Genomic DNA, 72089 nt, shown 5'->3' with positions numbered 1-72089 from the left:
AAACTGCATCTGCCCACTCATCCAACCTGTCCAAGTCACCCTGCATTCTCACAGCATCCTCCTCACAGTTCACACAGCTTTGTGTCATCTGCAAATTTGCTAATGTTACTTTGAATCTCTTCATCCAAATCATTGATGTATATAGTAAATAGCTGCGGTCCCAGCACCAAGCCGTGCGGTACCCCACTGCCTGCCATTCAGAAAGGGACCCGTTAATCCCTACTCTTTGTTTCCTATCTGTCAACCACTTCTCTATCCATGTCAGCACTCTACTCCCAATACCATGTGTCCTAATTTTACCCACAAATCTCCTATGTGGGACCTTATCAAATGCTTTCTGAAAGTCCAGATACACTACATCCACTGGCTCTCCCTTGTCCATTTACCTAGTTACATCCTCAAAAAATTAGTCAAGCATGATTTCCCCTTCGTAAATCCATGCTGATTCGGACCGATCCCGTTACTGCTATCCAATGTGCCGCTAATTCATCTTTTATAATCGACTCCAGCACCTTCCCTACCACCGATGTCAGGATAACTGGTCTATAATTCAGTTTTCTCTCTCCCGCCTTTCTGAAAAAGTGGGATAACATTGGCCACCCTCCAATCCACAGGAACTGATCCTGAATCTATAGAACATTGGAAAATTATCACCAATGCGTCCCCGATTTCTAGAGCCACTTCCTTAAGTGCCCTGGGATGCAGACCATCAGGCCCTGGGGATTTATCAGCCTTCAGTCCCATCAGTCTACCCAACACCATTGGGTTTTTCTTCAGTTCCTGTCACCCCAGATCCTTTGTTCACTAGTACATCAGGAAGATTGATTGTGTCCTCCTTAGTGAAGACGGATCCAAAGTACCTGTTCAACTCATCTGCTATTTCCTTGTTCCCCATAATAAATTCATCTTTTTCAGTCAAGGGTCCAACTTTGGTCTTAACTAGCTTTTTCCTTTTCACATAAGTAAAGCTTTTACTATTCTCCTTCATATTGTTGGCTAATTTAGTGCTGCTCCGCTGCTGAAGCTCTGAAGGAAAGGCCACGCCTATCCAGATGGTAGGCTGCCGGGGGGGGGCCCAAAGATGCGACTCGGAGAAGACACATCTCGACCAGGAAGTTACTGGGAAACGGTTTCCCCTTATTCCCCCCCCCAATAAAATATACTTTGAAACCTTTAAAAACATACTTTAGATACACTAAAGATAACAAAAAGGGTGAAAGGACGGACTGCTGCTAGCGAGGCTGCCACACTCGATGATGCCACCCGATGGATGATTACAGCTCTCATTGTAGTGTAACAGTTGCTTAGACAAAGTCCAGTGTTCTCAACGGAGTAGAGGCAAACTGAACAGTATCCTAGCTTAAGGATGGACCATTCAGAAGCCTGATAGGAAGGGAAGAAACTGTTCCCAAATCTCAGTGTACTTTCAAGCTTCTATGTCTTGTGCTGGATGGGAGCAGGAATGACTGGAGTGAGACAAATCTTTGATTCTGTTGGATGCTTTTACAAGGCAGTGTAAAGTGTAGATGGATTCAGTGGTGGGAAGTCTGGTCTATGTAATGGATTCACAACTCTACAATTTCTTGAGGACTTGGGCAGAGCTGCTCACATACCAAGCTGTAATGCAACCCTCCAGTAAGCTTTCTATGGGTCATCTGTAGTCTGCAAATCACTGAAGATATGCCAAATCACCTCAGGAGGTAGGCATTTTGTGCCCTTTTGGCTATTACATCAATGTGCTTGGTCCACGACCGATCATTGTTAATATTAATGCCAAGAACTTATAGCCTTCAACCATTTCCACATCATTGATGCTGACTGGAGCATGCACTCTCTCATCATGCTTCTTGCCGTCAATAACCAGCTCCTTCATCTTGCTGACATTGAGGGAGAGGTCATTATCCTGACACAATTCACCAAGTGCATTCCTGGACTACCTCATTGTTTATGATTCAGCCTATCACAGTGGCATTGTCTGCAAACTTGCAGATGGAATTAGAGTTGAATTTGGCTGTATAGCCCTGTGCACAAAATTGCAGGGAGTCAGTGTTGAGTGTTATTGTGAAAGAGGTAATGTCACCTATCGTAACGGATTGATTTCCGAGTAGGTTTATGAAGAGGCTGGAAAAGGCAGAATATTTTTTTGAGGGATCTTCATGGGAGCTGGAATGTTCTGTCCAATGGCTGGGAGTGGATTGTATCAATCATTTTTAAAAGGGATTCCCACAGGAAGTGAAATTTAAAGGATTGAACCCAGAAACCAGAACATGGCTAATCAAGAACCAACACAAAGAACAACATCAATTTTGCTCAGTGTTTCTATGCAACATTATTTCTTCCCCGACAAAATTGGTAAATAGAAAATGATACGTTTGTGGTAACCAAGGCCACCAAGTTCTGCAATTCTGTCTTTCACAAGGGAAAGTCCAGCCGTTGACCATGGCACTGTTCAAAACTTTGATTTCAATGTACAAACAAAGAAACTAGCAAGAGGTTTCAACAAAAACTTTAATTTGTTTAAGCAAACAAATAAATGTTACTTTTGACTAGATTCAGATTTAGACGTTGAGGCCCTCAGTGAAGAAAGACGTCGCCTCTTTGCAATTTGCTCCTGGCGTTTCTCTTTAGCTTCCTACAAAGAAATGTTAAAAAGTCAGAATTTTGACAAGTATTCTCTATCCCCTATGACTATAATTGACAATTACTGTTCCCCCTCACAGCTCCCCAATTTTTTAATAATTAACAAAATAAATACAGCCATAGAATTATAAAGTAAACAATTGCCAATCCTGGATCCAACAACTGATTTATTGGATTTTCAGAGCTGAAGACCAAGGCCCACAGTTTGTAGCTAGGATCGAAGCCAATGAAATGGCTGGTCGACAGCTCAGTACGAAGATGTTAAGAATAAACAAACAGCAAATGATAAAGCGGGAAATACTTAGGGCAGACAGCATCAGCAATAAAATAGAATTAACAATTAAGATGAACGAAAGGTGAAATGTCCCAAATAATTTATCTGTATAATAGTAGCCTGCCTGCAATTTCCATTTCTTTTGCTGTGGATTTCCAGCATCTGGCTTTTTTGTTTTAAATGATAAAAGGGTCGGGGATGCAGTTGTTTGTACAGGTTTTAACTAAGTGCTGTGGTGGAGAATCCCAGCTTAAACACTATTATGCAGGACCACTAGTCGGGTTTTCACTCACTGACAAATTGGAATGTGGATTAGCAAGATGCAGAGAAGCAAGTAAATGCTCAAAGAAATCCCAACCAACCTTCATCCTCTTGGCCAGAAGTTTGGCATAATCTGCTGCAGCCTCCTTGTTTTTCTGGGTACGATGTTTCTTCAGGGCAATGCGTCTACGTTTGTGCTGCAGAACCCTGGGAGTTACCAAGCGCTGAATCTTGGGAGCTTTGGTTCTGGGCTTTTTACCTGGAAATCAAAAAACAATGCAAATTAAATACCGAAAGAAAATTGAAATAGAAACAGTTATAAAATATTAATCTCATTTAGAGTTCTAGATGTTCCTCAATTCAACTCCATTGCACAAAGTTTCTGAGTTAAATTGCAATTGGACCAAAACCGATGACGGTGCAAAAATAACAGCAATACTTAAATAGCATGTTTTTTTAACCTTGCCTGGATATTCTTTTAACGACAAGTAACTATGTGATGTCTCACTGAACAGCATAGAAGCATTATCAAACAACTTTGACACCCAATCTACTTAAGATTTATTAGGACAAGTGCCCAAAAGGCTGGCAATTCAGCAGTGTTTAAAGGAAAGAGGCAGAGGGAAGGTTGCAAGGTGGAATATTTAAAACGGAGAGTCCAGAAAAGTAAAAGCAGAGGACAGTAACATACAGGGAACGGGAAGATTATGGAAAGAATGAGACGTGGCTTTAAAAGCAGAAACCAAAGACTCAAAACTCAAGATACTGGCAGACCGGGAACCAAAGGGCTTAAGTGTACAAGGACAGAAGACTGGAGATAATCAGGAATGCACCAGAATGCTCACGCGGTGACAAGGATGTCAATGTTTCAGCGGCCTCTGATAGAGCAGACAGCATCAGGTCTCATCACAGTTCTAACTATACACCAAGTTTACAAATTGTTTGATTTAGCATGAGGCACAGAAACAGTCAGTTAAAAAGTAACCAACATTATAGGGGAGAGTCTGTGACTTCAGTGCAACAGGAATAAGAAAGATTGCAGTGAGGTAGAGGTAATAACTACAAGCATTCCATGGCACTGAATGGACAGTAGCAAAATAAGTACTGGGGACTACGGAGACACGTGGCACATACCAGAGATGATAAAGGGAGTGAGGGCACATGCAAACTGGAGGAACAGCATCTCATATCCCACTTGGGTTGCCTGCAATCTATGGCATGAATATTGAATTCTCCAATTTTAGGTAACTTACCTTACCCCCCCCCCCCCCTTAACAACCTATATTCTTTCCTCTGGATTCACAATTTGCACCACTTCTATCTTTATCTCTGGCCATTGTCCAGCCATCTGTCAATCAAAGCCCCTCTCATTTGTTGCCAACCATCACTTGCCAGACTTTGACCTGCCCCATACCCCTCTTCTAGCTTTCTCACCGCCCCACAACCAGTCTGAAGGGTGTCGACCCAAAACATTACCTGCGCGTGCCTGACTGGGATTACTCCAGCACTTTGTGTCTATTTTTGATAGTCAATGGTATTACCATTGCTGAGTCTCCTATCAACATCAAAAAGGCAGGCCAGCCAGCCAGCACAATATGCAAAAGGAATTGGAGGACACAATATTGCCACTTTTGATGTGGATGAAACATGTGTGAGAAGAGTAGATTAAAGGGCCTGTCCCACTGCTGGGACCCAATTTGCGAGTTTAGAAGAGTGTGCGCTCGACTCAAACTCGCAGCATGTTCGACACGTGGTCCTAGGAGGTCACTGTAACTCTCCTTCATGCTCGAGGGAAGTTCCCGCACACTCGCGGCCTCAGTTTGGGCGAGTAAATTCCCCCCCCCCCCCCCCACCTTCTTTTACCTTCCTGTTCATTGCGGGTGTGAATTTCAGACAGTGCTCCCCCGCTTTCCATGGCTCCCGCCTTTGCGATGTGTTTTTGTGTGTGTGTGTGTGTGTGTGTGTGCGCGCGCGCTACCGGTCGATCCAGCTCGAGGTTTTTCAGGCGAGTGCCCTCGAGCGTGAAGGTCGAAGACAGTTGCTGTTTCTATGCACTGCACATGGAAGTGAAGACTGAAGGGAGATCATAGAAGAACTGGGAGACACCCAAGGAGAATGCATTCAAGAGGGAGAGAGGTAGCAGCGGCAGAAGATCTTATAGGAAACAAGGGTAGAGGAATTTTGGGGTTTTGCCATTTACAGTTCTTCTCTTGTTAACCGTTAACTTTCTGAATAGCCATTTACCAATTAAAACAGTTTACAGAATTCTTTCCTTTACCACATCATCATTTGTTGCAGTGAGCAAAATATATATTTTTTAATTGCAAATCGACTTCCATAGAACCTTTCTATAGAACAATAATAGTTAAGTAACAGAGCAGTAATATGAAAATTACAACATAACCTTATACTGACCTTCCTTGGTTAGGGGTCTTCTCACAACATACTGGCGCACATCATCCTCCTTGGACAGATTGAACAGCTTGCGAATTTTGCTAGCTCTTTTAGGCCCAAGACGGCGGGGAACTGTATTGTCTGTTAACCCAGGGATATCCTTCTCGCCTATTCAAGAAAAATATTAAATTGTTTGTCAAGCATGCCTGTATAAAGCTAAAGTATCAACAATTATTTAAAGCAAACTTTAATGTTCATCTTGCTTGAGTTCTGCTTTTATCTCCCAAAAAACATAATCCATAAAAATTCATTGCCACCATGATTGGTGTGGACATTGCAAACCTAGCTCAAAAAATGCACAATCTAAGATCACCTGACATCCCTCCAACCATTTATGCAGCGCGGATTTCCAGCAAGAATCTTACAACCATTACAATTGACCGAATTGTGTACATAAACAAAATATTACCGTGCTGGGCTATGTATGTTTGTGACGAGACCCACCCTCTACTTCCTTGACTTCTGACACCAATCACAAGCCTATCACGGCTGCTGTTCATTATTACAACAGCCATGCACCAGAAACACGGTCCATCATCTTGAAATGAAATTTCACTGCACTCGCCTATGCCTTGCAGTTTATGCCCAGCAGGTACAGATTTTGCCGTTGCATGCTCTGAACCGGCAACACCTTGAGATGAAAACAGCAAATGCATGAGCAAGAGAAAATACATTTCTGACTCTTCCTACGTGGCTCTGAGCAGCCCTGGAGCTAGAGGAATACAAAGGTTAAATCAATTCAGTACGTCTCAACTTCAACAGATCTACTGTAGAAAATATCCTGACTGGTTGCATCATAGACTGGTACGTCAATTTCAATGCACAAGAGATTAAGGGACTGAAGTTTAGGGGTAACATGAGGGGTAACATGAGGGGGACTTCTTTACTCAGAGAGTGGTAGCTGTGTGGAATGAGCTTCCAGTGAAGGTGGTGGAGGCAGGTTCGTTTTTATCATTTAAAAATAAATTGGATAGTTATATGGATGGGAAAGGAATGGAGGGTTATGGTCTGAGCGCAGGTATATGGGACTAGTGGAGATTATGTGTTCGGCACGGACTAGAGGGGTCGAGATGGCCTGTTTCCGTGCTGTAATTGTTATATGGATCTGAAAAACTGACCGTGTTCAAAAATTCCGCGCGGCAACGGCCTGCAGCCGCACGCACCGCCTGGACGGGCATACGCACCGTCTCGACGCCGTACGTCATGCGCGAACTTCGCTCGAACTTCATGTCACTCACTCGACCTCCGCGCGGCCCCCACTTCTGGTTTGGTTGCGCTTGCCGCATGCAGTCGTATGCCCGTGGGACAGGGCCTTACCTCACAACAGAACATTACAGACCACCCCATGCACTGCCATGGACTTTTTTCTCTAATTGTGTTTTGCACTAGTGTTTGGTATTTTCTTGCTGTATTTCTTTTCACAATTTTGTGTAATGTATGATTTATATTTGTGTGTGTTTGTCTGAGTCCACTGAGTTTGTCTGCGATGCTGCTGTAAGCTAGATTTTCATTGTACCAGTACCCTACTGTACTTGTGTATGACAATAAACTCAACTTGACTCAGCTCAAACAAAACCAAGAGAAAGGCGGCGGCTATGCTCTAGGGAGGGAGACACAGAAGGAAGGAAAGGAGCCTGGCAGAAGATTGCCCTGAAAGAGCGCTACTTCTCAAACCACAACACCAACATAATTCACCCGTAATTGGCCACCATGACAACACCACAATCGTTTACACCCCACTTTGTAAGGCCACCTGCACTAAGCATAACAAAATGGTTAAAAAGGACAAAGTGCGGGAGTAACTCAGCAGGTCAGGCAATGTATCCGAGGTTGAGACTCATTTCTTGTCACACGTACCGAGTTACAGTGAAAAGCTTTAAGCTGCGGAGAACATGGATAGGCGATGGTTTGGGGACAAAGCCTGGCGAGTGATAGGTGGAAACAGATGAGGATACACCTTAATCACTCCGCCTCTCCTCTCTGCCCGATTTCTCTTTCCCCACCCCACCACCATCCATCTGAATAAGGCCCCCGCCCCAAAACATCACCTACCCATGTTCTCCAGAGATGCTGTCTGACCTGCTGAGTTCCTCCTGCACGTATTCTTTTTTTTGTAGAGCAATTAAGTTTGAAGTTCATTAAAATTTAGAAATAACATTTTATACCAGCATATTTCATTGCACACAATGCATAAAGGCAGAAGTTAAATTTGCACCTGACCATATCCCACTTTGCCTTTGTGATATCACACTCCAAAAAAACTCAGCTATTCTTAAATTGCTAATACAATCTTTGATTAGCCTGTGATGCTTGCTGTGATACACGTATTAGCTTGACAATATTTGCAGAATTAAAACTGATAAGAACACTTTTTGCTCAGTTGATAAGATAGAATGCCAAGTTGTTAAAACTATTTTACTGCAAAGAAAAATGCAGCAATATCGCAGCATAAAACAGTTGCAAATGTAACATCTATAATTGAAATTAATCTCTTCAATCTATAGTAGAATGTAAATTACTCTCACCTTTTTTAATAATAACCAGATTCAGGACACTGAGATTGGCATCAACGATGCACCCACGGACAGACTTGCGTTTACGTTCACCAGTCCTCCTTGGGCGATAGCAGGAATGACCCTTGCTGAGCAGCAGACGAACACGGCCATTAGTCAAGATACCCTGTTTCATGGGGAAGCCCTGCTTGTCATTGCCACCACTGATCCGCACAACATACCCCTGTGGAAAGAATACAGAAAATGGTTAAGTTATTTTATTTATTAATTTTGGGCACCTGACTATTGCCAGCATTTATTACCCAGGACAAAGTGGCGCTGGAGCACCCTGATTGAACTGCATCCATACTGGTGAAGATACGCCAAAGTGCTCCAGGATTTGAACCCAGCAGCAAAGGAACAGTGATATTTCCAAATCAGGATAGAAGCCTGGCTTGGAGGGAAAGACACTGGTAGTGTCCACATGTATCTGAAGCCCTTGTCTTTCTTGGTCACATAGATAGCTAGTCAGTGAGGTGTTATCAGATTAATCTAGCCAGCAACTGCCATACAGGGTCTAGACACGCTTCAACCATTGTGTACCAGTGGTGGAGAAAACGAGCATACAGAATGGTGCATGGGCCGGCTCTCAAACAAGCTACCTCGCTCGCCCTGGATGGTGTACAATTTCTGACTGTGGAGATGTTAACCAAGCAAAAAAAGAGCATATTCCATTATACTTGCACCTTCTAGGAGGCATATCACAGTATATAATTGGCACATTTTACCGTGTTCGCAGAGCCATATAATGTTTTTAAAGTCTAGACCCAAATGTGCCCAAGGAAACAGCTCCCAAACAATAATGTGATAATGACCAGAAAATGTCAGGTCAATCTCAGATTGCAGCTGAGATGAACCTGACGGCACATCCTCTGCCTCACAGCACCAGAGACCTGGGTTCAATCCTAATCCCGGGTGCTGTCTGCAGGCAGTTTGCACGTTCTCCATGACCTAATTGGTTAAGGCCATAAGTGATAGTAGATTATTATAAAGGATAGGTTACAGAGTACTTAGTTCACGATTATATAGGCCGAAAAATGATAGGATTAGGCCATTCGGCCCATCAAGTCAACTCCACCATTCATTAATGTCTGATCTATCTCCCCCTCCTGACACCATTCTCCTGTCTTCTCCACATAACCTCTCTGACACATGCACTAATCAAGAATAAAGAATCTCTGCATTAAATATATCCAATGACTTGGCCTCTACAGCCTTCCGTGGCAATGAATTCGAGATTCACCCGCCTCTGAATGATGACATTTCTCCTCACCCCCTTCCTAAAAGAACGTCCTTTAATTCTGAGGCTATGACCTCTAGTCCTAGACTCTCCCACTGGTGGAAACATCCACTCTATCCAAGCCTTTCACTATTCTGTGTTTTAATGAGGTCCCCCCCTCATTCTTTAAAACTCCAGCGAGTACAGGCCCAGTGCCGACAAACGCTCATCATAGGTCAGCCTACACATTCCAGGGATCATTCTTGTAAACCTCCTCTGGATCCTCTCCAGAGCCAGCTCATCCCATCTCAGATATGGTGCCCAGAAGTGCTCACAATATTCCTAATGTGGCCTCACCAGCGCCTGAAAGAGCCCCAGCATTACATCCCTGTTTTTGTATATAAGCCCTCTTGAAATAAATGCTAGCATTGAGATTGCTTTCTTTACTACCAATTCAACTTGCAGATTAACTTTTTGGGAATACTGCACCAGCATTCCTAAGACCCGTTGAACCTCCGATTTCTGGATTCTCTCCCCATTTAGAAAACAGTCTATGCCTTTATTCCTACTACCAAAATGCACACTTTGATAAACTAAATTCCATCTGCCTCTCCCAACCTGTCCAAGTCCTTCTGCAGAGTCCCTGCTTTCTCTACACCACCTATTTTCGTATCATCCGTAAACTTGGCCACTAAGTCTTAAATCCCCTTGTCCAAGTCATTAATATACAACGTGAAGAATAGTGGCCCCAGTACCGACCCCTGTGGAACTTCGTTAGTCACTGGAAGCCCATCAGAAAAGGCCCCCTATATTGTCACTTTGCCATCTAGCTATCCATGCTGGTATCTGCCCTGTGATACCATGGATTCTTATCTTCCTTAGCAGCTTCACGTGTGGAAACTTATCAAGGGTTTTCTGAAAACAACATCTACGGACACTCTTTTGTCTGTCCTGCTATTTACTTCTTCAAATTCCATCAAATTTGTCAAGTAAGACCTCCCCTTCACAAAGCCAAGCTGACTTCAGCCTACATTATCGTGAACTTCTACGCACTCCGTAACCTCATCCTTTATAATCATCAGGTGCTCGCAGGTCACAGGTTGGTGACCTGTTTTTTCCCAGAGCTCCTGCAACAACAGCTTTGTCCGCTGGACTGGAGGGTGGCAACTTCGACCACCCCGCTGAGTTTGAACCGGCCCGTTCACGGAGCTCGGATTCAGCTTACCATCACCCGGTGGGGTCACAACATCGGAAGCCTGGATCGCCTCAGCGCAGAGGGAGAACAAGGAGGGAAGAGACAAAGACTTTTGCCTTCCATTACAGTGAGGTGTCTGGTGAACTCACTGTGGTGGATGTTAAATTTGTGTTTATTGAGTGTTATTTTATTATATGTATGACTGCAAGGCACGAAATTTCATTCAGACCAGAAGTTCTGAATGACAATAAAGGATACTTTACTTCACTATAATGGACTCTCACCAACCACCAAAGTCAGACTAACTGGCCTACAGTTCCCACTATTCTGCTTTGCTCCCTTCTTGTGCAGCAGGGTAATACTGGCATGTATCCAATCCAATCCCGTCTCTAGTGATTCTTGAAATATCATTGTCAATGCCTCTATAATCTCTAAAACCACCTTTCAGAACCCTGGTTTCCTTCCACATCCCAAACACGTGCAGGTTTGTAGGTTAACTGGCCTTGGTATATGCCCCTAGTATATAAGGGGTGGAAGAGAATGTGGGACAACATAGAACTAGTATGAACAGGTGATCAATAGTCTGAAGAAGGGTTTCGGCCTGAAACGTCGCCTATTTCCTTCGCTCCATAGATGCTGCTGCACCCGCTGAGTTCCTCCAGCAATTTTGTGTACGATCAATAGTCAGCGTTGTCTTGGTGAGCCAAAGGGCCCATTTTCCATGCTGTAGCTCTAAACTAAACTAATGCCTCTTGGCAATGTAGACACAACAAAGAAAATTCAGGATGAAATCTACTCTTATTGATGCAACAAATTGTGTAATTAGAATTTGTTGCCACTGTAGGGAGGCATACCAATTAATACTATTTTATCACTGAAGTCATGCCATTCTACAAATGAAATATGTTAAAAACCACCAGATAAAACAAACCACACATTAGTAAAATAAAGTATGAGGCACATGATCTGCATAGCTACAATTTACAACACATTTCTTCACTACCACAGAACACACCTGCCTATACCTTTCCTGAAAGTTATAGTTCACTAAACATCAGTATTATTGTCCATCAGAAACCATAACAGTACTAGTCTGAAGAGAAACGAAAAGTACCTCTTTTCAGTTAATTGGTGAGAAGGCAAAAGGCAAGCTTCAGCATCACAGAGCACCACTCTAAAGGTGACACCCAGAACATTTCCCCCTTCACAACTTTTCAAATAAGAATATTCAGCACAAGTTATTTTAACCGGGTGGCGCCAGCAATGTACCATAGCAGTCTTTCAGTCAGCAATGTATCAGAACAATCTTTGTTGCCTCGCCAACAGTCTGTCTGTCCCTTCCTTCTTTGTGTTTAAATAGTATGTGTTAAATGTATGCTTTTAGTGTTCTTTAGCTTGTGTTATGTAGGGTGGGAGGGGAAGGAACTTTCTCTAATCTCTTACCTCGACAGAGAAGCGATTTTTTTCTGTATCGTATCTCCTTCCACACTGCGGCCTAACATCGAGGATTTGGCGGCCTTTGCTGGGGACCGATTTTGAGAGCTCCACCATAGTCGCCATCGCAGAGCTTACCACCCCCTTGCCAGGGATTGACCTCGTAGCTCCACCCATGGGTGTTTGTAGACTTAACATCACGGGGCCCGTGGTCTCTGGTTAGAGATTGAATTCGGGAACTCCAGGCAGCAGGAGCTTCGACCGCCGGCTGCGGATGGTTCGACTGCCCCGACCATTGGAGAATAAAGAGGAAGGTGATTGGACTTTTTTTACTTTACATCACAGTGAGGAATACGGGGAATCCACGGTGGTGAAAGTTTATGTTAAACTTTATGCGATGCCGCTTTCAGATCTGGCAACGCTGAGGGATACAGCTCATCCAGGGCCAATCTGAAAATGGGAATTAGGAATGCCAAACTCAATCACAAACGCCGGATTGAGGAGCACTTCCAAAACAACTTTGACCCCAGGCGCATGTGGCAAGGAATCAAATCCCTTGCCGATTACCATAAAGTTAACACCCCTCCCCCAGACGCCACCCTTCCTGACGAGCTAAACCATTTCTATGCTCGCTTTGACCGGGACAACAAAACCCCAGCCATCAAAGTTGCTCCACCCCCGAATGAACAACCCCTCAGTCTCTCCACCTCTGCTGTACAAGATGCACTGAGCAAGGTGAATGAGCGCAAAGCTGCCGGCCCCGATGGCATCCCTGGCCGGGTGATTAGGGCATGTGCTGGTCAACTATCCCGTCTTCACCGACATTTTCAATCTCTCACTGGCCCAGGGTGTTGTCCCCACTTGCCTCAAGACATCAACCATCGTGCCAGTGCCCAAACAGTCAGCCACAGGGAGTCTCAACGATTTCCGCCCAGTGGCACTCACCCCTGTCATTGCTAAGTGCTTTGAGCGGCTGATCTTGGCTCACCTCAAAGCCAGCCTCCCCCCCAAACTGGACCCCCATCAGTTTGCCTACCGGGCCAACAGGTCTACAGAGGACGCCATATCGGCGGCCCTACACTCTGCCCTGACCCACCTGGACAACAACAACTCCTACATCAGGCTGCTGTTCATTGATTTCAGCTCTGCCTTTAACACTGTCATCCCCGCCAGCTTGATCACCAAACTCAGCGGACTTGGCATCTCCACCTCCCTCTGCAACTGGACACTGGATTTCCTCACTAACAGACCACAGTCTGTCAGGGTCAACAACCTCACCTCCTCCACTATAACACTGCGTGCCACAGGGCTGTGTGCTCAGCCCTCTCCTCTACTCCCTCTTCACCCACGACTGCATCCCTAAGTACGGATCCAACGCCATCATTAAGTTTGCTGACGACACCACGGTGGTAGGACTGATCAGTGACAACGATGAGTCAGCCTACAGAGAGGAGGTCCAGCACCTGACAACCTAGTGTGCCAACAATAACCTCGTCCTCAACTCCAAGAAGACGAAGGAAATTATTGTCGACTTCAGGAAGGTCAGAGGAGGCCGTCATACCCCCATCCATATAAACGGGACTGAGGTGGAGCGCGTCTCCAACTACAAATTCCCCGGGGTACACATCTCAGAGGATTTGTCCTGGTCCCTCAACACCTCCAAGCTGATCAAAAAGGCCTTTACTTCCTGAGGAGGCTCAAGAAAGCCCACCTGTCCCCCCCAGATCCTGACCAACTTTTACCGCTGTACCATCGAGAGCATCCTGACCACCTGCTTCACGGTATGGTACAGCAGCTGCACTGTTGCGGACAGGAAGGCACTACAACGGGTGGTGAAAACCGCGCAGCACATCATCGGTGCCCCGCTCCCTGCCATGGATGCCCTCCACCGAAAACGGTGTCTGAGACGGGCTGGGAAGATCATTAAAGACCCCTCCCACCCCAACCATGGACTGTTTGCCCTCCTCCCATCAGGGAGGCGGTACATGAGCCCCAGGTCTCGTACCAGTAGGATGAGGAACAGCTTCTACAATTATACCATCACATTGCTGAACTCGGAGTCCCGCCGATAGATTTCTCCGGTCCTTCCGTCCCCATTGTTTAATTATTCTGTATTTTTGATTATTCTGTATCTTCTTTTTTTTTTTTTTTTCCCCTATATGCACCACTACTACTACGGACTGACGCAAAGCTGCATTTCGTTGTACCCATACTCAGTATTTGTGCAATGACATTAAAGTTGAATTGAATTGAATGTAGTGTATCTTGTTGCTTTTTTCCCCGTGTGGCTGTATAATTCACATATCACTGTACTTTAATTGGTACATGTGACAATAAAAGACCTTTGAAACCATAAAAAAGTGGACCCTCTGGTTATTATTTTAGACAAGCAGATTTGTTGCCCTTTAAATAAGTGGGCACATTACTGAGACTCACCTTCCATTCGTCCCCCAAGCAGTCAGCGGCAACCTCAGTCGCCATACGCTTCTCGTAAAAGGTGCGCAGTTTACGTTCATCGTCCACCTCAATCAGTTTCTGGCAGCCCGTGGCCGGGAAAGAGATGTTTAACTGAAAGAAAAAAAATGGCTATTACTTTAGTCTGTGTAAACCATACACACCCAGCAGATAGATACAAAAAGCTGGAGTAACTCAGCAGGACAGGCAGCATCTCTGGAGAGAAGGAATGGGTGATGTTTCGGGTCGAGACCTTTCTTCAGTCTCTTGATTTGTTTCTTATGTGGGGCTTTGTTCTATGCCTTACTGAAGTGCATATAGATGACATTAAAAATATTTTGTTACCTCTGAGAAACATTGCCATTTGTTTTAGACAGGGTCTACCCCTAAGAGAGGGGGATCATCTTAATCTTTGCCGTTCCATATGTTTATTAAATCTGTGCTACTGAATTTTTCTAAGGACTTTCCTACCACTCCTAGACCTATAATTATTGGCTTATCTCCGGTTTAAACCAAAGATAGACACAAAAAGCTGGAGTAACTCAGCAGGACAGGAATAGGTGATGTTTCGGATCGAGACCCTTCTTCAGACAGATGGTTGTTGGCAGTTGTTTTTGTGATTGAATGTTTGAGACCAGTGGTGTATTACAAGGAGGGACCTTCCTATTTATTAACAATTCACATTAACAATTTGCAGAAATAGTATTTTTAACTCATGGTTGATTTTGCTAATGATGAGGATAATCATAAACTACAGGACACTACAAATCAGTTGACAAGATGTGTAAAGAAATCGCAGTTTGATTATAGGAGAACCAATATAGTGAATATATAACACATAAGTCTTAAACAATGCATATCAGGGCCCTAGGGAGTACACATCTACTGAGGTACAGTGAAAAGCTAAAGGAGACATAACGTTTCATTGGCCAGGGTATAGAATGAAAGGATACTATTACAAAGGTAATAGAAAACGCTATAAATTATTGGTTTTATCACAGTTCAGGTTAACTCATTGTAAACGCGACATGATTGTGTGGAGACCCATCATCAGCTCTCGCACCCCACCTGACACGTCGCGTTTCAGTTGTGAAACTGGATAGGCTGGGTTTGCTTCTCTTGAAACCAAAGATCTTTGCTTGAAACAGAGGTTGTTAATCAGGGACTTGATAAAGACATGCAGGTTTGCAGGGAATGCGAGCAGGAACGTCTACACCCAGGGTTAACATAAAGCTGCCTGAGCGAGAGATGGATGCGGACACTCAACGAGCTCAGCCCGTGGCTGGCAATGCCGGTGCCGTGATGGCCAACTGCCTGGCACTTGCACCGTTTTACTCTACGTCCCTCGCCCACGGCTCCGCTCGGTCTCCCCGCCCGCCAGCCCGAGGCCGGCGCCAGGCCCCGCAATACGGCCTCCTCCTCCTCCTGTCTTCAGACCCGGGGTTGGCGGCTCACCGCAATCCGCCGCCATCTGCGCCGCAACCACCGCCGGACACCGCGCCAGGGCCTGCAGACCGCGCAGAGGGGGCTCGGGTGTGGAGTGGCGCGGGTATGAGTGGGGGCCGGCGACCCGGGGGCCGGGACTCACCTTCATGCCGGAGCAGCGACCGACACCACGTCCGCGGCCGCGTCACGAAAGAGGTGGCGCCTCGGGCCCGCGCGGTCACATTCCGCCAGCTCTCGCGAGATCTCCGTCCCCCAACCGCCAGCTCTCGCGAGATCTCCGTCCCCCAACCGCCAGCTCTCGCGAGATCTCCGCCCCCCAACCGCCAGCTCTTGCGAGATCTCCGCCCCCCAACCGCCAGCTCTCGCACCCCACCTCGCGCACGCGCCGAGGCTCGTGGTTAACAGCAAAGATCTCCACTATAGGATCACAAGGATACTAGGCCGTTAAGGACAGTTATTTGTTCAAGTTCAAGTTCAAGTGAGTTTATTCAGATTCAAGTTTAGCAATAAAGAGTTTACAGCACAGCCATTCAGACAGTAGACCAGACATTTTGATTGAAATACAACAAACACTATTCAGAATTCAAATGATGGGGCTTACAGTCATATTTTTATGGGTACCAGCACACATTGGCATTAGAGGAAACGAAATGGCAGATAAGGTAGCAAAAGAGGTAGCAAAAAGAAGTAAAATTGATTTAAGTATTAACATAGGTAAAACTGAAATCAAAGACATTATTAAGCAAAGACTGAAGGAAAGATGGCAAAAGCAATGGGATGAAGAGCGGAAAGGACGGTGGTTCTACAGAGTCCAGAGGAAAGTGGGAGAAATGAGATGTGCAGGAAAAAACAGAAAAGAGGAGACAGTAATCTCAAGAATTAGATTTGGACACACTGGTCTGAACAGTACACTTTTTATAATAGCATAATACAGGTATTTGTTAATACTGTGGGCAAGAAGAGACAATAGAGCATGTCATTGTACATTGTGAGAGGTATGAGGAGGAGAGAGAACGGATGAGTGAGCAGTTCAGAAAAGAAAGAATACAATTTAATTTGGTAGATATTTTGCAAGGAAGTTCATATAAGTGCTATCAAATCCTGTTGCATTTTCTTAGGGTAACCAATTTGTTCGGAAGGATATAGGTTATTAGTATATGTAATGGTGTTGTTTGATCCACACTCCATGCCAGTTGGTGGCGGTAATGCACCAAAAAAGTTGTTTGCCAACCGCCAAAAAACACCACATAGAAGAAGAAGAAGAATAGGATCACAAAAATGCTGGAGAAACTCAGCGGGTGCAGCAGCATCTATGGAGCGAAGGAAATAGGTAACGTTTCGGGCCGAAACCCTTCTTCAGACTGATAGGTGGTGGCGGGGAGAAGGAAGGAAAAAGGAGGAGGAGGAGCCCGAGGGCTGAGGAAGGGGAGGAGACAGCAAGGGCTAACAACATTGGGAGAATTCAATGTTCATGCCCGCAGGATGCAGGCTCCCCAAGCGGAATATGAGGTGCTGTTCCTCCAATTTCCGGTGTTGCTCACTCTGGCAATGGAGGAGACCTAGGACAGAGAGGTCAGATTGAGATTTGGAATGGGAGGGGGAGTTGAAGTGCTGAGCCACCGGGAGGTCAGGTAGGTTCTTGCGGACCGAGCGGAGGTGGAGGTCTAGATGTCAGCTGATCTACATCGGTGAGACTAAGCGGAGGTTGGGCGATCGTTTCGAAAGTGTCTACTCCACTATAGGATCTTTGGTTAACAGCCCGGCGCATGCACACTGCCCTCCAAAGATCAGCGGAGGACAGTCAGCAGCAAAGATCCTGCTCCGCTATAAGATCTTTGGTCAGCAGCAGGGGCAGCACCAAGTAACTCAGCGGGTTCGGCAGCGTCGATTGAGGAGAGTGGGTGATGTTTCGGGTTGAGACCTTTCTAACTTAGTTTAGTCATACAGCGTTGGCGTCCGCGCTGACCAGCGATCCCCGCACATTAGCACTATCCTACACACACACACACAAGGGAAAATTTACAATCAACCAACCAATTAATCCACAAACCTGTACGTCTTTGGAGTGTGGCAGTAAACCAGAGATCCCTGAGAAAACCCACACAGTCACAGGGAGATCGGACAACTCCGTACAGACAACACCCGTGGTCAGGATCGAACCCGGGTCTCTTGCGCTGTAAGACAGCAACTCAACCGCTGCGCCACTGTCTGTGTCTGCGGCAAGCTGGGTCACTGCTGGCCCGGGTTTAGTTTCATCCATCCCAGATTGATTTTTCTCAAACGATTCCTCAAACAATACCAAGGTAAATGACTGTCACAAAAGTAATTGTGTTTTTTTTCCTCTTTGCTCGAACCTGATAGATGAAACATTTTGTATCTTCCATCTGACAATGTTGTCCAGCATCCAGTCCTGCATTCAACGTAGCCAAGAATGTTTAGGTCCTATTCCTACACATGTTTAACCCAACACTCTTACTTTAGCTACACCGCATGACACATTTTCTCTGTAACTCAGGCGCCTTATTTGTGGCACTTTTTGCATTTAGACTCGTACAATATGCAGCACAGGAAAAGGCCCTTCAGCCCAAGACGTTCATGCTGACCACCCAATACCCATCTAGACTAATTCTACATTCCAGCACTTCTCTCAGAAAAGCTGCAGGACATTCTGAAAGGGGATGGGGAACAGCCATGTCGGTAGAAGGGGTGAGATCCTGCAACACGAGTTTATGAGCTAGGTAATGGTTATAGAGAAGGTTATAATCTCCAACCTTTTGTTGCCCTAAGGCATTGAAAATAGGAATCTTCTATTACCTTCAACAGGTGCACTGTGTAAGTATCCTATCAGGATGTATCATAGCTTGGTTCAGCAACAGCTCTGCTCAAGATTGCAAAACGTCGCAGAGATTTGTGGATGTAGTCCAGTCTGTCACACAAACCAACCTTCCCCTCACCCTCCATCAACTCCATGTCCACTTCATGCTGCCTCGGGAAAGGAGCCAACATAATCAAGGACAATTCTTACCCTGCCCATTCCCTCTTAAAACATAGAACAGGACAGCACAAGAACAGACCCTCCGGTCCACAGTGTCTCTGCTAAGCATGATACCAAGCCAAATTCTTATTTGCCAAGCAGGACAGAAGGAGGACAGAAGAGAGAAAGGGGAAGAAAGAAGAGAGAAAGGGGAAGGGAGAGAAAGTGAGGTGCCTCCCTGCTAGCTGTGTTCCCATGTGGCAGGGAGGCACGTCACTTGTGGACCACAGTGGAAGACTGAGCCACTGGGACAAACCCAAGACCAGCAACACCATTGTGTGGTCATGATTGAGCTGCTGAGAAGAAGCCATAGACAGCCAGTGCCTCTGCTGAGGCCAAGATTGAGTGGCCAGGGCAAGGCTGAGATGCCAGTGCCACTTCCTGCTTATGGATAACGAGGTACTGCGTCCATATCTGGAGGCAAAGACTGAACTGCCAAGATAAGCATAATGCCCCTGTCCCACTTAGGAAACCTGAACGGAAACCTCTGGAGACTTTGCGCCCCACCCAAGGTTTCCGCGTGGTTCCCGGAGGTTGCAGGTAGTGGAAGCAGGTAGGGATACTGACAAAAACCTCCAGGAACCGCACGGAAACCTTGGGTGGGGCGCAAAGTCTCCAGAGGTTTCCGTTCAGGTTTCCTAAGTGGGACAGGGGCATAAGACTGCCAGTGCTTCCTCTCAAGGCAAGGGTGAACTGCAGAGAGATTGCCATGCCTTCTCCTTTGAGACCAGGACTGAGCTGCCTGTACAAGCCCCAGAACACCAGCGCCACCTCGCGTGCGCACTGACGACGAGGGACAGCACCCCTATGTGGTCCTGGACTTGTCACTATAAATAAAACATCGCGTGAGTTCTCCCTACCGTGACTGCTAGTGTGGTCACTGTCAAAACTGGCATCATCCCTGACTCCCCATTGCCTGAAATTGGAGAATTCAATGTACAAACCGTTAGGTTGCAGCTACCCAAGCGGAATATGACGTGGCCTTACTTTGGCATCAGAGGAGACCAAGGATTAGGTATGGGAAGGGGAGATAAAATGGTTAGCAATGGGGAACTCCAACAGGCTGTGGTGAACTGAGAGCAGGTGATCATCGAAATGATCGTTGAGTCCACGCCTGATCTCAGGAAGCCGCATAGGGAACCAGATGTTGGAAGGTTGGAAGAGATTGGTTTGAAACTGGTTGCAGGAGAAAGTACCTTGGGTAGAGGGTGGGTTGTGTCGGAAGGGATGAGCGAACCAAAGAGTTGCAGAGATAGTGGAGTACATGAAAGCACAAAAATATGGGAAAGGAAGATGAGAGTGGTGGTGATATCACAATGAAGTCGGCGGAAATGTTAGACAATGATTACTTGGATGCGGAGGCTGGTGATCAGCCATGATCACAGTGAATGGCGGTGCTGGCTCGAAGGACCAAATGGCCTACTCCCGCACCTATTGTCTATTGTCTATTACCTATTGAGGTGAAAGTTGAAAACCAGAGTAACTCTATCCTTGTTCCCTCCAGGGGAAGAGTATTAAAAGCAGAACTGGGCAATACAGAGAAGATGTGGGTTGTGGATGGAGGACTCCAATACAGAGAAGACATGATGTTGTGGATGGAGGACTCCATCCACAACATCAGGGGGGAAGCTAAGCCCAGAGTGGAAAGTCTTATGTTGGGTTCAGATGGAGCAGAGATGGAGAAATTGAGAGTAAGTGATAACGTATTTCAAGGGGCAGGGTTGGGAGGAAGTATAGTCAAGGAGCTGTGGGACTTTTTTTTTAGGGCATGATGGAAGTTTGTGGTAAAGTTTGTAAAAATCAACAAGTTCTGCATGACCACAGGAGGCAGCCCCAGATGTAGATGTGGAGAAAGAGTTGGGGGAAGGTGCCAGAGTAGGTTTGGAACAAGGAGTGTTTGACATAACTGACAAAAAGACAGGTATAGCTGGGACCTAGGTAAGTATACCTTTCACTTCAAGAAAGTGAGAGGACTCAAATAACAAATTGTTAATAGTGAGAATAAGTTCCGTAGGTGGAGGAGAGTGTTAGTAGAGAGAAATTGATTGGGGATTTCATTATTGCACCTGGTGCTCCTGATGTGGCCTCCTTTACTACGGCATCACCAAGTGTAGTCTAGGTGACCGCTTCGCCAAACTGGTTCATTCTTTCTGCAAAGGCTTGCTGGATCTGGTTGAGAACCATTTGTACCTCCTTTCCATATACACACCGACCTTTCTGTCCATTGATGGAGTGCGGTCACCACTAACTGAGAGAAAGTGCCTCATATTCCACTTGGGTAGCTGACAATCCTATGATATGAATTCTCCAATTTCAAGTACAACCCCCCATCCCTCTCTTTACCCTGCCCCTCCCCCTTCCCTTCACCCACCCAGTACGCACACATTTCTCCCACTATCTTTCACTACCCAGATCACCATGCTCCTTTCCCATCCTACTCATCTCCCATCCATTGGTCCACCATTTCCCTTATAAACCCCCTTTTTCCCACTCCCCATTATCCTCTTCCACCCATATCCCCCCCCCCCCGCCATTACAGTGCACTCTTCCTGTTCTTTCCTTATCTGACACCTTTGTGCCTCTGTTTCATCTCCCGCCTTAGTCACTCACTCCACCCATCTGCCAATCAAACTCCCTTCACCTCCATCAAACTCCCTTCACCTCAATCACTTGCCAGGCATTGTCTAATCCCCATCTCTCTTTTCCAGCTTTCTCACACTCCAGTCTGAAGAGTGGTCCTGAGGTGGAACATCATCTGTCTGTTCCCTATACAGATGCTGCCTGACCCACAGAGTTCCTCCAGCACTTTGTTATAGCTCACGATTCCAGCATCTGCAGTTTATTGTGTTTCCAAGCAACCTCCTACTGATATCAGGCCGAAACCCTTCTTCAGATGAAGAAGGGTTTCGGCCCGAAACGTTGCCTATTTCCTTCGCTCCATAGATGCTGCCGCACCCGCTGAGTTTCTCCAGTACTTTTGTCTACCTTCGATTTTCCAGCATCTGCAGTTCCTTCTTGAACACTCCTACTGATTTCCCTCAGCGTAATACATTTCCCTCAATGTATCTGGATAGGGAAGTTTAGTGCCCATCAAGATGAGTAATGCTGGTAGACTGAACACTAGTAATTATGCTAGTTGTTGAGAACTATACTCAGAACTCTGTATCTTTCCATCAGTCTGAATAAGGGTCTCGACCCAAAACGTCACCCATTCCTTCTCTCCAGAGAGGCTGCCTGTCCCGCTGAGTCATGTTGTGTCTACCTTTGATTTAAACCTGCTTCTGCAGTTCTTTCCTACATACTCTGTATCTTTTCCTTTGCTCTATCTATTGTTTTTGAGTTTGGCTTGATTGTATCATCTGACTTGATTGGACAGCATGCAAAACAAAGTTTTTCACTATTCCCTGGCACATGTGACAATAATAAAGCTATACCTAGGTCATATCGGTCACATGCCTGACCAGACATTCTATTTGGTGCTCTGTTACAGAAGAAAATATTAAAACATGTTCTCTAAACCTCCTTGGAAAAGTGCAACACCTCACTGCCTCATGGGAAACCTTGGCCATGTCTGCTCAAAGTGGGGAAAGAGCAATCAGGAAGGCACTAAGGAGCATGATTCTGTACCTCAGGAGTGCACATGAATCTGCACTCACTAGAACTCGCTAGAATTTAGAAGATTGAGGGGGGATCTTATAGAAACTTACAAAATTCTTAAGGAGTTGGACAGGCTAGATGCAGGAAGATTGTTCCCGATGTTGGGGAAGTCCAGAACAAGGGGTCACAGTTTAAGGATAAAGGGGAAATCTTTTAGGACTGAGATGAGAAAAACATTTTTTACCCAGAGAGTGGTGAATCTCTGGAATTTTCTGCCACATAATGTAGTTGAGGCCGGTTCATTGGCTATATTTAAGAGGGAGTTAGATGTGGCCCTTGTGGCTAAAGGGATCGGGGGTATGGAGAGAAAGCAGGTACCGGATACTGAGTTGGATGATCAGCCATGATCATATTGAATGGTGGTGCAGGCTCAAAGGGCCGAATGGCCTACTACTGCACCTATTTTCTATTTTTCTATGCACGTACAGTGTAAATGGCGGAAGGTGACCACCTCCCCAATGACTCGTATGCCTACCCTGGCAAGCGTCACCTGTGGCCAACTCTGCAGGTCCCACTTTGGATTCATGAGGTGGTTTGTTCAGACCCAGAGATGTAGAGGATCTGTTGAGAGATCCAGGCGAAGAGACAATGGGCTAATGTAGTGTGCAGCTGCTATACCTTCACAGGTGAGGCTGAGGCAGAGAGACTGGAACTTCAGACAGTATCTTGGATTACTGCAAGATGGTGCTAGAATGAGGTGAGGCTGCATGTTGATCCAAGAAGAGGATCCACTCTCATCCACCACAATTATTCCACCCTTTTAAAATTTTTATTCTAAGACTAGGTCTACACTATATTGTGCATGGTTTGATTGTATTCATATATGGATATTTTATCTTGGTGGCACACATGTTTTTCACTGTATTTAGATACACGTGATGATAATAAAGCAAGACTAATAACATCGCAGAACCCACAGAACTGCAGCTTGACTAACTGCAAAAAATCTTCTGCACTCTGCCATTAATCTTTTGCACTTAATCTCATATCTATGTCTGTTTGCTTTAGATTCCTTACATAATTTTAAAATGAATTATTTTCAGGTTCTGGGTGTCACTGGTAAGACCAGGATTTATTGCCCGTCTCTAACGGCCCTTTAGGATGTGGTAGTGAGCTCCTTCTTGAAACTTTACAGTCCTTCTAGTGCTGGTACTTCCACAGTACTGTTGGGAGGAGTGTTCGATGTTTTAGACTCGGCAATGATGAAGAACTGGTGACATATTTCCAAGTCAGAGTGCTATGAGACTTGAAGGGGAACCCGCAGGTGGTGGTATCCTGCTCCTGCTGCCTTCTCCCTTCTTGCCAGTAGAGATGCTGAGATCAGGAGGTGCTGTCGGAGTTGCCTGTGGAATGTATTTGGTGGATGGTAACTACAACAGCTTCTCCTGCTCAATGGTGGTGGAGTGAATTAATGTTTAGAATTTTGAGTGGGTTGCTTTTTGTGGGTAGAAGCAGTCTGTTGTAACTATCCACTTATACTCAAATTCCTGGGCGTGCACATCTCTGAAGATCTTTCCTGGTCCGAGAACACTAACGCAATTATCAAAAAAGCTCATCAGCGCCTCTACTTCCTGAGAAGATTACGGAGAGTCGGTTTGTCAAGGAAGACTCACTCTAACTTCTACAGGTGCACAGTAGAGAGCATGCTGACCGGTTGCATCGTGGCTTGGTTCGGCAATTTGAGCGCCCTGGAGAGGAAAAGACTACAAAAAGTAGTAAACACTGCCCAGTCCATCATCGGCTCTGACCTTCCTTCCATCGAGGGGATTTATCGCAGTCGCTGCCTCAAAAACGCTGGCAGTATCATCAAGGACCCACACCATCCTGGCCACACACTCATCTCCCTGCTACCTTCAGGTAGAAGGTGCAGGAGCCTGAAGACTGCAACAACCAGGTTCAGGAATAGCTACTTCCCCACAGCCATCAGGCTATTAAACCTGGCTCGGACAAAACTCTGATTATTAATAACCATTTTCTGTTATTTGCACTTTATCAGTTTATTTATTCATGTGTGTATATATTTATATCATGGTATATGGACACATTTATCTGTTTTGTAGTAAATGCCTACTATTTTCTGTGTGCTTAAGCAAAGCAAGAATTTCATTGTCCTATACAGGGACACATGACAATAAACTCACTTGAACTTGAACTATCACTGCCCTTTTAACGATCCAGTGCCCTTGCAAAAACAACTCAAGATTTTGAAGCCTCTCCTTCTGCACCTACAGTTCCTTACACCAGGTAATAATAATAATACATTTTATTTATGGGCGCCTTTCAAGAGTCTCAAGGACACCTTACAAAAATTTAGCAGGTAGAGGAAAAACATGTAAGGGGAATGAAATAAATAGTAGAGACATGACTAGTACACAAAGTAAAGACAGAATACAATTCAAAACACAATATGAGGCAATTAATGCACAAATGAAAAGGGAGGGGGACGTGGGGCTAAGGATAGGCAGAGGTGAAGAGATGGGTCTTGAGGCGGGACTGGAAGATGGTGAGGGACACGGAATTGCGGATCAGTTGGGGGAGGGAGTTCCAGAGCCTGGGAGCTGCCCTGGAGAAGGCTCTGTCCCCAAAACTGCGGAGGTTGGACTTGTGGATGGAGAGGAGACCGGCTGATGTGGATCTGAGGGACCGTGAGGGTTGGTAGGGAGAGAGGAGGTCAGTGAGATATGGGGGGGCCAGATGGTCGAGGGCTTTGTAGGTGAGGATCAGGATTTTGTAGGTGATCCGGTGGGAGATGGGAAGCCAGTGAAGTTGTTTGAGGACAGGAGTGATGCCAGGATTTGGTGTGGGTGATGAGTCGGGCGGCTGCGTTCTGGAACAGTTGGAGTCGGTTGATGTAGGTGGAGCTGATGCCAAGGAGAAGTGAGTTGCAATAGTCCAGTCGGGAGGAGATGAAGGCATGGATGAGTCTTTCAGCAGCGGGAGGTGTGAGAAGGGGTCTGAGTTTGGCGATGTTGCGGAGATGAAAGAAGGAGGTTTTAATGACATGGCGGATGTGAGGCTCAAGGGAGAGGGTGGAATCAAAGATCACGACACGGTTGCGGGCCTGGGGAGACAGTGGTGCCGTCGATGGTGAGAGTGGGGTTATTGATTTTGCTGAGTGTGGCTTTGGAGCCTATGAGGAGGAATTCTGTCTTATCGCTGTTGAGTTTGAGGAAGTTATGTTGCATCCAAGTTTTTATAGCTGACAAACAGGAGTTGATATGGGAGGGGGGGGGGGGTTGTGGGGGGATTTGGTGCCGAGGTAGATCTGGGTGTCATCGGCGTAACAGTGGAAGTCCAGGTTGAAGTGGCGGAGTATCTGACCAAGGGGGAGGATGTAGATGATGAAGAGGAGGGGGCCGAGTACAGTGCCTTGGGGAACGCCTTGAGTGACTGTGGCTGTAGCAGAGGAGTGGTTGTGGAGAGAGATGAAGTGGGATCTGTTGGAAAGGTAGGAACGGAGCCAGCTGAGTGCAGAGCCTTGAATGCCGAGGTCTTTGAGTCTGGTGAGCAGGATGTTATGGTTCACTGTATCGAAGGCTGCGCTCAGGTCGAGGAGGATGAGGATGTTGAGGGAACCAGTGTCAGCAGAGGTGAGGAGGTCGTTGAGGACTTTGAGGAGAGCAGTTTCTGTGCTATGGAGGGGGCGAAAGCCAGATTGGTTCAACTAGGTTATATGCAAGGAGGTGGGAATGAAGTTGCGACGCAACGATACGCTCCAGGGTTTTTGAAAGAAAGGGGAGGTTTGAGATTGGGCGGTAGTTAATGAGAGAGGAGGGATCAAGACCAGGTTTCTTTAAGATTGGTGTGACAGCAGCAGTTTTGAAAGCGGAGGGGACAATTCCTTGGGACAATGAGGAGTTGAAGAGATTAGTGAGGTAGTGGCAGAGAACGGGGAGGCAGGACTTCAGCAGGGGAGTGGGGAGAGGGTCGAGGGAGCAGGTAGTGGGTTTGGAAGAGCTGATGAGTTTGGAGATTTCAATAGGGGTGACCAGGTCAAACTGGGAGAGGAAGCAATGTGGAGGAGAGGTAAGGAGGTCAGTCGAGATGTTGAAAGGAGGGGCCTTGGTAGGTGGTGGAGTAGATGCTGGGGAGTCGGGTACAGGGGATAAAGATTGATAGATGGTGCTGATTTTATCAGCGAAAAAGTGGAGGAATGAGTTGCAGAGATCCGGAGTAGAGGTAGGGAGAGTGTTGGCTCGAGGCTTGAGGAGGTTGCCCACTGTGGAGAAGAGGGTTCTGTGGTTTAGGCAGGGATCAGTGAATATGGAGGAGAGGTAGGCAGATTTTGCAGCAATGAGGGCATCTTTGTAATCAGTGAGGTGGAGTTTGTATGATTTCTTTGTGAGTCGTTCAAGTCGGCGACCAGTCTGTTTCAGTTTACAAAGTGCAGGTGTGTACCAGGGTGAAGATGTGTTGAAAGTTACGGTTCTTGTTTTGAGGGGGGCCATAGTGTTAAGGGAGGTAGACAAGGTGGAGTTGAGATGGTTTGTGAGATCATCAGGTGAGATGGGGGCTGAGTCCAGGGGGAGAGTGGTGGAGAGGAGGTCAGAGAGATGGAGGGGATCAATGGATTTTAGATTACGGACGGTGATTTCTCGGAGGAAGCGGGGGCGAGGTGTCGGAGAATGGATGGTGAACCGTATAAGCTTATGATCAGAGAGGGGGAAGAGGCATGGATGGAGGTCGAGTACCGGTTGATTTGTGGAGCAGACCAGGTCAAGGATGTGACCTTTGTCATGGGTGGGAAAGGTGACGTGCTGAGTGAGAGAGAAGTTGTCAAGTAAAAAGGCGAATTCAGATGCGAGCTTGCAGGTGGGGGAGTCCATGTGAATATTTAAGTCACCAAGTAGCAGCAGACGTGGGGAGAGGGATGAGGCAAGTGTGAGGAGTTCAGTGAAGTCAGATAGGAAGGAGGGGTTTGGTTTAGGTGGCCGGTAAATGAGGATGACTGTCATGGAGGAAAGGGTTTTGAAGGCGACGAATTCAAATGATGCTACTGGGGGGAAGGTGAGTTCAGTGATCCGGAAATTCTGGTTGAAAATAACAGCGAGGCCACCTCCATGGCGGGAGGGGCAGGGTTTGGAAATGTAATTAAATCCAGGTGGGGATGCTTGATTGAGGGAGAAGAAGACATTGGGTTGTTGCCAGCGTCGATGGTGCACAGGTACAGGCAGGGAACAGACAGGCAGGTAGGTAACAGGTAGGTAACAGACAGGGGGGGGGGGGACAGCGGGCGGAGAAGCGGCGAACAGTCAACGTCAGCGTCCTGTCCGGGCAGCGTGCAGGGATTCTGAAGAAAAGGTGGCATCCGAATCCTTGCTGCTGCCTGAACCTTTTTTTACAGAAACTCTGGGACTGGCCAAGCTTGACCTGACCTGACCTGACGATCATCTTTCTGAGTGTCTTAACCTCTCCGTGCGATATGATCTCGGCCAGTTGTCATCTCTCTCGCTCGGGTGATTCTCCCCACCATCATTATTTCCATCATCTCTCTCCCCGCGACATCACCCTATTCCTTTCCCTATACTCATCTCCCACCCCATGTCCTCTATTTCATTTTTATCTCCCGCTCCCCCCGTCCACTTCCACCCATATCCCTCCGTCCAACTTTATATTTCACTCCTATTCTCTAGTTATCTGTCAACCTTGTGTCACCTTTCCACCTCTAACATTTGTCACTTACTCCACCCATGTGCCAATCGCCCCTTCACATGTTACTTAAAACGATCCAAAGTGCTGGAGTAACTCAGCAGATCAGGCAGCATCTCGGGAGAACATGGATAGGTAACGTTTTGGATGCTGCCTAACCCGCTGAGTTACTTCAGCACTTTGTGATTTCAGAGTCCGCAGTTTCTACTGTCCAACCAATTATTTCTCAGCTGAGGAAACAAATACATTAAAAAAGTGAAAAGTTAATGTAATACGAGATTATATATTTTGAAAATAAACGATATTATGGCATATCTATAACATTTGGGGGAGTGTATACAACGTTATGCACCGACTCCTGCGATTGGCCCTGAATTTATCCGATATCTCCCGCCCCCAGCCACAAACACCCCGCTACTCCCGTCTTTCAGTCGATTCGTTTCCTGATCCTCCTGCTCAAGTTTCATTGACTTTCCCCAGATTCATCTACTTCTCCACTACACGATACTGCAACTGTGCGTTTGTATGTAATTTATTGTGCTTTTGTTTGCAATTTATTCTATGGAATGTGTTGTCTTTTATCTGGACCTTGAGTCTGTAATAAAAAATAAGTAAACCTTCTCTCACCCCTCCCTCGTATTCCTTTACACCAGCAATCCTCTCTTTACACTCTCAATCCGGAAGCAGGGTCTCAACCTGAAACATCGACCATCCCTGTGCCTCCACAAATGCTGCTTGACCCACTGAGTTCCATCAGCATTCTTTAAAACAAATATTTCCCATCTTTCAATAACATGCCTGAACTAACTGCGCCTTTCAATTCTATTTTTCTTCCTGATCCCCATGACCCGCGGCTCCGAATATATTTCTCAGTTTTGGAATATGTTTAATGGACTCAATTCCAATGACGCACAAGCTTTTGTGAGAAGACAGTCCTCCTCAGTCTTAACTGGATCGTTTCCCAATATCCATGCCCTTAACATTTTCGTTTCCCAATATCCATGCCGATCATGGCCCCCAAATAAACCAACCTCACTTGCCTACGCATAATCTGTACCCCTCCATTCCCTGCTTAACCATATGACTTAATAAAAACCTCTTAAGTGTCACTGTTGTGTTTGGCTCTGTTAAAAGAAAACTGCCTGACACATCTCCTTTAAACTTTGTCCCTCTCATCTTAAATCTATGCCTTCTAATCTTTAACATTTCCTGCCTGGGAAAAGGGTTCTGACTGTCTACCCTATCCATGGGTCTTATAATTTTATATATTTCAATCAGATCTGAGGAAGGAAATTCTTGTTTTTGAATGAGTGCAGCGTAGGTTTACGAAGTGAATTCCCGGGATGGTGGGACTGTCATGTGTTGAAAGAATGGAGCGACTGGGCTTATATTGGAATTTTGAAGGATGAAATGGGATCTTATTGAAACAAATAAGATTATTAAGGGATTGGACACGTTAGAGGCAGGAAACACATTCTCGATGTTGGGGGAGTCCAGAACCAGGGACCACAGTTTAAGAATAAGGGGTAGGCCATTTAGAACGGAGATTAGGAAAAACTTTTTCACCCAGAGAGTTGTGAATCTGTGGAATTCTCTGCCTCAGAAGGCAGTGGAGGCCAAGTCTCTGGATGCTTTCAAGAGAGAGGCGACAGGGGAGAAGGCAGGAACGGGTTACTGATTGTGGATGATCAGCCACGATCACAGTGAATGGCGGTGCTGGCACGAAGGGCCGAATGGCCTACTCCTGCACCTATTGTCTATCGTTTATCTCCCATTAAGAAATTGTATCGCAATTATACTGTTATTTCGTCTGGCCGATCTCTTAATAATGTAATCATGCATTAATGGCTACATATTACCATTAAGGTGCAATGTCATCATAACCATAACATCGCTATAGAGAGAAAATCATCATTACTACAGATTAGATAAAGTGTCATCCCCTTATCCATAACACAGACACACCAGTATTATCATACAACAGAAATTGTTGCGTGCCAATGATACCCTCCGTGTCTGCTATAGTTGTGGAAGTTACCTCCGAGATCGCTGCTGAATTGTTATGAACATATTACTCTACATTGCTATTTCCATTGCGGCCAAGAAGAGTAGTAAAGTGTGCGGACGGCGGATTTTCTGGCAGGATAGAGATTAGGGGATGGGCGAGCCCGCTGACCCAGCGATGTCAGGGAGACAGAAGGCGTCACATTGCCCCGGCACACAGCGGTTCACGCCAAGGGAAACCCAGGCATCAGGAAGACAGCAACACAAAGTGGGAGAACCATGTGTGACTTTGCAGGAAAAGGGAGAACCAGCTCATCGCAGGGGGGAGACGGCTGAAGAGATCGCCACCACTCGGGAGTTAACTTGGACCACGTCTGTGCAAATAAATAAAGTACAATTATGAGCAGATTTTGGAACCAACTGAAGGCTGGGAGCTCTGAAGTGGATTGGTGTGAGGGGAATTACATGATCGTCTCAAACATTGCTGAATTTTACAACACGGTCTGTATCAGATTTTTTTTTAAATGGGGATTGCATTGAAAAAATATATTCTCATGAAGTTGAAATGTTTGAGGACAGAGTGCTTGTGAATTTCCCCAGGGGGGGATGAGGCGGATAGGTCAGGAAAGTTGCTGGTGAGGAATTCTTGTTATCTTGGTTAATGCGGAAGTTTGGCAGAAGGGATGGTTTGTGAGTCCGCTTCTTCAGCAAACAGTTAGGGCTGTAAGTTGTTTTTCTCTGGCGGAGGCATTTACTAAGCAGGCTATGGGCATCTCTTCATGTGGATAACCTTAACGTGTGCCAGAAATGTGTCCTTTTGCTGTAAGCCCTTATAAAATTAACTTTATGTTGCGTTTTCATTAAAGTTACTCTGGGGTGCCGCCTTGCGACTGTTTGCGGAAGTACGGGTTGCCCTGTTTAGCGAAAGTTCAGTCATGTTGAAGACTGATAGCACATGGAGGGCCCTCCCTCTAACTCAGTTTGCAACTTCAACTGTTCATATGTTGTTTATGTCTTTTGTTCACTGCCTTCCTCAAAAAAACGTTACCAGTAATAATGTTTATCATCTTTTCACACATTCTTATTTCTTCTCCAAAGCAAGACAGTAACGTGCTTTATTTTTAAATTGAATTGAATTGAATGTAATACATTTTATTAGCTAAGTATGTATACATACAAGGAATTTGCCTTGGTGCTTTGCTCGCAAGTAACAACACGATATACAGTAGACAGTTAAAAATAAAACATTATAATTTAAACATGTGAAGAATGAAATAAAATACCAGGGCAAAATGAGGCTACAGACTTTTGGCTGTTGAGTAGAGCTACTGCTCATGGAAAAAAGCTGTTTTTATGTCTGGCTGTGGCGGCTTTGACAGTCCGGAGTCGCCTTCCAGAGGGAAGTGCTTCAAGGAGTTTGTGGCCAGGGTGAGAGGGTCAGAGATGATCTTACCCGGATCATTGTATAGATCCTCTTAAAGTCAGAGGATCTATACAATCGTAAGAACAAAAAGGTTTTGATTAATATAAATTCTTATGTCCTTTTAGGATATCCTAAAATATTTTAAAGCCAATTAAATGATTACGAGAAGTTGACAATTTTGTAATATAGAAAATGTGACAATCAGATTTTACACAACAAACTCACATAATCTTATTTTGTAAGCATTCATTTTACAATTTTTTGTTCTTCAATAAAGTTTGCTCTTGTTAAAATTGTCTGAAAACGTTCTGACTGCAGCTTGCTCTTTCTGAAGTGTTGTTTATTGTATTATTATATCGATTTAACTGTATTTGCATAGTTTATATAATATGAATCTATTTTAACTTCTATTTTGCAGATTAGCAATGTTCTATTTTTCGTGTTGCCACCTATATGCATGTATTTATTTCGGCAGTATGCAACATGCTTCAACAGTGGAATATATCTAATTTGGACTTTGCTTGTTGTTGTAGGTAAGTTGTTTGGCTTCAGCCATTTTACAAAAATGTGTTCCTTTAAAAATATGAAATAATTTAAAGGCCAGGCACTGTTTACTTCATGAATCAATGAATGTGTGGTATTGTAAACAATTGATGTTACTGTTTTCTGCCTGTAAACCAAATTAGTTTGGTCAAATAACATTTAAAGTATGTGACAAAATAGTTACAAACTACATGATGAAATAATTTGCACCTTAATTGTTCTTAATATGTTTTTTGCATCTTACTCATGTAAAAGGGCTTATTCGCCAGCTGAGTTCCTCCAGCAATTTGTTCTTATTCCAGATTCCAGCATCTGCAATCTCTTGTGTGTCTCATTTGAATGTTTTCTACTCCAGCCTTGAGGTTAAGTGTAGTTGTAATATCGAATCAATGGTTTCTATAGTCTAGGCCAAGTTTAGTTTATTTTTTTTTATAGTTTAGAGATACCATGCGGAATTTTGGCCCACGCAGTCCGCAATGACCACGTTTGCTGCACATTAACACTATCCCACACACACTAGGGACGATTTACAATTTTACCAAACCAATTAACCTTCAAGCCTGAACGTCTTTGGAGTGTGGGAGGAAATCGGAGCTTGTGGGGAAAACCCACACAGGTCATAGGGAGAACATACAAACTCCATACAGACAGCACCCATAGTCAGGATCAAACCCTGGTCTCTGGCGCTGTCAGGCAGCAACTACACTGCTGCGCCACCGTGCTGCCCTCAGTCCCAGCACAGCTAAGCACAGCACATATTGTGGATTTTTGTAATAAATGTATTATACCAGATAATTTTTTCAGTAAATATTACAGGATAGTGTTTAAGAACATGAAAAGTGCCTTCATTTATCTTGACTGAAGGTTTATGGGATAAGGCTTTCAATTGTCACATTTGTAGTATTAACACAACTGAGGGAAGTTAACCGTGAGTAAATCAAAGATGACGCTGTTTGGTTCTCCAGAGAAGGTCAGGTTTACATTTTAAATTAGCAAATATATGAAACCGGAACAAAACCAGAAATTATTTTTAGAAGCATCTGATTCGCTCACTCCCGAGAGAGAGACTACTGGGCATAATGTGTTAATGAGATTTCAGTCCTGGACTTTGAAGCAATTTAAATTCAACACTAGCTGACCCATATTTTCATATTTAGGACATAGATTAAATGGAATATTAGGAGGCTGAGGGATGGCCTTAAAGATGTTTGTAAAATTTTTGGGGCATACTCAGTGTAGATAGCCAGAGTCTTTAGTTAGGATGGGGTTTCTAACACAAGAGTGCAGAGGTTTGAGGCAAAGATCCTATAGCGGAGCTCTGCTATAGGATCTTTGGTTTGAGGTGAGAGGGGAGACATTTAAAGGAGGTCTGAGGGGCAGGTTTTTCACACCTGATTATCTGGTTTCACATCCAGATGATTATCTGGAACATGTTGCGAAAGGAAGAGGTGGAGGCAAATACATTTAAAGTGTTCAAAAGGCCGACTGTAAGGGAATCCCCGATCTCAGGGGAATCTCTGACCTCGCGGAGACTCGCAAGTACTGTACCTTTAAACACTGAGGAGGGCTTCATGGAGTACGGAAACGTGGCCGTCGGGCAGGACTACAAGTAAGACTGAGTGGAGGGGACCGGCTCCCTCTCCCTACTATCCTACTGGCCAACGTACAGTCACTAGAAAACAAAGTGGAGGACTTAAGGGCAAGGCTGCTTTACCAAAGGGAGCTGAGGGAATACTCTGGGTTCTGTTTCACAGAGACATGGCTCACCCCCAGCTCCCCAGACTCAGCGGTCCAGCCTGAAGGGTTCTCCATTCACCGTATGGACCTCTCCTGGTCCCAGAATCCCATAAAGAAAGCACATCAGCGCCTCTACTTCCTGAGAAGATTACGGAGAGTCAGTATGTCAAGGAGGATTCTCGATCTTCTACAAGTGCACAGTAGAGAGCATGCTGACCGGTTGCATCGTGGCTTGGTACGGCAACCTGAGCGTCCAGGAACGGCAAAGGCTGCAAAAAGTTGTAAACACTGCCCAGTCCATCATCGGCTCTGACCTCCCTACCATTGAGGGGATCTATCGCAGTCGCTGCCTCAAAAAGGCTGCTAGCATCATCAAGGACCCACACCATCCTGGCTAAACACTCTTCTCTTCGCTGCCATCAGGTAGAAGGTACAGGAGCCTGAAATCTGCAGCATCCAGGTTCAGGAACAGCTACTTCCCCACAGCCATCAGACTAATAAACACAACTGCCTGGGGTGGAACTCTGAACTATAACAGCCTATTGCACTTTATCTGTTTATTTATGTGTATATATATATATTCTATGGTATATGGACACACTGATCTGATCTGTATTTATGCCTACAATATTCTGTTGTGCTGCAGCAAGCAAGAATTTCATTGTCCTATCTGGGACACATGACAAAAAACTCTCTTGAATCGAATCTTGGACAGGTTAAAAGTGGTGAGCACCTGACCACTGGTGAATCAGAAGAAGCAAGAGGATCTCTATGCAATCAGCTCTCCACACCCTATAACTCACCACAGCCCTTAGGCAATGCAATGTGTAGTCAGAAGTGCTACCAGCTCCGAACATTCAGTCCTGTCTGTGTGGAGTTAGCTCATTCTCCCTTTGACCAAGTTGTTTCCATGTCCCAAAGACATGGATGGTAGACTAATAGGCCACTGTAAATTGGTAAGTGGTAGAGTGCGAGGGCGTTGATGGGGAATATATGGGGAGAATGGGTTACAGCAGAAATTAATAAGTGAATGGGATTGCTCTATGAGCTCGCATAGAGTTGATGGGTCAAAATGGCTTCCTATTAATTTCTGAATAGGAATTCAGTGTCTGAAGAAGGGTCCTGACCCGAAATGTTGTCTATCCATTCTCTGCACAGATGCTGCCCGATCCGTTGAGTTATTCCAGCACTTTGTGTTTTGCTTAAGATTCCAGCATCTGCAATTCCTTGTATCTCCATGGCCTCTTATGATATTGTAAAAACCATAGCCCTGCTATGTTTGCTGGTCCAACCTCTACTCCAGTTGCCAGCTTGACTCCCCCATCAAAGCTCAATTGAGCCATCCATACCAACATCTGGTCAGCTGTGAATCCTGCGTGGGAAATAGTTAATCGGAAGTCCCGCTGCTAATTTCAGCAAGACCTTCACGTTCCTGCTTTCTTGCAAAAATGCTTTACGCTGGTTCCTCGTAACTTAAATATTCGTTGGATAACTTGCTGGGCCACTTGAATTTTATAGATGTGTATTAAAATCATGTGAGGAATAGATCGGGTAGATGCACAGAGTCTCTTACCCAGAGTAGGGGAATCGAGGACCAGAGGACATAGGTTCAAGGTGATGGAAAAAGATTTAATGGGAATCTGAGGAGTAACTTTTTCACACAAAGGGTGGTCGGCATATGGAACAAGGAGGACGTAGTTGAGGCTGGGACTATCCAAACATTTAAGAAACAGTTAGACAGGTACATTGATAAGACAGGTTTGGAGGGATATGGACCAAGCGCAGGCAGGTTGGACAAGTGTAGCTGGGACATGTTGGCCGGTATAGGCAAGTTGGGCCGCTGGGCTTGTTTCCACACTGTATCACTCTATGACTCTATGACACAGCAATATCTTGTACTACTGTAACAAACTGACCCAACTTCTATACTGAAATCCTTATTGATGAAGGCCAGCCTTCCAAAAGCGTTCTTCACAACTGTGTATGTGTGATGCCACTTTCATGGAACTATGAATGTGTACCCCTAGATCCCCCTGCTCTACAACATTCTCCATGGCCATACCATCCAGACTTATTTTTTCCTCATTGTCTTTATTGCTTACTTGCCCCTGCTTTTCTGTTCTAACCAAAAAGTGATCCCACAGCCGTACCAAACATTTGTGACCTTTCAGCTCCCAACAACTTAAGGACTTGAGATCCTAAATACTGGAACCTTAAAATCCAGGAAATAAACCATTGACATTTATGTAAATAATAAAAAATATGAACAAATATTTACTTAAGAACCCATTAGTGTGCCTTTAATCAATTATGAACATGAATATCTAGAGATATAATGGAAAAGAAACAAAAGTTGGGGAAAGCTCCCCATATATTTAAGAGTGATGGTCTCAACTGCAGGCGCAGTGGCCATCAACGCTGAGGTGCAAAGTGTATCTGGTCCCTCAGCTCAGGATATTATAAATCAATAATTGATGGATTCATGGCCTCAGTAAAGCCCACCATCTTACATATTGTAGTGCGCAGGTGTGGAAGATGGAATAGACTGATAGCCGCAGTGTCGCCTGGATTGTTTTCTACATATCCACAGTTTTCGGTGTCTCCAATATTCACCCTATTATTTATTAACATATCCAAATTCATGTCCTATATAGAGAATGAATCAATCAAAGCTATAAAGAATATGTTTAAACTTACATTAGAGCCTTAAGACCTCTCAACAAATTATTGAAATTACCCTGCCATATCCCTTATCATTAACTCAAATATGCCATAGGCATCTTCTCAATTACGGGCAAATTTATTTTGCTCCACATGTTTTTTGCAGAGACGAGGAAACTAAAAACTATGAAAATAAAATCTGTATCTCTGAAGCCTTTATTTGGTAATTAAATACACCTTAATAGATTTTCACCGGATCACGTTGTGATTAAAGTCCTAAATGTATTATTTCATCCAACTTTTCTGGATATGTGATAATAGTTGTCAATCAACTTCTGTATGCATGACTCCCCCCCCCCCCCCACCCTCCCCACCAACCCTGTTTTTGCTGTTTTTGCTTGACATCATCTGATGTATGTGATTAAATTGTATTCTGGTAAATTGTGATTAAATTGTATTCTCCCAGCTTTTAATTCTGCATATGGTGATGTGCATGGCAGCTTGCCAAAATCAAATAAACTTCACTTCCTATTTGTTTCAAAGGAGAGCATGGGTGATTGAACCTAGTGTCCTTGACATTATGAGGCTTCTCAAACCATCCACAAGGTCCCTTAAATTTAGAGTGGTAATCAAAACAAATTGACTTGAAATAGACTGTGGCTGTGTTTTCAAGAGAAGTAATTGAATGAAAAAGGGTTATTATTAATGTGGCTGGGGAATACTTTTTTCTAAACCATTGTAGTCTGCAAAGCAATGAAGTACTTCAAGTCACCAAATGATTGCTCCTGTAACCAGAACTATCAATTTTCTGCCTTTCAGGTATAGGGTCAGTTTATTTTCATGCAACCTTGAGCTTCCTTGGCCAAATGCTGGATGAACTGGCGATTCTTTGGGTTTTAATGTGTGCCTTGGCCATGTGGTTTCCCAGACGATATCTACCACGCATCTTTCGACGAGACAGGTAATGTTGGCCCTGTTGGTAAACCTTAATTCATGCACTGATAACATCTGAAAGATTTTTGGGCAGCAAGGGTATATTACCTCAGTGAGTGCATTGGGCTTCATAAATAGGAGGATAAAGAGGTTCTGAAGTTGAAACACATGCAATATAAAACTGATCCCACTCACTGCTTTGCCTCAAGTAATTATGCAGTTTATCTTGGATTGATAGGTAGGGTGATAGGGTGGTCAAAAAGGCCTTTGGCACATTGGCCTTCATCAGTCACAGTATTGAGTATAGAAGTTGGGAGATCACATTGCAGTTGTATAAGACGTTGGTGAGGCCGCATTTAGAGTATTGTGATCAGTTCTGGGCATCGTGTTATAGGAAACATGTTGTCAAGCTGGAAAGGGCACAGAGAAGATTTAAAAGGATGTTGCCAGGACTAGAGGGTCTGAGCCAGAGGGAGAGGTTGAGTAGGCTGGGACTCTATTCCTTGGAGTGCAGGAGGGTGAGGAGTGATCTTATAGAGGTGTATAAAATCATAGATCGAGTAGATGCACGGAGTCTCTTGCTCAGTGTAGGTGAATCGAGGACCAGAGGACGTTTAAGGTGAGGGAAAAGATTTAATATGAATCTGAGAGGTAACCTTTTCACACAAAGGATGGTGGGTATATGGAGCAAGCTGCCAGAGGAGGTAGTTGAGGCTGGGACGATCCCAATGTTTAAGAAACAGTTAGACAAGTACATGGATAGGACATGTTTGGAGGGATATGGACCAAGCAGGTGAGAGATAGTGTAGCTGGGATATGTTGGCTGGTGTGGCAAGTTGGGTTGAAGGGCCTGTTTCCATGCTGTATCATTCTATGACTCAATGATTTATATTTTCCATCCCAACTACTCCCAAAAGCAAAATAATTAAATTTTCAATATTTTTCCATGCAAATGAAGTTCCCCTGATTTCTCCCCATCAGTTACTGGCGATTGTAGCAGTGCCACTTCTTCTTCTTCTTCTTCTTGCGTTTGAGGCAGCAGAAGTCTGCAGCAGGGTGATGCCACCCGTTTCGACATCCGTAGGTGCCCGCCCTAAAAAGGGCGCATGCACCGGGTTGGCGCAAAGCTGCGGCGCTGCTGTTGTCTCTGTTTGTTATCGCTCGCCTGACTGACGTCAGTTGACAGGGCTCACCATGGGGAGGTCGACAACATGAGCACAACATGAGCAGTGCCACTGCTTCTCAAGCTAGAAAATATGGCTTTTTTATTCACTTTATCAAACCTTCAAAATTACTTCAGAATAAGTAGTTGCCCATTTAAAATGGAGACACCTTCTCACAAGACTTCATAAAAGTTTGGAATTCGCTATCCCAGAGAGCTTTGTTAGTTGTAATATAATTATATTTGAAGTTGTGATGGTACAGTGAACCTTAGAAGAATCAAATGTTAATTGGAAAATGTAGTCGAGCCGTAATCCCATCTCCCTTGATATCCTTAAAACCTGTTTGTTACTGCCTTAAATACATTCAGTGACTAAAGCCCCTGTCCCACTTACGTGTCCTTGGCACGGTAATTACGCGACGTCATGGTCGCGTTGAGGCGCGATGGTCCTGCGAAGGTCGCGCGCGATTTCATGCGCTCGCACAGCCGTCTGGAGCACGTGATGTCATTTGAAGATGGACACAAAATGCAGTAGTAACTCAGCGGGACAGGCAGCATCTCTGGAGAGAAGGAATGGGTGACGTTTCGTGTCGAGACTCTTCTTCAGTCTGAAAGAAGGGTCTTGACCCGAAACGTCACCCATTGCTTCTCTCCAGAGATGCTGCCGGTCCCGCTGAGTTACTCCAGCATTTTGTGTCAATCTTCAATTTTCTTGGCCCCGCTCTGGGAGTAGGAGTGGGAGCGGATTCGGACCGCAACGGCCGTGAGCCCCAGGCCGAGTTCGGCGATCGTTTGCCTGCTTCTGCTGCTGTTGGAGGTGAGACATTGCGTCGCGCCAGGGTCTTGGGCCTATCCCACTTTGGCCGTCAGTTACGTGACAGGCCATTGGCATGCAAAGATTTTGTTCGCTACAAAAATTTCGGAGCCCCGCGCGATGTCACGCACAACTACATACCCCTCCGCGCTTCTCAGTGGGACCGGCCTCGCGCGGCCATACGATGCCCGTGCACCTCAACGCAAAGACGAGGTCGCGTAATTTGCGTGCCAAGGACACGTAAGTGGGACGGGCCCTTAAGCATTCACAGCCTTTTAGGTAACAAATTCCAAAGATTCACCAATCTCAGGGTGCAGACGTTTAGTTTAGCAGATGGTTTGCAGTTGGTTATCAACTATCTAGGAAATTGGCAGGGAAGGATAAATAATTGATTGAGAGGCAACAAGACTCTTCTTGGCACTGAAGATGATGGCTACAGCTTTTCTAAAGTTTACCTGAATTCAATTACTGCTTATACTGTATGCTGGATAGGTACACGAGGAAAGTGGATAGATCATGAAAGGTGAAGTAGAACTGGTCTTGTCAAAGTGCATGAGGAACATGAAATGTCATGTCCTCAGACTTAATCAATGAGTGGCAGCATTTGGAACAGAAATGTGTCTGCATTGTATACTTAGTTTTTAGTTTAGACTTTAGAGGTACAGCGTGGAAACAGGCCCTTTCAGCCCACTGAGTCTGCTCCCCATACACTATGATCCCCATACACTAATGTTATCCTACACACTAGGGACTATTTACAATTTTACCAATGCCAATTAACCTACAAACTTGTACGTCGTTGGAGCATGGGAGGAAACTTGAGCATCCGGAGAAAACCCACGTGAACACAGGGAGAACGTACATACTCTGTACAGACAGCATCAGTAGTCAGGATCGAACCTGGGTCTCTGGCGGTGTAAGGCAGCAACTCTACTTCTGCTCCTCTCTACCAATTCTCATTTCAGATTAGTCTCCCTAACTTGGAATTTTGGCAAGGTTGACGGGTTATTTTCTCTGTTTTATAACCTCTTGTGTCAAATGTTTTAAGTCATTGTTATGAATTCAAAAAGCAATCAACAAAACCTTTCATACAAAATAGTATATCAAACATAATTAAATCTTTAAAATATGCAGAATGAGCTGGCCATGGAATGTCATTATTTAACCTTGTTTTTATTAAATGGAGTGAAATTAAAGTGATATCCACATATGCAAAACATCAATCTTAATTATGGCTTATCTGCAAAATATTTGGACAATGTAAGTCTTTCATACTGAAGCAGTGGAAAATTAAGCAGTAGGAAATGGCTGTTGCACACATAAGTATGTGCTTCTCAACTGATAAATATGTTGTCCAGTCATGATGAAAAACAGGAAATACATGAAATACATTGAATACCTGTCTGCATCGGTGGAGGGACCTGTTACATATTTGACAAACATATTTTGTACCCTGTGGCAGTTCCTGTGTTTATTTCAGGTTGCCAATATTTTGCATTTTACTTCCTCCTCTTTTTTTTATGCCTGGGTGGTGTGGAAGTTTGCAACGTAAGATGGGGAAAAAACAGATGTAGTCAATTGTTTATCACCATTGGGAAGTGCATGTAAGTGGGTGATTCCGCACTCGGTTTTTGTGGGAATAGGCCACACAAATGATTAGCTGTTGACACTACCCGGACACAGATTTGAGAATCTGGAATTAGGTTCAGAGGAGGCCAACGTCTGTGTTCTAGAGTGAATCAGTGACGTCAGGATGGATATGAAAGGGGAGAAAAATAAATGATAATTATCAGAGGCTGAGTTGCACACATTCTGTAATGTTCAGTATCTGATGTGAGTTGTTGTTTTACTTTCAGTTCCTACTTCCTGTGTTTTGACAAGTATATCAGGGACCTAGTTTGGAAGTACATTGTGACCTGGTTGCAGTGCAGTGCACTTACTGAGGCAAGTAAGTGACACTCGGTGAAATATTTAGCTTCTTATTAATAGTAAACAGAGCTCACTGTCAGTTCCTGAGACATGGGGCTCATGTGGTGCTAGGCTTGCCTTCATATAAAATAGGTTTAATATTCACAGGCACATTGGAGACTACATTGAGTTCCACCAGTGATCAAATAAAAGGCTCCAGAAATATGACAATAACACTTTGAAAAATGTTGATACATTTAAAGCCATGTTTTCCTCCTCATCTGAGAGGGCATCTTTGTGAAGGTTGCTCTCCTCTACATTGAAATAAGCTTTAATTTCAGCATTCTGGAGAGGGTCAACAGTCCATCTGGGGGTGGCTCGAAGATTCTGCTGTACTGTATTTACTTGTGCTGGAGGAGGGACCCAGGAAGTCAGGGAGCAATGTATTGAACCATCTGCAGAGCCTATTGCTACGCAAGACAAAGAGACAGAACAAGAAGGTGTATCCATAATCATTCACATTATTTTTCAAAAGTAATTGCAGAATAGATTATATTGTGGGTTGCAGTAACAGTTTCAGGGAAGTATGACTTGGGAGTAGGAAAGGTAGAAACCGTCTGTCTTCTTGTAAATTATAAGTCAGCTTGACAATGGCTGTTACTTAATTAAACATTTTATATTGTGCACAAACATAACACTTTATCATAATAAGTACCACTTTTGGTGATAAAATGTGCTCCATGTTATTATTCCAATAATAGTAATCCATTGGAGTTATGCAAGATGAGTGGAACAGTAGGTGGGGAGACAGGGAGGAAACACTTCCTCTGGTGGGACAATCAGGACGATGTAATCTTAAAATTGGAATTAGGCTTTACAGCTGTGATAGTAGAAAGCACTTTGTCGCATAAATGCTGAGACAGGTAGAGTTTTGTTTGGAAAGAGATATTGAACCAAGACAAGTCAATGGAGTTAAGATACTGTTGGCTATGATCTGAGGAAATTGTGCAACAGGATCTAGGGGCGTAAAGGCCCATTTCCATTCCTCTGTTTCTAGTTTAATATTGTGTTTTCTTGTATTGCAGTGAGCAGGAAATAAGAGTGCAAGCAGACAGACCTTGTAGAAGTGGAATGAGAGATACAAAATTGTACGTTGCCTCAGTATGAAGTTGTATAGGTTGCTTTAAACATAGCTAGCTAAAACTTGGTAGGATTACAGTCTGTATGTAATGAGCTGTGATTATCTGGTTTGGGAGAGGTTCTTATCGGGCACAGGGTTTGGACAAAGTCTGGTGAAGAGAATGATGGGGAACTGGGATCTGTTCATTTAGAGATTAAGTTAAGGGATCTTTTGGCTGTAAATAGTTACATACTAGACTAAGTGGGACCCATTGGGTCCCATGTTCACACGGGAGGGCAGGTCCCCCGACGCAATATTCCACCTCTCCACCAATTCCACCTCTCCACCAATTACTTCAACCCAAACAACCATTTGCAGTGCATTTTTACTTCAACCCAAACAATCATTTGCAGTGCATTTTTACTTCAACCCAAACAACCATTTGAAGTGCATTTTTACTTCAAACCAACCATATTTTCATTTTCAAACCACATTAAGGGCACTCACAGTTGAGTAGACATGTGTTCAGTGTTATTCAGAGCTCAGAGAGATGTGACCCTCTGGCTTCCTCCATCTTGCAGAGACTGAGTGAGGCACACCGCTTCCTGGTTTTATAGTCCCTCCCCCTTCCTCCAGCAGGGGCATCAGAGAGAATGGCAATGTTTTAAAAAACATTAATATCTCTCTGATTTTTCATCGATGGGAAAAATCCTCTGGTCCCGGAAGGCGTAGGGGGGCTCTGAGTGAGGTGGCCAAAAATGACGGCCGTAGGTGATGGCGTTCTCTCGGAAATCGCAGCACAGTGAGCCAAAAGCGGTCAAGATCAGACTTTTAGTAATATAGAAGTCAGTGTAAACAAGATAAAGGTGTCATTATTGTTGTAAAGGGATTGCTTCATAGAACAATATGAAAATATGAAAAGTTAGTGTATAAAGTCAGGTACAGTTCATTTCAAAATATTCTTTTAATTAAAATATGTTTTCTATGCTCGTCAGTCAACAAAGCTTGATGAATGGGTAGAGATTTGTCAGAATACAAGTTAACGGAAAAAATTGCCGAGACTAGTTGCCGCACATGTTCCAATTTGAACACATCCGCCCTGCTGTCAGTGACTTTGTTGTTGCATGTCACTCAGCTGTCCCCGGCTGCTCCGCCTCAGACTTACATTGTACAATCTTAAGCAGGGCCACTGGTTCTGAACACCCAGCATTGTTTAGTTTAGTTTAGTTTAGAGATACAGCACGGAAACAGGCCATTCGACCCACCGAGTCCATGCCGACCAGCGATCCCCGCACATTAACACTATCCTACACACACGAGGGACAATTTACACAAACATCTAGCCAATTAACCTACATGCCTGTACGTCTTTGGAGTGCAGGAGGAAACCGAAGATATCGGAGAAACCCATGCTGTGACGGGGAGAACGTACAAACTCCGTACAGACAGCACCCGTAGTCGGGATCGAACCCGGGTCTCCGGCGCTGCAAGCACTATAAGGTAGCAACTCTCCCACTGCGCCACCGCGCCGCCCCATTGTCTCCAGTCTTAAAGCTTCCACCTGTTAAGCCTCAATCTTCATTCAAATGCAATGGATACCAGTCAGTGCTGATGGAAAGAACATATGATCATATATATCACAAGCAGGAAAAGGCTACTGAACACTTCATCGATGCTCCATCATGGCTGATCTCATTGTGACCTCTGTATTTCTGCATAAGGCCAGTATACCTTCATTTCCTTGCTGATCAAGAATATATTTACCTCTCCCTTAAAGGTATTGAAAAACTCTGTTTCCACTGCCCTCTGAAAAAAGAGGGTTCCAAAGACTATTTAAAACAGTGAATCGTTGCTCCAGATTCTTGCATGAGAGGAAACCTCTTCCCATTCACCATGTCGATCCCTCGGATTCCTATGACTCCTCTCATTTTTCTAAACTACAGCAAATACAAACTTTGCTTGAGCAATAATACAGGACAACCTGTTCATTCTGTTATTCTCGTAAATCTGTTCTGAATATCTTTCCCTAAATGAGGAGATCATTATTGTATACGTTATTCCAGATGTCGTATCTACAATTTTCTGTGCAACTGAAATATAACCCACTACTTTAGTATGTAGTTGTTCCAGCAATAAATAATAACATTCTGTTTGCGGTCCTAATTACTTGCTCTATCTGCACGTTATTCCTTTACAAATCACACACACCTTTATCACTCTGCATCTGAAAGTGTTGCAGTCTCTTACTATTTAGATAATGTTACTTTTTACTTTTCCTGCCAAAATAATCAATTTCACATTTTCATTTACGATATTTCATTAGCCTTTCTATATATATCAGTAGCTTCTCTTTACCTTCTCTACAGCTTATTTTTTAACTTATGTTTACCATTATCAAACTTAGCAACCATACCTCTCGTTCATTCATCCAAATTATTTATATGAAATGCAAAAAAATGGCGGCATCAGCACCAATGCTGTGAAACGCAGCATGTCACATTTTGTCAATGAAGAAATAATCCATTTATGCCTACTCTCTGTTTTATATTAGCCAGTCAATCTTCTACCCATGCCAATATATTATTCCTACAGCATGAGCTTTTGTTTTCCATAGTAAGCTTTGACATGGCGCCTTATCAAATGCTTTCTGGGAATCCAAGTATCATACATCTTCCTGATTTTCTTTATCTCTATTTTTAAAAGTTATTTCTTCAATGTACTGCAATAAATTGTTAAAGCATGATTTTCCTTTCAGAGAATTATGTTGACTCTACCTGCGTACCTTGAATTTTTCTGAATTCCTTACTATAATGTTTTCTATAATAGCTATTAACCTTTTCCTCAGGACAGATATTAAGTTAGCTGGACAAAGTGTTATCTTTGCTACCTGCTGTAAGAAGATGTCATGCTGGGTATTTTTTGTGGTTGTTGGATAATGGAAGTGATGTGACCCAATTTAAACCCAAATTCCAATGTTTGTGAATGCATTGAACCAATAGTCACTTATGTATGCGACAAGTGAAAATTTCTGCTCTTTTCTTTATCATTTCTACTACATCAAAATTAGATGAATGCAAAACAGGCTACTGGTTACTGCCCTCATGATACATTTTCTAATGAGTACTATTCATTGCAATTGCAGATATTAAAACAAATATATAAATAGGTCTCTACTTGAGAGTGATATCATAAAATATTAAGGGGGAAGGGAAAAACCGCAAACTTATCAGGAACAAATACTTTTGCCCACTTGAGCTCTAACTAAAAGTGGCATAGGAAGCCTCCCTCATTTGTTGCGCAGCAAAGCTATAAACAGTAATAGTCAGGAGAATCAATTTAAAGTCGTTAAATTACTACCATTTCAGTTAGGTAAAATATCGTACGTACACTCTTCCATTTAAGACATACTATTTTTATCCCAGGAAAAATATGACAGGATATAAGTATATGTTTATTTATAAGTGGAAATCTCTAACAGTTTAACAGTGTAATTCCTGAAATAATACCAGGCTTTTACCAAATGTTTTTGCGCTGAAGAGGTTTTCTCCTAATTCTGTGTACTAGATTTTTGTTAAGTATCTATGGTGCCGCATTACTGTTTTTGTGTTTGAAAACTCTTACCATGTTGGAAATGCCACTGGCTTTCTGTTTCTTTTCTCATTTTGCACTACCTGTTGTACTGATGTATGTTATGATTGTACTCGTCTATAGTATGATTTGCTGCAGTGCAATTTATACCATAGATAATGCAATTCATTGTTTTTCACTGTATCTCGGTTCACAAGACAATAATAAAGTGATTAAACCATTGATGAAGAGTGCATATTCTTTAAAAGTTGTTATCTTATTTTCAGGGTTTAATCACATCAGTTCTTTCCAGCTAGATCGTCATCATGCTGATATTATCATCTTGAGAACAGATGGCTCTGATGTAACATTTGTTGCAGACTGAAATGCAGAAGGTTTTCAAATTAGTTCACTTGCATCTGTGCTCAGCCAAGATTGCTGGTCAAAGTGATGAAATAAATTAATATATTTTCTAACTCTAAGAATATTTGTACCTATGTGATTTTTGAGATCTTTTTATAGAAGAACTTTGGAGATATCAGGAACCTGATGCTAATCAAAGAGAGTGAAGCATGATTATTTAGTTTATTCATTCCTCAGAATTATTCTCTCGCTGCAAACATCTGATATTCTCTGGCCAACAGAGCCGCACTTTCCATTGTTCATCTTTGAAGACAAACTTCAACTGTTGCTGACTGCTTGTTTCCTGTTGGAAATTGACATTTGATTATTAGAGTGGAAGGCGCCTTAAACACCCACCTAAAGCAGTTTTAAGGAAGGCCTGCTAATGGATAAACAGTATGTGTCTAATAGCCAGTGTTCTTCTTAAATATGCAAATTAATATCCTATTAACTTCTCCTATTAACTTCCCCACCTGACTCCCCTGTAGTTAGTTGTTAATGATCCAGTTCTATCTAGGTCACTGCCTTTGGTTTGTGGTGTCACCCTTCCTCTGTGGCTATGTTAGATATTTAAATAAATCCATTCTCATTCCATTATCTTTTAAGACTTTCTTTTAACTACAATAAACTGTGAATGGAGATTCAATTGACAAGGCACCCTTATGTTGCTGAAAAATATTTGTTGTCAGGCTGTAAGTAGGCAACAATAAAGCTAGTCATGCTATCAAGAATCTGTTGACACAATATACACAGACTAGAGGGAAAAACCTACATCTAGAGGGTGTTTACATTCACATGGAGAAGAGGTAATCTATAATATGTGATTCTTGTTTTAGGAGTCGATTTAAGGCTGCTGTTGGCATTCTATCCGGTGTGACCACGTGTCTTGCATTCGTGAAGCCAGCAATCAATAACATTTCATTGATGACTCTGGGAATCCCCTGTACAGCTCTGCTTATTGCTGAACTAAAAAGGTAAGTCATTGCAAACTGTTGGGTACAAATATAACTACTCATTCTACGGTAAGTGTTGACTAAAACCTATTAATATTGTTGCCCTGTTTTCATATGTTTATGTTCCTATCATTTGCAGGAAACAGACTATACTGAATCCATATCATTAATTTTATTGCTATTAGCCCCTCCTTTTATTGCTGGAGATGAAAATCTATATTGCATAAATTTACCAGGAAAGACTAATTGAGCAGTCACACCACTCACCAACCCAGTTCAGAATTCCAGAGCTTAATTCACTGCCTACTTTGATCTCTGACTGTGGACTCCTGAGTTGTATTAAAGCTAAACCAAAGAATGTAGAACAACAACTTGTGATTCGTAAGGCTTTCAATACAGTAAAATGTCCCCTGAGGTGCTTCACAAGAACGTAATCAAACACATTTTGACCCTGAGCCACATAAAGTGAAATGAGTGCTGCAGCCTAAAGCTTGATCAATGAAGTAGATTTAAGCGAGTATCTAAAGGAATCTAAGAGGTAGAAGGGCAGTGAGCTTTAGTGAGGCAAATCCTTGACTGCTGATGCCACAGTTGCCAGTGGTGGAGATTCAACCTCTCTTCACTAGGGTTTAGAGGAGTTGAAACTTACAAAGTCCTGGCGGGGTTAAACAGACAGCATGTGGTTAGGCATCATAGGCTCAGGATATAGGGTCAGATGTTTAGAACTGAGAGTTGAGTCTGTGGAATTCTCTGGTATAGAGGGCTGTGGAGACCATGATGGCTAAATATATTTAAGAAGGAGACAGATGGATTACTTGTCACAGAAGGCTTTGAGGGAGAGCCAGAATGGTAATGAGAAGGAAGGTCAACCATGATTGCATTGAATGGTGAAGCAGGTTAGAAGGGACAAATGATCAACTTGTGCTCTTATTTACTCTCTGTTTCCATGAAAGTGAGAAATTTAATCCTTAGGCCTAAAAATTAAGGAACATTTTTGTGCAATCTACCATTCAATTTCAAAACAATAATGAAATTTCCACCAAGTGCTTACATTTCCTTCTTTGTTCTGTTTGTGTCTGACACACAGATGTGGACATTCCAAATTCCATTTGCATGATTTGAGTCAACATGTGCATGGCCTGTGGACATTCATAATTCTTGTGCTGCCTGCTTTATTGTTGGTTGAAATGGTACAAGCTTAAATGCTCTGGTTCATCTATTGCACCTTTCCAGAGGGCATACATTTCCTCTTTCACTCACCATATATGCTGCCAGTCCTTCCAGCAGTTTTGGCCTTTGTTTTAGATTTCTCAGATCTGCAATATTTTGTGTTTGCACTAAATAATATGAATGTTGTACCCAATAATTTACAGGATATAATGCGATCACTGGTATACAAAAACCCCTCAAAATGAATTTCCAACTTTGTTTTCAGTATCAAGTGAAGCTGTTATTGCTTACTGTTCTGGCATTATTTTTCTTATATTTATTAGCATCTTTTGGTCCCAGATTACACGTGTGGTTTGTGAAGACCAATGAACTCTGGCGATCATTTACATGGTGTACAAAAGTCATGTGGTGAAATTATAAGGAAATTCTTCCCTTAGCAATGTGGACAATGAAATACCTTTCTGCACTCCTTCACTGTTTGGGCAATGTCCCAATACAATTCCATTCAACCGGCAGAAGTTGATGCTAATTTAGTGTGGGTACTGCAAAAGTCACTTATGGCATCTACGAGACTACTGGATGGTAGTTTGCCTCCCTGGTGCCAGGGTCAGGGATGTGTCTGAACGGGTCCAAGAAATCCTGAAATGGGAGGGAGAGGAGCCTGAGGTTGTGGTACATATAGGTACCAACGACATAGGTAAAAAAAGAGAAGAGGTCCTGAAAGAAGAATTTAGGGAGTTAGGTAGAGAGTTAAGGAGGAGGACTGCAAAGGTAACAATCTCAGGATTACTGCCTGTGCCACGCGACAGTGAGAGTAGGAATGGAGCGAGGTGGAGGATAAATGAGTGGATGAGGGACTGGTGCAGTGGGTATGGATTCAAGTTTCTGGATCATTGGGACCTCTTTTGGGGAAGGTGCGACCTGTACAGAAAGGACGGGTTGCACTTGAACTCGAGGGGGACCAATATCCTGGCGGGGAGATTTGCAAAGGCTACTGGGGAGACTTTAAACTAGTATGGTTGGGGGGAGGGACTCAAATTGGGAAAGCTAGCAGTCAGTGTGTGAGGCAGGAGGCAGAGAATGGTAGCACTCTGACCCAAAATGTAGGGGAGAGAGAAGAAAAAGACAATAAACAGAGAATAAGAGAGGGTGGGTTTCTTAAATGTGTATTTTTTAATGCTAGGAGCATTGTAAGAAAGGTGGATGAACTTAGAGCCTGGATTGACACCTGGAAGTATGATGTTGTGGCGATCAGTGAAACATGGTTGCAGGAGGGCTGTGATTGAAACTAAATATTCCAGGATTTCGTTGCTTCAGGTGTGATAGAATTGGAGGGGCAAGAGGTGGAGGTGTTGCATTGCATATCAGGGAAGATATTACAGCAGTGCTTTGGCAGGATAGATTAGAGGGCTCGTCTAGGGAGGCTATTTGGGTGGAACTGAGAAATGGGAAAGGGGTAGCAACACTTATAGGGGTGTATTATAGACTGCCAAATGGGGTGCGAGAATTGGAAGAGCAAATATGTAAGGAGATTGCAGATATTAGTAGTAAGCACAAGGTAGTGATTGTGGGAGATTTCAATTTTCCACACATAGACTGGGAAACACATTCTGTAAATGGGCTGGATGGGTTGGAGTTTGTAAAATGTGTGCAGGATAGTTTTTTGCAGCAATACATAGAAGTACCTACTAGAGAAGGTGCGGTGCTGGACCTCCTGTTAGGAAATGAGACGGGTCAGGTGGCAGAGGTATGCGTTGGGGAACAGTTCGGGACCAGTGATCACAATATCATTAGTTTCAATATAATTATGGAGAGGGTCAGAACTGGACCTAGGGTTGAGATTTTTGATTGGAGAAAGGCTAACTTTGAGGAGATGCGAAAGGATTTAAAAGGAGTAAATTGGGACATTTTGTTTTATGGGGAAGATGTGGAAGAGAAATGGAGTACATTTAAAGGTGAAATTTTAAGAGTACTGAATCTTTATGTCCCTGTTCGGTTGAAAGGAAATAGTAAAAATCGGAAAGAGCCATGGTTTTCAAGGGAAATTGGACACTTGGTTCGGAAAAAGAGGGAGATCTACAATAATTATAGGCAGCATGGAGTAAATGAGGTGCTTGAGGAGTATAAAGAATGTAAAATGAATCTTAAGAAAGAAATTAGAAAAGCTAAAAGAAGATATGAGGTTGCTTTGGCAAGTAAGGTGAAAGTAAACCCAAAGGGTTTCTACAGCTATATTAATAGCAAAAGGATAACGAGGGATAAAATTGGTCCATTAGGGAGTCAGAGTGGACAGCTATCTGCAGAGCCAAAAGAGATGGGGGAGATATTGAACAATTTATTTTCTTCGGTATTCACCAAGGAGAAGGATATTGAATTATGTGAGGTAAGGGAAACAAGTAGAGTAGCTATGGAAACTATGAGATTCAAAGAAGAGGAAGTACTGACACTTTTGAGAAATATAAAAGTGGATAAGTCTCCAGGTCCGGACAGGATATTCCCTAGGACATTGAGGGAAGTTAGTGTAGAAATAGCAGGGGCTATGACAGAAATATTTCAAATGTCATTAGAAACGGGAATAGTGCCGGAGGATTGGCGTACTGCGCATGTTGTTCCATTGTTTAAAAAGGGGTCTAAGAGTAAACCTAGCAATTATAGACCTGTTAGTTTGATGTCAGTGGTGGGCAAATTAATGGAAAGGATACGTAGAGATAATATATATAAGCATCTGGATAAACAGGGTCTGATTAGGAACAGTCAACATGGATTTGTGCCTGGAAGGTCATGTTTGACTAATCTTCTTGAATTTTTTGAAGAGGTTACTCGGGAAATTGATGAGTGTAAAGCAGTGGATGTTGTATATATGGACTTCAGTAAGGCCTTTGACAAGGTTCCTCATGGAAGGTTGGTTAAGAAGGTTCAATGGTTGGGTATTAATGGTGGAGTAGCAAGATAGATTCAACAGTGGCTGAATGGGAGATGCCAGAGAGTAATGGTGGATGGTTGTTTGTCAGGTTGGAGGCCAGTGACTAGTGGGGTGCCACAGGGATCTGTGTTGGGTCCACTGTTGTTTGTCATGTACAGCAATGATCTGGATGATGGTGTGGTAAATTGGACTAGTAAGTATGCAGATGATACTAAGATAGGTGGGGTTGTGGATAATGAAGTAGATTTTCAAAGTCTACAGAGAGATTTATGCCAGTTAGAAGAGTGGACTGAAAGATGGCAGGTGGAGTTTAATGCTGATAAGTGTGAGGTGCTACATCTTGGCAGGACAAATCAAAATAGGACGTACATGGTAAATGGTAGGGAATTGAAGAATGTAGGTGAACAGAGGGATCTGGGAATAACTGTGCACAGTTCCCTGAAAGTGGAATCTCATGTAGATAGGGTGGTAAAGAATAAAGAAAGTTTTTGGTGTGCTGGCCTTTATAAATCAGAGCATTGAGTATGTAATGTTAAAATTGTACAAGGCATTGGTGAGGCCAATTCTGGAGTATGGGGTACAATTTTGGTCGCCTAATTATAGGAAGGATGTCAACAATATAGCGAGAGTACAGAGGAGATTTACTAGAATGTTGCCTGGGTTTCAGCAACTAAGTTACAGAGAAAGGTTGAACAAGTTAGGGCTTTATTCTTTGGAGCGCAGAAGGTTAAGGGGGGACTTGATAGAGGTCTTTAAAATGATGAGAGGGATAGACAGAGTTGACGTGGATAAGCTTTTCCCACTGAGAGTAGGGAAGATTCAAACAAGGGGACATGACTTGAGAATTAAGGGACAGAAGTTTAGGGGTAACATACAATTCAATTCAATTTATTGTCATTTGGACCCCTTGAGGTCCAAACGAAATGCCGTTTCTGCAGCCATACATTACAAACAAATAGACCCAAGACACAACATAATTTACATAAACATCCATCACATTGCTGTGATGGAAGGCCAAAAAAACTTCTCTCTCCACTGCACTCTCCCCCCCGATGTCAGAGTCAAAGTCAAAGCCCCCGGCGGGCGATGGCGATTGTCCCGTGGCCATTAAAGCCACGCCGGGTGATGCAAGGTCGCACACCGGGTCTTGATGTTAGAGCCCCCGGCGTGCGCTCGCAGCCCGCAGCCATTCCAAGCCGCGCGGGGCGGTGCTGTAAGGCCCCGCTCCAGGTGCTCTTCAACCCCGCAACTCGGGCGGGAGAAGTCGCCGCTGCGGAAGCCCCGAAAAGCGGTCTCCCTCCAGGGACCCGCGGGCTCCCGGTGTTACCGTCCGCCAAACCCGCAGTTGCAGCCACCGAATCTCCGGGGGTCGGGTCGCAGCAGCGTCCACCACAGCTCCACCCGCTCTGGACTCGGCCAGCTCCACGACGGTGAGGTGAGTAGTCGGCACCAGAGCCCCCGGTCTTCCTGTTGGAGGCCGCTCCTCATTGCAGCCCCAACGAAAACGGAGACCCGACAAAGAAAAGGTCGGGTCTCCCGTGCAGGGAGAGATTTAAAAGTTACCCCCAACCCCCCCACACCACCCCCACCCCCACACACACATACCCCAACAAAAATAACAAAAACTACATTAAAACATAGACATAAAATAATAAAAACGCAGACGGACTGCAGAGGCCGCAGCTGACGAGAGTCGCGCCGCCTACCGGATGAGGGGGAACTTCTTTACTCAGAGAGTGGTGGCTGTGTGGAATGAGCTTCCAGTGAAGGTGGTGGAGGCAGGTTCGTTTTTATCATTTAAAAATAAATTGGATAGTTATATGGACGGGAAAGGAATGGAGGGTTATGGTCTGAGCGCAGGTATATGGGACTAGGGGAGAGTGCGTGTTCGGCACGGACTAGAAGGGTCGAGATGGCCTGTTTCCGTGCTGTGGTTGTTGTATGGTTGTATTGTATGGTTGTATTGTATGGTTATATTTCTCCAGAGATTTTCAGAAGACCCGTCCTGACCTTGAGATTCAAAGCATTGTTGTTCTTAAAACTAAAGAGTTTTCCCAATCAATTTACTTCATTTTTCTTGGCACATTGTGCGCAAAGTAATTATAATTAGAGGGGAAAAGTTGAATGAGCAATACCTACCTCTTTTCCCAGAATCTGTTTGTATGCTTTATATGTTCCGAATCTATGGGTGTGGTACATTATTATTTTAGAACACCCTGCATCTGAAAACAAACACGGAGTGACTCTGGAGTATTTTATTAATGTTAGCATAGATCAAGATGTTCAAGAGTCAGAGTTGAATGTTGTTCCTCCCTGAATAATTGGGTTGAGTTGGGATGAGAAAAAATTATTGAAAAGAATTGATGCCAATCAGACCTGGGTCCGACATTTGCAACTCTAGTTCTCTGAGGCAGTTTGGGCTACTTATGGGTAACTGACTCACTGGACCTTAAGGGCAGGTAGGTCAGTCATCACCACAATGACAAACGTAATCTCTGTTGGCATTTTCAATGGAATAAAGCAGACTTTTGAATTCAGAGAAGGTCCGCTGACATAGGTTCAGTTTTCATGGCTAATGTGAAGTGCTTATACAGACCAGACCGACAATAAACACAGCCTAAGTAGCTCCCTGCTGGGCCCGGTGGCCAAGCATTGTCCATTGCTAACACATTCAGTATCTTTTCCCCTTCCAGAGTGTGACTGGGATGATCCCAATGGTTTTTGACTCAGCTGCACAAGAATGTACAAGCCGGGTTGCTGGCAGGTTATTTACCAAAGAGTCGAAAAATCACCTTTCCTCCGTGATGTCAATAGTTAGCATGGACTCTAATGTGCATCTCAAATTTAAACACAGAAAATACTCAGCAGGTCAGAGCATTTGTGGAACAGAGATAGCGTTTCAGGTGAAGACCCTTTGTCAGACGGTGAAGGAGTCAACACAAGTTAGTTTTAAGTTACAGAAAAATTGGGAAGAGCAAAGGGAATCTCTCTGATGGTGAGGTCAGGATTACTATGGAGAAAGGATGTGATGGATTAATGAGAGCAGATAGAGAGCAATAACGTGAACAAATAAGCTTAAAATCTATGAATAAGGGAAGTTAGAGAGAAACCATAAGCAATATAAAAGCTTCAAAAGGTGGAGCAGTAGGAAATTATTTAATTGGCAGGCCGCACTAATCGCAGAAATTGAGCCATTATTGAAGACAGATGACCCGTGGAAGAAATAGCTCATACATAGAGAGCTTGATTTATTTGAATTTTTTTATTTCAGTGTTAAGCCTCAAAACTGCAAATGGTCCGATGGAAGATTGCTCCTCAAGCTTACATTTGGTCTCATTATAACAGTGCAATGAGAGTGGGATGGTCAATTAAAATTTCAGGCAACAGAGGGGACCACATTGTGAGCATCAAATGCAGTAGACTAGACTGGACGAAGAGCAAGTGAATCACTGTTTCATCTGCAAAGTTTGCCTGAGTTTACAGATATTGGGAAGCAAAGAGATGAAAGGGCAGGTGTTGCATCACTATTGGTTGCATGGGAAAGTGTGTGTTTGGTGAAGTGGACCAAGGAGTTGCAAAGGTAACTGCCTTTGCAGTACTGAAAGGGGAAAAGAATATGTGCTTCATGGTTCAATCTCTTTGAAGGTGGCAGAAATAGCAAATGGGTTACCTTCAGACTGCAGATTGCTGTGGATTGCACATATGTGGCAATCTGAGCATAATCACAGCAACCTGGGAGTGTTTAAAATTATGTAGAAGAGGTCGCATTCACTCAGTGTGCAGTCAGTGCATAAGTGTGAAAGGTTCATGTGGTGTGCATCAGAATCTTTGGGAGTGGTCGTGATGCCTTTATATTAAGATAGTCCAAACAATTCCAGACCTGTTTCATTCTAGGAAGTAGATTTAAGGCAGATTTCTAAGCATCAAGGGACATTGATTTTACAAAAAACTGAAATGCTGGGAAGACTCGGCACATCAGGCAGCATCTGTGGAATGAGAAGTGTTTAATGTTTCAGGTTGAAGACTATTCATCAGAACCTGAAATATCGACTCTGTTTCTCTTTTCACAGATGCTGCCTGACCTGCTGGGCGTTTCCACCATTTTCTGCTTTGTTTCTTATTTCTAGCCTCTGCAGTATTTTGTTGTTGATTTTCATACCCAATTCAAATTTGCTTTATTACACAAGCAGAGAGCTTCAATGAGGCATAGAAGAACAACAGGGTAGAGAAAGCCATCAGTCTGTTGAAGGGGGGCTACCTGGTTCATTTGGAGGCATCCTTAATACTCACCAGGGAGATTGTCAGGAATGATATATGTGAGTTGCATCCTGAAGAACATTGTGCAACAGTGGGGATTGGAAAAGGAGCAGGGCATAGCTGTCTTCTTCTTCTTCTGAGGAGGAGGAGGAGAACATTGAAGGCGGGTCTCACTCCGCCAGACATTGCTGTTTGACAGTGTGTAGCCAAAATATATTTTGTTAAAAGGAAGGAGCAAACTAAACATTTCGCATGTCTCCTTTGATGAATAATGATCTAAGGAAACAATTGAGGTCAAGGAAAGGTGCATATGTTGCATGTACAACAGAAGAATGCATAATAAGAAAGAATGTGAACAGATTAGGAGAAAATTTAAAAACAAACAGAAGGCTTGAAATTTAATTATCAAGAAATGTAAACCAAATAGCAACATATTTTACTGATCAACCAACATAGGGAAGATTCAGATGAGAACAGGCTCATTAGGGGGATTATAGATCGCCACATAACAGGTGGAATGTGGCAAAATATTTGATTATTTTGCCACATTGGAGTCTGAAGAAGGGTTTCGACCCGAAAACGTTGCTTATTTCCTTCGCTCCATAGATGCTGCCTCACCCACTGAGGTTCTCCAACATTTTTGTCTACCTTCGATTTTCCAACATCTGCAGTCCCTTCTTAAATATTTAATTATTTAATTTTGTTATCGGGGATATTGAACGGGTAGACATACAAATGGATAATGAAAGGAGTAATCAGTGCATTTAAAATAGAAGAAAGGTTTCAGTGGATTGCATCTTTGCATTTTAACAAATCAAGGCAAGACAAAGCAGAGACATTACTACACGTGCATTAGAAAAATATCCCAGGTGATTTTAATTGATACCCACATAAAGACAAATTATTCACCTCAATTATGAATTAACTTTGAAGGTCAGAAAAGTAATAGAGTGAATAGAAGAATATCTGGAAATTAAAGGTATTATAAAAAATGGACCTTGAAAGGCAACACCTTGCTTGACATTGTTTCAGAAAATTTAGACAGAGTAGAATTTCAGGTTTAGGTTTTAGCTTATTATTGTCACATATACTGAGGTACAGTGAAAAACGTTGTTTTGCATGCTATCCAAACAAATCAGATATATTATACATAAATACAATCATATAAAGCTCAAGTACATTAGATAGAGCAAAGGTGAAGATACAGAGTGCAGAATATAGTTCTCAGTATTGTAGACCATCAGTTCCATAGACCAAGTCCAATGTCCACAATGAGGTGGAGGTGAATCGAACAGTACCCTAAGTTGTGGAAGGACTGTTCAGAAGCCTCGTAATAGAGGTAAAGAAGCAGTTCCTGACTTTGGTGGTGCATGCTATCAAGCTGCTGTACTTTCTGCGAGACAGGAGCAGGGAGAAGAAGGAATGACCAGGGTGGAACAATCTCTTCGGGTGGTGCCGCGAGCGTCAGCCTCACCAGCAGCTCATCTGTCCTTTCGACTTTTTTTGTTATTTTTAGTGCGTCTAAATGTATGATTTAATGTTTCTCGGTATGTTTTGTGTGGGGGGGGGAATTAGGGGAAACCGTTTTCAGTCAGTTACCTCAACTGAGATGCGACTTTTCTCCTTGTCACATCTTCGCCCCCCCCTCTCGTGGCCTAACAACTGGTTTGGTGCGGCCTTTCCAGACCGGTGACCAGCCCAGAGCTTCAGCAGCAGGCGCGGACTTACCATCGCGGAGCCTGGGATCCTTTGCAGAGGGTCGCCAGTGTTGGAGCTCCGAGCACGGGAGCCTACTGACTGCAGCAGTCTTCGGAGCTTCTAGCCGCGGGTGCGGCACGGACTTATCATCGCGGAGCCTGGGACCCCTTGCCGGGGATCACAAGAAGAAGTGCACTGACCGCTGGCCCGTGGTCTTTAACATCGTGAAGCCGCAGTCTCCGGTAAGAAGCGGCCGATTCGGGAATTCCAAGCCGCGGAGTGTGTTCTGATCCGTCCCGACGTCGGAGTTTCGATCATCCCGACGAGAGGGCTTGTACATCGGGCCGTCCGTAGCGGCAACTGCGGAGGGTTCAAGGCCCCGACCACGGATGAACAAAGGAGGAAGATTGACTGAACTTTATCGCCTTCCATCACAGTGAGGAATGTTGATTCCACTGTGATGGATGTTGATGTTAAACTCTGTCGTGTATTGTGTTCTTTTTACTTTTATGGCTGTATGGTAACTCAAATATCACTGTACCTCAATTGGTGCATGTGACAATAATTGTGAACTTGAACTTGATTATTTTGGTTGCTCTTCTGAAGCAGCGTGAAATGAAAATGGAGTCAATAGTGGGAAGTCTGGTCTATGTGATGGATTGGGATATATCTACAAATCCTTTGTTGTGGAAATTATTTATCTGGATTTACCTATTTGCTAAGATATCATTTAAGAGACTAATGCATGGGGCCAGAGAAGGTAGTGTCAGGAGATTAGTGACAAAATGGGCTGCTGGCTGGTTTCAGGAGAAAACGTAGAGTGGCTTCTTACAGCAGAATAAGGTGGGTGGTGGTGCTCCCCCTCTGTGTACAATTTAGATTCTGGAATCCCAAAACACAATTCCAAAATTTGAAGATAATACCTAATTAGAGGGGATGCAGGATGGGATGGGGAGTAGGGGGTGGCAGGTTGGTTGCAGGGTATGATGGTCAATGCCACTATTTATTTCTCATGAGATAGCATTGAAACATAGAATACCTATCCTAAACTGATATGGACATTGGTTATATTACATAGTATATTGTAAAAAGGATGTAGAACACTGGAGAAAGTGCAAAAAATCTTTACAGGGATGATGCCTGAAGTGTAAGCACATGCCCATCAGGAAAGGACAAACAAACTGGTTCACCTTTCTTTTGAGAAAAGGCTGTGGGTGACCTAACCAACGTCTTTGAAATCATTAAATCTGTTGATAGCGTGTGGAAATGGCTTTCACAGGGATTGGTGTAAGTGAATTGTATTGATGCTTTTACGGGGAGGCTGGTCAAATATGTGAGGGGGAGATTAAGGAAACTCAAATGATATTAATATGGCAAGTACTGTTTATGCTGAATGGTCAGTGTCTCTGCTACTTACAATATGTAACATAATCTTATGTTGGGATGCTCCCATGGTTTGAAGATTCACTTAACCAATTGTAACAAATAATAAATGAAAGCCACCAATACTAATTCTCCACCCACTGTTTTTTGAATGAAATAGTTCATTAGGCACACATAATGGTCTTGCACATCTGCCTAATAGGTCCTGTCATGTATTGACGTTTACCATGAGAAAAATGAAAGGGTGAATTGGTCCTTCAGGCACAACAATGGGCCGGCACAGAAAGGGAGCAAATCAATAAATTGAATGCGGCCTTGCCAAAGAAAGGAACGTTATCATCTCAGCTGAATGCACACCCTTGCTGGATTATAATGATTTTAACATTTGCTTTCTATTGCTTCTCTGTGGTGTATGCCATGGGGCTAGATGAATGCTCGACAAACTTTGACCTCATTCAACACACGTGAGGAACATGCAGCCTGATGGCTATGATGGACATTGTATAGTGGTTGGACATACTGACAACGGAGCATTGTTGTTGGGGATTGTTCTAGTTAGGAATGCAAAGGAACTTTGTAGAAATAATTATTGCCTATCTAAATGTACCACTCTTTGCAGTTGTGATTGGAAGTCCTGTAAGCTATGCTACCGCCCAGTGGGTAGACTAAGAACATCACGTTGAGGCTTGATAAGAGCCTGGAATGGGAGAACAGGATCCAGTTGTTCTGGTCCATGTGGTACTCAACAACATTAGTAGAATTAGGAATAGGTTTGCTAAGAGATATTGCGTAGCATGAGACTAATTAAAGCTCTTAATTTTGAAGGTAGTAGTCTCCGGATTGTTACTGGAGTAAATTTACTTATCTTAGATTGGACCAGAGAGTTTGTTTGTTTGTTCTTGTTTATTATTGTCACATGCATTGAGATACGGTGAAAAGCTTTTGTTTGCGTGCTATACAGTCAGAAAACATGAATACAGAAGATAGAAACATAGAAACATAGAAAATAGGTGCAGGAGTAAGCCATTCGGCTCTTTGAGCCTGCACCACCATTCAATATGATCATGGCTGATCAAGATAGACACAAAAAACTGGAGTAACTCAGTGGGACAGACAGCATCTCTGGAGAGAAGGAATGGGTGATGTTTCGGGTCGAGACCCTTCTTTAGACTAGTTAGGGAAAAGGGAAATGAGAGATATTGACAATGATGTAGAGATCAAAATTCATATCAATGGGTTGTAAGCTGCCCAAGCGAAATATGAGTGGTGAATACCCAGTGGTATGAATATTGATTTCTCTAACTTCAAGTAACCCTGACATTCCCTCTCTCTCTCTATCCCAAGTCGCACCAGCTTCTCGTTTTCACCCAACAAACAACTAACAATGGCCTGTTTCCTTTATTATCATTACATTTTTTGCATATCTTTCACTCATTGTTCTTTATCTCTCGACATCATCGTCTATATCTCTCGTTTCCCATTTCCCTAACTAGTCAGAAGAAGGGTCTCGACCTGAAACGTCACCCATTCTTTCTCTGCAGAGATGCTGCCTGTCCCGCTGAGTTACTCCAGCTTTGTACGTCTCTCTTTGGTTTAAACCAGCATCTGCAGTTCCTTCCTATACATGAATACAATCAAACCATATGCAGGGCTAAGATAATGGATAAACGGTACAACGTTTAGTGCAAAGATGTAACATTAAAATCTGAAAAAGTCCAATTAAAGAAAGTTCAAAGGTCTCCAATGAGGTGGATGGGAGGTCAGGACTTCACTCTAGCTGATTAGAGGACCATTCAGTTAGCGTCATAGAGTCATACAGCATGGAAACAGGCCTTTCGGCCCAACTTGCCCATACCGGCCCAGCTACATTAGCCCACCTGCCTGCGTTTGGCCCGTTGATTGATAACAGCGGGGATGAAACTGTTCCTGAATCTGGAGATATGCGTTTACAGCCATCAGTATCTCCTGCCTGAGGGGCAATGGGAGAAAAGGATGTGGTCTGGATGGGACTTGTCCTTGATACTGGTGGCCTTCTGAGGCAGCATGAAGTGTAGATGGAGTCAATGGAAGGTAGGCTGGTTTGTGTGATTATATGAGCTACATCCACAACTCTCTGCAACCCCTTGCAATCTTGGATGAAGCTGTTCCCGATCCAGGCAAAGGAACTGTTACGGAAATAATTACACAAAGTTGAGGCTTGATTAAGTAACCTTTCGGGGAACGATTTAAAAAGTAGAGGCAGGGGTGAGAGGTGTGGTGTCTCATGCCTGCTCCATCATTCAATAACACAATGGATGATTTTCCATCTTTGTTCCGCTTTTTCTGCAATGGTCCTATATCCCTTGATTCCTTTAATATACAAAATCTGTCAATCTCTAAATTCAACATACTCCATGACTGATAAGGTCAAATCATTTGCAATAATTCTGAGGAACAATTGAGCGTTTATATTGCACCACAAAATGGAAATAAAGTTGGTTCGTTAAAGGAGATCCATTCTTTTTCCAACAGCAAGCTTGCCCTGCAGAATATATGTTGTAAAATTTATGTCCTGCAGTTATAGGAATAAGGGATCATCAGCATTTAATGCTACATGAAGTGGATGGGATAGAAAGTAATTATTCTGGACCAGAGTTGCATGACTTCTAATAACTGAATATCGAGGTTCTTTGAGTCCACCTTCCAGCTGCGCTTGGTGGATTATGCTGCAGGATTATTTTCTCAGTGCCATTGTTTGTATATCTTACCATGAAGTGCTTTGTGATGTTTTCCTACATTAAGAAGCCTAAATAATTACAATTTTCTGTTCAAAGTTAAAATTCTATGTGAATTTGATAGTCATTTGGAGCCTGAAATATTCAAATGGGTCCAGTAATTGGTTCAGGTTTTACAAATTATTTTCAACCACAGAGTTTAGAACTCCACGGTTAAAGCTACGGGGATCTTTTGGTTAACAACAGCTTCACAAAAGCTTTGTAATTTGCTTTGGCATATGTACAGCCACTTCATTATGCTTAGTAACACTCCCTTTAAGTGAAGCAGCTTTCTGTCAGAGCAAGAAGCAAATGTATAATCTCATCTAATATCTCTAATCACATATGCCACTTCCAAACATGACAACTGTCTTCCCATAAAAATTATTCAGTTTTGACAAGAGTAAAGCGGGATCGGATTTATTAAATTTGAACTAGGTTTTATTTTGTAATGTAAAGATTTGCAGGAGGTTCAACTGGCATTGAATGACCTTTTCCAGAGGAAGCTGCAGGAATGGAAAGGTCATTTCCCTCAGCCACAATAATAAGTCTCAGGATGTCCTGCACAAAATCAGCTTAGTGTGTTATCGGATGTTAGACATAGAAATTAATCCTCCATGTATAAAGGACAATGGTTAAGTCTATGATTATGGTGCTGAAAATGAGGCAGCTGGCATTTAACAATAAATGTAACTGCGTTTGAATGACCAGTTATGAACTGAGGCATGATTCATGAAAGAAAAGGAAAGAATGGAACTGATAGCTTGCAATTTTTTGCAGGCATTTTTATTCAGTTCATGTGATGTATCTCCAGGTGCTAACGCTTGACATGCTAAGGCTTCTAACGTGGCACCTAATCAACACAGAACAGCTAAAATACAACAATGAAAATTTACTAAACGCATCAAGAATTATATATATCTTGTGAAATACATGTTTCTTCCCTTTTTGGTCAATGTTTAAGCAGTTGCTCTTCCGGCACATTAACATTAATCATCCAAAGTAAATTGGGATTTAATTAGCAAAACCAGTCTGTCAAATGGTTAAAGAAGCTGGAATAGATCTGCATGCAACTGGCCATTCACAAACCAGCGCTCTGCTCAATAAAAATACCTTGTTTTGTGAGTATCAGGGATATATTTCAGCATATGTTGCAAAAAATAGTGTCTATTTAAATAGATTAAAATGAAATTAAAATAGAAAGATATACCTGGTTGCCTGGAAATTTAATTATTTCCAACTCCCTTAAAAATGGAGCAAATCATTCCCACTTGTTGTGTCTCTACCAACTACCAACTACACCGTATCTCAATTGGTTTAATGCTTCAACCTTCCAGTTGTAAAAATATAAAATTCCACCCAAGACAACTAGTGAGTGGAGAACAAAACCTCTTGAAATAAGGGATTGAAATCCATTGTGACATAGGAGCAAGAGTAAGTATTTTAGTCCCTTGAGCCTGATTTTCCATTCAACTAACTATGGTTGATTTGCAACTTGACTCCATTTCCCCTCTTTCCCCATAGTACTTAGGTGCAGGAAATAGGTGCAGGAGTAGGCCATTCGGCCCTTCGAGCCTGCACCGCCATTCAATATGATCATGGCTGATCATTCAACTCAGTATCCTATACCTGCCTTCTCTCCATACCCCCTGATCCCTTTAGCCACAAGGGCCACATCTAACTACCTCTTAAATATAGCCAATGAACTGGCCTCAACTACCTTCTGTGGCAGAGAATTCCACAGATTCACCACTCTCTGTGTGAAAAATGTTTTTCTCATCTCGGTCCTAAAAGACTTCCCCCTTATCCTTAAACTGTGACCCCTTGTTCTGGACTTCCCCAACATCGGGAACAATCTTCCTGCATCTAGCCTGTCCAACCCCTTAAGAATGTTGTAAGTTTCTATAAGATCCCCCCTTAATCTTCTAAATTCTAGCGCGTACAAGCCAAACCTATCCAGTCTTTCTTCATATGAAAGTCCTGCCATCCCAGGAATCAGTCTGGTGAACCTTCTCTGTACTCTCTCTATGGCAAGAATGTCTTTCCTCAGATTAGGAGACCAAAACTGTACTTGGTACCTCTGACTATCACAATTATTAAAGGTAGACAAAAATGCTGGAGAAACTCAGCAGGTGAGGCAGTATCTATGGAGCGAAGGAATAGGTGACGTTTCGGGTCGATACCCTTCTTCAGATCACAATAATCACAATGATTAATCTCAGATCTAAAATTAACAATTTGTCCAGTATTAAATGGTATTTGCAAAGAGGATTTCAAATTTCTGTTAATCCTTGCATGAAGAAGTATTTTCTAACTTCATTCTGAGAAGACCTGGGTCTAATTAACAAATAACCTCTAGGTGATGCTAGTCTTCCGTATTTGGTTGAACATGCACAGAGGTCCATAATAAACAGACATGGACAACTGACAGCTGGTAACTCCATGGAACTGCTGACTGGCTGTCAGTCAATATAATTTGGCCATTATTTTTTTTATCTTTTATTGTACATTTTATGAAAACAAAGAATGGAATACATTATTTTATCTATAAAATGTCATTTGAAGTCAATGACATTCTCATAATCTCAACAGAAGAATTGTGAGAATTCTGTCTGAGTGTAAATTGTTTAGTTTATTGCAAACATTCAGGGGTTTGTTCAAGATCAGCATTGGTTGAAACATTCAGTGTCCCAGACCCCTTGGTTGGTAAAGTAACTACCACAAGGGACAGGGAAACTGGTTAGAAGAAATGTGCGGCTAATAGAATTTCAGCTTATTTTCTGCTATTCTCTCACTGTCAAAGTACAAACATCACTATATTTTCTATTTGAGTTATCATTTTTTTTCAATTTCACCTAAAAAGAATTGTGCTTTTGCTGCATTATCTTAGGCTTTCGCTACTTAACTTGAGTTTTGTGCATTTTCAGGTGTGAAAATATACGAGTATACAAGCTGGGTCTCCTGGCAGGCTTTTGGTGGGCTTTAGCACTACTCTGCTGGATCAGCGATAATCTTTTCTGTGATCTCTGGTCTGCATTCAACTTTCCATATCTGCATTGTGGCTGGTGAGATGCATGCTGACAAATTATGATTGAAATAACATTAATAATTTTTCTTCAAATGTTTGTTTTTTTACAAATTAATGTCTGGGAATGTTTAGAGGGGTATGGGCCAAACACAGGCAAATGGGACTAGCTTAGATGGAGCATCTTTGTCAGCATAGACATTAGACCAAAGACCTATTTCTGTGCTGTGTGACTCTATAACTCTATATTGAAATAACATTATCATTAAAAAGGAGCAAATAGCTGAGACTGGGTTCCTTCAAATTGTAAGCAGATAGTGACTGACTGTCCTAGAAAATGTAGTAGTATCAAATTGTTCCTCTCCAAAAGGAAGAGTCCCTAACATTGTCTACAGTTTCCTAACTTTCTATTTATTTATTTGTCTATAATTTTGTTAGCAGATAAAGTTGTAGACCTTGAATAATATTCACATTGGTGAGAATAGGATTTAGTAGGAGTTAAGGTAAGAATTATCTGATCATGGTCAAATGTCCAACAATATCTCAGCATTGAAAATGTCTCTACTATTCCAGATTCAGATAAATGAAATTGCAGTTACTCTGCAACAAATTTGATTGATCATCAAGATATCCCTCAGTGGAAACATTGGACCTAGACAAATGGAACTTCCGCACTACCATAGTACAGAAAGTTGGGCCAAAAGCAGCTTGGCAAAACTGAGCTTTCATGAGGGATATACCATTATGGTTCAGATTAATTTGCACATTGATGATTTGCTGTATAAATTGTAACTCATTCATTTCTCAAAACCAGAATTTTTATTACAATATATTGGGAAACAAGATGCTACCAACTATTTTATAATTGTCATTATTGCTGCACATTTCCATTTCATTTGCGATGCATATCACTGCTGTTTTATCTGTTACATGTATTTTGGTAAAACACAGGCCACATCTACTTGAATCTGCTTTGAGCAGATGCGTATCAAATCCTTTTACTCCTATACCTGAACTCACCGAGGCACAAAAAAAAAGAACTGCATTCAGCTGGACCCATTGTACAAAAGCATAATGCACTGTATTAAAATAATGAAAATAAAATAATGAAATAAAAACAGAAAATGGTGGAAATGCTCAGCGTTGGGCAACATCTGAGGAAAGAAAAACACAGTTAATATTTCAGGTCAAAAACCCTTCCTTTATCAACAGAATAATGGATTGAAAAATATCAAATAACCATATTACAAATTAATGACATTGTTGGCAGGAATATTTCATGGTCAACATTAATCAAAATATCCAACAATCTGCCTCTCAGGGAATCTCCTGAGGTCGCCTGTTACCGAGTCATGATTTATCTTGTTTTTATTCCCTTTATTTTTTTTCCCCAATCTCCCTACTACAATTATTCTGAAGAAGTGCCCCAACCCGAAATGTAATTTATCCTTTTTCTCCAGAGATGCTGCCTGACTTGCAGAGTTACTCCAGCATATTATGTTCATCTTCCCTTATGTGGTGTTCACCTCGAGGCTTTTGCCTCAGGACTGAAACGTTTTTACAAACTTCAGGAAAGCAACTAAAGTAGACTGTCAATTTTATCTCGTCTGAACAATATTATTGTTTTACAATACCTTACAAAATCTCCAAATGTCAATTTATCGGTTATGAGCAAAAGTTAGTATTTGTAAATGTAAATGAAATGAACAGCAGAGAATCATAAGTATTTTTCAACAAATACATTGGTAAAATTAATAATAATATATATTTTGTGTTTTGTTAAATCAGCAATAGAATTGGTAATCCATGTGGGGTAAAAAAACATGAATCAATGGGGAATGGGGAATGATTATTGGATTGGATAACATACAAAATATCTGATCAGGTTTATTATCTGGAAGTGATAAGAACAGAACTTTGAGAAATCCTTGCATTTATTCTCATCTTACTTTTCCTTTTTGTTCCAGGCACATCTTGATCTGTCTGGCTGCCTATCTGGGTTGTGTTTGCTTTGCCTACTTTGACGCCGTCTCAGAAATCCCAGAGCAGGGCCCAGTTATCAAGTTCTGGCCCAGTGAGAAGTGGGCCTTCATTGGTATTCCATACGTTTCACTACTTTTTGCAGAGAATAAGTCTCAGCTGAAAGTTACTTAAGAGCACTGTTACCTGCTTTTTTCCATATGTTGTTTTGATTCAGAGATTGGGAAAGCTTTATTTCATGAGGCAGAGGGTGTCTCCCAAATTTCTGGATATACGTACTTTGCACCTTAGATCCATAATAACACTAAATCTCTCATGAGAGCAAAATTTGTTAGAATTTGAAAATGTACATTTGATTAATTCACGACCATTGGACCAGATTCAGACCCACCTAAAATTTATTGTGCCATCTCAGTTAAACGATTTCAGCTTCCAGCTGGTATTAACTGCGGTTAAGAGCTCAACTACAGGAGTGACCAGTTCAAATTACCTTGCATTGATCCTGCAACTCTGAAAGGGAATAAGCATTGGGCTGGAGAAGGTGATAGATCTCATTCTAAAAGTTGGTAGCTTGTTGAAAGAGATGGCAGTATGCTAGCAAGACGGGAGTACCTAGGTTTTCAGATGCAGCACCTGAAGCCTCGGACAATGAGGAGAGAAGGAACAAGCTCCTGAAGCTGGAATGGTTTTGGATGCAAGTTCTGTAGCCAAACAGACAAGAAAACAGAGCCACAGGATTTCAGAGACCTTTTAGTCAAGATCACTACATGCATCTTCAAAGGCCCACCAACAGTGCCATCGTCTGGCCTGACAGGAACACACTTATAATGTCAAGCAAGATTCAAACTGCCGGTGGAACACAGCAAGTCAGGTAGCATCTGTGGAGGAAACTGGACAGACAACATTTCAGATCGTTACCTTTCTGACATTTACCCTGATGACATTTTGGATTGGGACTCTTCTTCAGACCGCAGACTGTGTCTCCATACAACATCAAGCTCTATGAAGGAGTCCAGCCACAGGTTTGCATGGGGTCTTGCATGGAGCCATAGGACCTCACCTTTCCAATATGAATGTGATGGCTAGCTCCAGTTTGACAGAACATCTCAACTTCCATTGCAGTACAGCTGTCATCTGGCACAGAAGCTTAGATTGCTGCCATCACTGCTGCAAGTGTCATTGTTCAAAATGCCTCTCCAACAATTGCTGACGGTGATGGCCACAACTTTCATATTGGAAAGGGCAAATTCCAGGCTCTCTATGAAGCCCTATGCCATGTGATGCCCTCAAAGCACCGTGACATTGAAATCACTCTTTCTGGCACACATTGTAAAGCTCAATATTTCACTCTGTATGCCCATCAGCCTCTATCCACAGACTGTCTCTTCATCTGAGCCTTCTGCAATAGAACTTGCTTGTGACCTTGAATTTAAAGCAATTGCACTATTCCCTTTTTTGTCCTGTCCTTGAAAAGGTGACCTTGCCTCTATGCCATCCTTTAAACTCCTCTGCCTTTCTCTATCCAATTGCCTTTGGTATGGGGGCAGTGACCTTCCCTGGAGTACAGATCAACAAAGTATTGGTGACACAACACAAGGAATAGTCTATGTTAGTTTACATAAAAGACACAAAGTGCTGAAGTAACTCCGCTGGTCAGGCAGCATCTCCGGAGAACATGAATAGGCGATGTTTTGGGTTGGGACCTTCTTCAGATCTTTTGTGATGTTTGTTTTGGTGAAGTCCATTTCTTATTCAAGTTATTCATGTGTGAGATTTGGCAATGAAGGATGGCAGGCTTTTGACTAGGGCAGAGGAGAACTCATTGTGCTAACATTGTATATCTCTAACCCGTGGCAACATCATATGGAAAACAAAACAAAATATTTATTTATATAGCATCTTTAATGATCCTGGAACACCACAAAATGCAAAGCAAACAATTCTTGAATTGTAGAACACCATTACAGAATCACAACATTGAATCTAATGGCAGGCCATCGAAAGGTTATCCGCTAATTACCACATTTTTGTTCCTTATCTCAAGTATTTGTGCAATTTTCTGTTATAAGCTAGTATTGAATCTGTTTTCCCTCTTGCAGACAGTACTTTCCAGCTCATAATAGTTCAGTGCATATAATCGTTTTTCAGCTTTCACTCCTCTACTTCATCAATCTGTCCATTTCCCTCCCCAGATGTTGCCCAGTCGCTGTTTCTCCAGCGGTTTGTTTTTGGCATAAAGTAATTTCTTCTTAATTCTCTTCATGTTGTAATGTAGAAATGTGGCTGCCAATTTTCACAAGGCAGACCCCCACAGAGAGCAGAAAGTCAATAACTGAAACATTTACTTCCTAAAATGATGGGAGACATCAGCGAATTATCCTGCTCTTCCTTGAATAGTTCTTTTGGGATTTTTATATCTTGATCAGAGAAGAGGTGAGGCCTTGGTTTAGCATTTCTTCCAAAAGTTATACTCCTTCAGTTCTGCATTGAAATATGAGCATAGATTTATGTACTCAGGGGTTGGGAGGGGACCTGAACCCACCAATTTCTGCCTCAAGAGGTGAGACATTGAATCCAACAGGCCATGTTTCACATATACATGTTCCTTTACTTTTCTTCCTCCATAATCCTCCAATCTGTTTATTACTTTCTTAATATTTATAAATAGAACTATACTAAGTGGGACCCGTTGAGTCCCAGCATCACACGGGAGGGCTGGTCACCAACGCAATATTCCACCTCTCCACCAATTCCAATATTGCTCGCCAGTGGAGGGGAGGGGGGGGGGGGGGGGGGGGGGGGCTGTCTGTTGCGCTAGTATGGGTGTTGCGGGCCGAAGGTACTGGTTTCCAGAGGGCTAATATAGACATTGTGGGCCGAATGGATTCTTGGGATGGCATCCAACTGTTGCAACAATTTTAAAAGCCAAGTCAAGGCAAACAATTGGGCTGCAGCCACCTGACAACCAAAATTCATTTTGTGAACACAAACTTGTTAAAAAGGTGAGGCAAACAATTGGGCTGCAGCCACCTGACAACCAAAATTCATTTTGTGAACACAAACTTGTTAAAAAGGCAAGGCAAACAATTGGGCTGCAGCCACCTGACAACCAAAAATCATTTTGTGAACACAAACTTGTTAAAAAGGCGAGGCAAACAATTGGGCTGCAGCCACTTTACAGCCGCATCGAGGGGACTCACCATGGAGTAGACGTGCGTTCAGTGTTATTCGCAGCTCAAAGAGCCGTGACCCTCTCGCTTCCTGGGTCTGGCAGTGACTGAGTGAGGCACTACACTTCCGGGTTTTATAGTCCCTCCGCCAGCGGGAGAAGCAAAGAGAATGGGGATTTAAAAATAAACATTAATATCTCTGATTTTTCATCAATGGGAAAAATCGTCTGGTCCCGTAATGCGGAGGGAGGCTCTGAGCGAGGTGGCCAAAAATGACGGCCGTTGGTGGCGGCATTCTCTCGGATATCGCAGCACAGTGGGCTAAAAGCGATCAAGATAAGACTTTTAGTAATATAGAGACAACAGAATTGACCTCAACCTATTTGTCAATAAGCAGTCATCTATTCATTTTTGCTCCTTTAATAACTATACTTTTGCATCTCAATTCCGTCACTTCCCAAACATCCACAATTTTTTGCATCATTATCTGTTGCCATAACTTATTTGTTTACTCTGAATGTTTTCCGTCATCTCCATAGAGTTGGCCATTTTAACCTCTGGTTCTTTTGCCTTGCAGTTGAAATGCAATATTACTATTGATTTACTCAATGTTCTTTGCACCGACCCTACAAGTTTCTACACTGCAGTAGCCAATCTGTGGCCCAAGTCCTCATCCACCCCAGATACTCATGTTCTAAGGGAATATACAGATTTGTCCTTGCCTCTGATCATCTACACTCAAATCTTTTCACATCCTCATACTATCTTATCTTAATGATCGGCTGATATTTATAAATTTGTGTCTATTCTTTCCAGATCATTATCTGCCTCGCTATTGATTATTGCTTTTTGAAGCACAATGCACTTGCCCTTTGATGATGATCTCCATCTTTGACCTCAGCTTCAGCACCCATCAAGTATTTTCTTTGCTGCTTAATGTGCATTTAAACACCACCCTGTAAATTTATCTCTGTACACGAAGACCACTTTGAAATGTAAGTTGCAATTATTTGAAAATCCAGAGATATTACATGGGTCTATTATAAAGTGAATATTTTCCCCAATTTCACTTTTTTTTTTGCCAATTCATTATTAATCAAGATTCAATTTTTGTTCTTTGCATTAAATGGATCATTTTACTCTTCTAGAATGGACTGTATTTGTACAATGCCAATTAATAATCCAGCTTTTAAAATAATCAGAATCTATTTTCGGAGTGGAGAGTGTGACCCTCCAAATTTTGACCTCAAACCACAATGTTATAAGTAAATGCAAGAACACTTACTTGCTCACATAGCCAGTTGCAGGAGTCTTAGTGCAGAATTATCAGTACACGAGAGAATCTACTTGTCAAATGTGCTGGCCTTGGATCAGATGTTGCCCATTCATGTCTCACTCCAGGGATTTCAGCACATGATCTAAACTAAACAACCATTGAAATGCAAAGGGAATTGGATATGACACAACCTCATCTATTGAATCGGCTGCTCTAGATGTCAGCCGATCTACATCGGTGAGACCAAGCGTAGGCTTGGCGATCGTTTCGCCGAACACCTCCAACACCACCGCATTCACCAACCTGATCTCCCTGTGGCTCAGCACTTCAACTCCACCTCCCATTCTGAATGCGACCTTTCTGTCCTGGGCCTCCTCTATGGCCAGAGTGAGCACCACTGGAAATTGGAGAAGCAGCACCTCATATTCCGCTTGGGCCGTTTGCATCCTAGCGGCATAAAGATTGACTTCTCCAATTTCCGGTAGCCCTTGCTGTCTCCTCCCCTTCTCAGCTCTCCCTCAGCCCTCGGGCTCCTCCTCTTCCTTTCTCCTTTCTCCTTTCTTCTCCCCACCCCCCCCCCCCACCCTACATCAGTCTGAAGAAGGGTTTCGGCCCGAAACGTTGCCTATTTCCTTCGCTCCATAGATGCTGCTGCACCCGCTGAGTTTCTCCAGCTCTTTTGTCTACAAAAGATCTCAATGTACTTTGCAAAGAGCAGGGAAATTGGCCTGGTGTCTGCGCTAACATTTATTTCTCAATGGCGCAACTGCAATAAAGGGATCAGCTGGCCATTTATCTTACTACTACTGGTGTAATCTTGCAATGCAAATGTTTTCTATTGTTTAAAACGTAACCCAGCTTTAAAAGTAATGTATTTGTTATAGACTGTTTAGGGATGTTCTATGGATGTGCAAGGCATGATATGGTTATAACTTTAATTTTTGCAACAGCTGAGTGG

At 43.1% G+C, this 72089-nt stretch overlaps 2 protein-coding genes across 2 annotated transcripts; one reads left to right on the top strand and one right to left on the bottom strand.

Annotated features, from left to right (window-relative positions):
* Positions 1–2490: 2490 nt before the first annotated feature.
* Positions 2491–16193, bottom strand: rps6 (ribosomal protein S6). Its single transcript, XM_033017845.1, has 6 exons — positions 16072–16193; positions 14466–14597; positions 8155–8365; positions 5591–5737; positions 3277–3434; positions 2491–2632 (listed from the first exon to the last, which is right to left on the bottom strand). The coding sequence occupies exons 1-6, from the start codon at positions 16075–16077 to the stop codon at positions 2537–2539; spliced, it is 750 nt and encodes a 249-aa protein (XP_032873736.1). The 5' UTR covers positions 16078–16193; the 3' UTR covers positions 2491–2536.
* A 14182-nt stretch (positions 16194–30375) lies between these two features.
* acer2 (alkaline ceramidase 2) lies at positions 30376–69390 on the top strand. The gene is made up of 6 exons (XM_033017844.1): positions 30376–30774; positions 32115–32229; positions 37457–37598; positions 47380–47517; positions 64608–64745; positions 66673–69390. Exons 1-6 carry the CDS (start codon positions 30673–30675, stop codon positions 66857–66859), a joined length of 822 nt encoding a protein of 273 aa, XP_032873735.1. The 5' UTR covers positions 30376–30672; the 3' UTR covers positions 66860–69390.
* The last annotated feature ends 2699 nt before the right edge of the window (positions 69391–72089 follow it).

The sequence above is a fragment of the Amblyraja radiata genome, chromosome 3 (assembly GCF_010909765.2).
Source record: "Amblyraja radiata isolate CabotCenter1 chromosome 3, sAmbRad1.1.pri, whole genome shotgun sequence".
Taxonomy (NCBI): domain Eukaryota; kingdom Metazoa; phylum Chordata; class Chondrichthyes; order Rajiformes; family Rajidae; genus Amblyraja; species Amblyraja radiata.
The sequence above is the reverse complement of the archived record's forward strand: the minus strand, read 5'-3'. Positions and strand labels throughout refer to the sequence as shown.

What these genes read in the sequence shown, in the direction of transcription:
- acer2 (XM_033017844.1), top strand. Translation starts at nt 30,673, where the DNA reads ATGAGCAGATTTTGGAACCAACTGAAGGCTGGGAGCTCTGAAGTGGAT. An exon ending in CGCATCTTTCGACGAGACAG is followed by an intron (nt 37,599 to 47,379) that starts GTAATGTTGGCC and finishes TTCTTGTTTTAG; the next exon opens with GAGTCGATTTAAGGCTGCTG. An exon ending in CTTATTGCTGAACTAAAAAG is followed by an intron (nt 47,518 to 64,607) that starts GTAAGTCATTGC and finishes GTGCATTTTCAG; the next exon opens with GTGTGAAAATATACGAGTAT.
- rps6 (XM_033017845.1), bottom strand. An exon ending in AAGACCCCTAACCAAGGAAG is followed by an intron (nt 3,435 to 5,590) that starts GTCAGTATAAGG and finishes TTTGATTTCCAG; the next exon opens with GTAAAAAGCCCAGAACCAAA. An exon ending in TTCTGGCCAAGAGGATGAAG is followed by an intron (nt 2,633 to 3,276) that starts GTTGGTTGGGAT and finishes ATTTCTTTGTAG; the next exon opens with GAAGCTAAAGAGAAACGCCA.